This window comes from Thermobia domestica, chromosome 6 (genome assembly GCF_964235325.1).
Source record: "Thermobia domestica chromosome 6, izTheDome1.hap1.1, whole genome shotgun sequence".
Taxonomy (NCBI): Eukaryota; Metazoa; Arthropoda; class Insecta; order Zygentoma; family Lepismatidae; genus Thermobia; species Thermobia domestica.
Genome location: NC_137459.1, coordinates 188,525,929 through 188,598,017, shown reverse-complemented (window position 1 = coordinate 188,598,017; position 72,089 = coordinate 188,525,929).

The window sequence follows — 72,089 nt, the reverse complement described above, 5'->3', positions numbered from 1 at the left end:
ATTCAATTAACATATTATAACGTTACTGATGGCGAAAATGTTGTATGGTACAAATTTAAAAATACAGACCCTAAGAAAAAGAAAGTTGTTGTTGTATATTATCCATCCATTAATCATTTAATAGATGAATTAAATACATTATCAAGACTTATACGATTTAACTTTTCAAATATTGTTCGTGTTGAATGCAATGAACGTGTAAAATCTGTTACATTGTCACCTACATTACCTCTACAATTTCTTTTTTTCTAAAAAATCAGATGTTATAAAAGAACGTCGTGAATTCAAACAACCATACGTAGATATTGGATATCCACATCAAATTTTTATTTATACTGTCATTATACAATATCAATTTTAGGTGATACAAGAGCGCCATTATTTCGTATAGCAACAATCTCTGATATTAAATATGGAAAAGTTCAAACAATTACCTTTGAAGATATTCATTATATGCCACTTGCCAAATTTTGTTTTAATACAATTGAAATACTATTAAAAGATTATGCAGGGCGAAATTTGCCATTCCGATCTGGGACACTGACCGTAACACTTAATTTTAAACGCTCTCCTGCATCTGTTAAATAATAATAATAATAATAATAATAAAGATGAGACCTAGACGTGTTACTTTACGTCATGGACGTGGTATATCCTATTTTTCAGGATCTGTATATCAAAGGTGACATGGTATATTTGTTTCTTTAAAGGGTTATTTCGTTTTGCATTACCATTTTTTATACAAGGCGCAAAAACTGTAGGGCGTCAGACATTACAAACCGGTATACAAGTTGCGGGTGATGTATTGGAGAATAGACCATTTAAAGAATCGGTTGGTGCACGTGTAAAGGAAACTGGTGATAGTTTAAAGACAAAAGAAATTAATAAAGTTGGACATTTGCTAACTAGTAGTGGTAAGAGACGGTCAAGCAAAAGGAAGGCTCCTACAATTGTAAATTTTGGACCACTAACAAAACGTAAACATATAAACGATATTTTTTCATAATGTCGCTACTAAATTCAGATAATTGTGAATTCTGTACCAATGAATTTGATTTCTTTTCGATAACAATGACACACAGCTATTGAAGCAACTATAAATGCTGAATATCGACCTATTTCTACATTAACATCAGAAGGACGTATTGAATTTGTTATTCCTGGTGAAACAATAGAATTTATTCATCCTGCATATCTATATCTTTATGTACGTCCTAAAATTACAAAAGCTGATGGTACAAATTTAACTGATAATGATACTATTGCACTAGTAAATAATTTCTTACATTCATTATATAGTAGGGGGGGTCGAAATTCTACATATGTATTCCACATATTGCCTGGACTTCATTATGCTACCCTGAATAAGAGAATGCAAAAGAACAGTTGTGCGACCCCCCTACCCCTCGCACAGCATACCCCCCTAGGAGTCAAGGATACCGAATGTCTTACAAAGGTGATCATTCCTCGTTTGCCCGTCTTTCTTAAATGCAAGCAGATAATGAAATATAACTAATTACCACAATCATAGATAATGTTGTTCTACACCGGAGAAGGTGACAGAAGCATTGTCAGAGTTGCCATCCATTGAAATTACAGTGTTACCAAATTGACAATTCTCCAAAAATGTAGCTTAATTGACATATAGATTTAAACCAGTCTGTATTGTGTTAAATTTTATTGCTTATAATGCAATTATATAAAATAGAATTCTTTCATATTTAATAGCACATAATTGCGAGTTAGATTTTGAGGGTTACAATAGACGACTGCAGTCTTAATTGTAAGAAAATATAGAATACAGCTTAGGGTAGTGGAATGTGATGTTAAACTAAACATTTCAGTGTTTACGGGGCACCTTGGCAACATAACAAACCAAACACAGCAAACATACGTACAGAAACACTTTATACATTAAGACCACTGGCTTTTCCAGTCAAATGTAGGAAGTGTTTTTCTTGATTCTTGAACATTTAAGATGAATTTGTGTCTATTAACATAACCTATTCTCAATTGAGCAGCTTGGGTCACCAAACTCACAGCACGTTCCACGCCTTGGCTATGGCACGGTATAGGTTCAATTGGAAGTGGTCCATCAAGAGCTTGAAGAAGATCCTCACTGGTTACATTTTCCAGAATTGGAAGAGGTGTAATCGGTTCACATCCCCAATTAATCATATTTAAGTAATCGTCTGCTTCTAAATTAAGAGTTTTTGGCAACTGGTAGTCTCTTAGTTCGCCAGAGGTTACTTGTGTTGCTTCAGTGATTTGCTGAATTGCCTTTTGTCTACAATACTTCTTTGGGTCAGTCAACATTGAAAGAAGAATATTTTCCGGATAAGCAAAATAACTATTATTTTTCAGCACCTTTTTCATAACTTCCTTGTGGTGTTCGTTTATATCATCAGCATCTCTTAATAATTTGCTAATATACCAGAAGTTTCTTGCTCCTTCCCATACATTTGGATGCGATTTAATGCGAAACCAACTAGGCGCATACACTCTCATAATTAATGCCACTAGGTATTTTACGTTTTCTGATGGTTCATTTAGAGAAACATATAGTCGAAGTATTCTATTGGCCTTTGTAAGCCATCTTGCATGATGCATTTTTCCTGGCGGTCTCTTAGCTAACTGGTCTGAAACATTGCCGCGATGAATACTGTAACACATTTCATAAAGGTATTTTTGATCTGAGCTCAAAGTGACAACAACCTCTGCTGGAATTTCTTGAACACTGCTTTCTATTACGTCAAATTTGACTATTTTCAACTGAGTCAAATCCTTGCTAATTTGTTGCCCGATATTCCCTTCAAAAGTGTGCGGCCCTGAGCTTTTACCATCTATTACTTGAAAAACATGCTTAAAGAGAAGCTCATTTGTGTGTAAAAGGCAAATTATCCATTGAAGTGGTTTGTTGAGATGTAGTTCAATCAACTTGATAACTCCACCTGCACGTCGCCCTGTATTTACCGGAGTACCATAACATAATATCGCTTTAATTGTTTCTTTGCTCTCAGTATCTGCTAGGAAAGTGATGATTTCTTCAGAAATGCAGTGAGCAGTCCCGTTGTCTGGAGTTACGTGGTCCATGTAAACATCTCCAGGTTCCTTTACTATAACATAATGCTCCTCATGCTCCATCCCATTTGCAGTTTTCGTTTCATTCTTTCTTCCGTCAAACCCAATACATTCAAGTTGAGTATTTTTTTATTTGATTTGTAAAGTATACTGTTCTCCAATTCGTTTTCTTTCCCTTTCCACTTTTTTCTTATCTAACATATTAGACTGATCTAGGATTCCCATGTCTTTCAAAGCAGCATTTACAATAGCAGCCGCAGCCCTGGAACTGACTCGAAATCTGTCTGCTGTAATTGCCAAATTTTCGTAAGTGAATCGGTTCTGCTGATTTTCCATGAGTTCATTATTAGGAACATAGTCACTGTCATTGCACATTTCAGGCTCAACACTATCACTAACAATATCGCCACATATCGTATCACTTGAGGCTGCAATTGAACATCTCTGTCTTCTTTCAAGTGCATCTTTCCTATTTGCTGTTCTCCTTCGTGCGGCAGTTATGCGTTTATCAACAGAGCTTAGCTGATTTATTCTTCTTTTCTGTCCGACGAATGAATCCCACTCTAAAACAGGAATTCTGATCTCACATCTACAATTCATTCTACTAATACCTTTGTCATAACACGAACAAGTACAGATGTCGAACATGTCGTTGTATGATCTTAGTTTACACTGAAAATTTACATTTCTCCGTTTACGAGGAACCTTGTTTAGTTTAATAGCAGATTCTATTACCCGTTGCACTTTTAACACAATTCCTTCAAACCCAATATGTGGAAATGAAAACTTTTCCCAAATATTTTGCACTTCTCTAGCAACTATTCGGTAACACTCCTTTGCTGTTCTGCTAGCACCAGAAAGTTGTTCTTCACGTTTTCTTACATACAAATAATGTCTGAACACGTCCACTTTTGATGGTATCATCGATGGAGGAAACTGTAGTGCAGGTTGTCCAAACGCTGAATTCTGTGTTTTGCTTCTGGTTGCCATCTCCACACTGATCAATGGTATCGAGTACGTAACAGTCCACCAGAGAAAGTTTTCATTTGCTGAAAGTCAGAGTGCTCTTCTGGATGGCTGGAAAAGAACCTTGCTGTATTATATAACACGCAGTATACAACACAAAGTAGGAAATGCTGTAATCTCAAAACATCACTATTATTTATTACTATCGATTATTTTTCTCAAATTTCCAAAAGAATACCACACCTCTACTCTACTTAATGCTTCAATTTACTTTCTGTATCATTTATTACACGTTGTATAATATATCACTCCTTGTCATGTACGCACGTGGTGAGTCTTTAAGTCAATATCCCCGAAATTCCAAAATGTTTGAAAATCTATTAAAATTTTATGCGATATTTTTATATTTCTATATACATTACACTCTACAAAAAAAAACTGAACCTTCAATAAATTTCTTGGTACATGCCTCAATTCTTACAGCTGTATAAATTAGGCCTACCTATTTAATACCTGTTATTTCAGAAAATGGCTAAAAAGTTCTTATTACTGATTTATTCAGTGCTGCTATACAATATAGTGAATGGCTGGGGGAGGGGTGCGAGGGGTAGGGAGGGTCGCAAAACCCTGAAATTTTATACATATCATGAGGAAGACATGTTAAACTCTGTGCATAGTGTGGATACTCAAAAACTAAAAATCATATACTTTTTGACCCCCCTATTATATAGTCAAATTGATATTTCGTTAAATGATAAATTAATTAGTTCTTCATCAGGATCTTATCCTTATCGTGCATACATTGAAACTGTATTTAATTATTCTTATTATGCTCCTCGAACGCATTTAGCATGTGCCATGCGGCATAAAGATACTGCAAAACATTTTAATAAATTTGATAATACAAATGCTGGTTTTCAAAAGCGTGCCAATAAAATAAAAATAGTAAATCTTTTGAAATGTACGGACGTCTTCATACCGATATTGTAAGTTTAGATCGTATGCTTCCTAATAAAGTAAGTTTACGTGTAAAATTACATCGTAGTAAAAATAATTTTTGTTTAATGTCTCTTGAAAATGCAAGTTATAAAGTTGCATTTGAGGAAGTTATTCTTCGTGTACGACGCATTGATGTCGCTGCTCATTTAGCTATGCAATTAAATACGGGAGTGGTTTCAGAAACGGCCAAGTTACCTATCAGAAGAGTAGAAACAAGATCTTATACTATTCCTGCACAAGTCAAGTCATATAACATTGATAATCTCATTCTGGGTAATGTTCCTAAATGCCTGGTTATTGGTTTCATTTCCAACACAGCCTTCCATGGGAAATTACATCTTAATTCACCATGAATTCCGAAATTTTAACGTTAACAATCTGCAATTACATGTTGGATCAAAATCATTCCCTCCCAACCCCCTCACTCCTGATTTTCATAACGATTTATACCTTCTAAGTTACTATACTCTAATATCAGGTACTGGTATATATTATCAAAATTATTCATATACTGTTACTCTTGAACAATATCCTAATGGATATGCTCTGTATGTTTTTATTTTATCTCCAACTGGAACTTTGGATGATAACACTTGGGATGTAGTTCGTGATTCTCCAGTAAATTTAAAAATATCATTTTCAGAAACTTTAAATAAACCGCTTACATGTATTGTGTATGCTCAATTTGATTCCTTAGTAGACCAAGATAGACAAGTAGACAAAGATACAAATATTTATACTGATAACACCTTCTAATTTATTCAGTTGAGTAGAATGATGGTTGTTGTACACTTCTCCGCGTTCCATAATAATGATGATGAATTTATTATAAAGGATCTAGCAATTGTAAATCCTGACGTTCCGTTTTTTTCAAAATTGGATATTTAAACCACCATATCCATTAAATAATTTGTCTGAGCCAATCATAATTATAAACAAATATCTAAGTGAAAATGTATATGGCATTACCTGGGACGAAGGCGATGTAGATTATACACTTCTTAAGGAGATACTTCAATCATATTGCTCAAATACTAACAGCATTTACATGTATGGAATAACTAGGAAGTGTTTTTTTGAAGAAATTCTACAAAGAAATGTTACAAATCTGGAAAAAAATAGACTGTCCAAAGTATACCAAATTAAGTTTTCACGTTTACAAGTGTGCACATAATAAACATCGTTTTGGACAATATAGGTGCAGTGTTCATGAAGCATTACTATATAGTGAATATGTAAAAGTGTATGATTATGTTTTACATGTGAAAAACAGTGATAATTACATAGCTACTATCATTAAGAAAAATAATAATCATCATGTATAGTGACGAATTGTTAAAAGTGTTAGTGATTGATAAAGTGACTGGTGCAAGTGTTACTGGAATTTATCCTATTGACAACCTTCCTGTAATGGTAGAACCACCTGCAGCACTCGTAATTAGTCTTGATACATCCGATTGAAGTAGCTCCCACTGGGTCACAGTGTACATTGATGAGAAAAAACATGGCTTTTACTTTGACAGTCTTGCTATGGACATTCCCAAGAAAATAAAAAAAACTTTTTTATCAAAAAATACTAAAATATATTTTACAAACAGTGAACAATATCAGGACGATGATTCTGTGTCGTGCGGATATTTTGTTTTATTCTTTTTGCGTCATATTATTCCCACTCAATCATTTGAAAGTTGTTTAGAATTGTTTAAGGACAAAAATTTGAAAAAGAATGATGATGTTGTGTATGACCATGTAAACAAAATTTTTGAAAAGAAAACACAAATATTTTTTTTATTTTTTATTATTCTATATATACTTTTTATTATTATTATTACAATATTTTTTAAAAATTATACTCACGGATTTGATTTACAATTCCTCATTACAATCTTGATAATGCATTAGTTAATTCTGTTGATCTTTCATATTTCCACCAGTAATTCAATTGTTGTGCGTTACGATATGCACATCCTGATTTCTTTACAACATTTCTGTGAGAAGAACTATATTCATTAAATGTATTTCCACACAATTCATTTAATGGTGGACAATGTTTTGTTTCTAAATCAATAACATTATCTAATACAAATATTCTCTTAATCCAAAGAGATTTCTCTAAACCTGTAGAATAAAAGGTTGAATTCGTTGAGCATAATTGATATACAAGGTTGCGTATGAATGATACAGCATATCCAGTTTTACTATCCCAGTTCAAACCATGGAAGTTTAATGTTAACCAATCAATTTGTTTTTGGCATACTAATGACAATAAATTATATTCTATGGGTGTTTTATCGAAGCAATGGAAATTTACTGTATCATCACATGCACTTAGACAAAACTCACGAATAATAAATTCGTTATCAGACATTTTAAAATCTTGAGTATCAATAATATATTGACTTACGCATGGTCAAATTTCATTTATGCGTTGAATGAATAATGGTATAATTTGACCAACAAATTCTGTATTTGTTAAAATATCACAAGTTTTACGCATAAAGCATATAAATTAGATTTCACTATGTTCCTGTTCATACACTTCAAAAAGTTCACCAAAAGTTTTATCAAGAGATAAATAATTTGCTGCAAATGATCCAGTATTATGAAGACGAGTATAATTATGAAGAATATTTAATTTGCATTCCATACATTCAATTGGATTATTCTCACGTAAGTATACTTCTATTGTTTTTAATACACAATTCACATTAATATTTTCAGCATTACATAACACATGAAACACTAATACTATTCGGATACATTTTTCACTCTGCAATGCCCGATTTCCGTCTGTCTTTTCTTAATAGAACCTCTAGTAATTCCTGGTGATAGTCCGTATCATTTAATAATTGCAAATATGCTTCATAAAATTTTTCTCTTGTTAATATTCCAGTAATGTGCGTGTTGGCATACAGGTAAAATACATCTTCTTCAACACTAGGGCTTGCTATAACACTCCAGGTTCGGATTTCTAATGATTTTGGGGGTACGTTCATACAATCATGATCATAAACATGATAGGATCCTTCTCTACATCCATCACATATTAATGTATCGTTAAAATCCCATTTGTCAATAGCTTTCTTTATACATTCTCCGGTCACATTTTGACTATTACAACAACAGTCTAAACTCCAAAATCTTGATGATGATAGTGATGAAGATGGAGTTTCTGAAACTGTTAGCACTGGTGAATCTATTGCGTCAATATCAAATTCTTCATCTGAAGATGATTCATATAATTCTGTTTCAGCATCAGATGATGATGCTTCAATATTACTATCACAGTGATGCTTCTTCTCATACGACTGCATGATGTATCTTTATATATTTTCTCTCTTATGACCTGTATTTAAAGTATTTTCATACCCATCACGTGTTCATATCATGTAAAATCAACAAATTTCTCTAATGGTCACATGTTGTTTGGTCATGTGTCAACGGTCATGACTACTTATAGCGGTGTCAACAAATTTATCTAATGGTCACATGATCTTAGGCATACGTTGGCGTCCATGATTAGTTATCGCTGTGTTATTAGGTTTATCTAATAGTACTAAGGTCACTTCATCCGGGTTCCAAAAGCGCGCGAAAACTTCAGTTCATGTCTTGAGTTCACCAGCGAAAGAAGTACGAGAAGCACGCTCCCGATTTAGTACGGTCACCGAGTATGCCTTGACATACGAATGAATGAAAAAGTCCCAATATGAATAAACTTATTTCCCTCTCTTCTTTAATATGATCACTGTTCGTATGGTCCCTGCAGGGTTCCTGGGTTCGATTCCATGCTTTGCCATTCAATAGTTGCATCATTTCAATATGGGATTGTTGTAGTGGTTCATGGGCTTTTTAGATTGCTCACACAATGTTCCTATCTGTATAGTTGCGGTTGAATGTCACATACATATAATTTCATTTTTAATTCATTGGGGTCATTTTTCTATAGCTGGTCCCTGGAGGGCCAGGGTCAGGGGCCATCCATTAGGTTCAAGTATATTATACATGTAAAGGATTAAAAGATACGAAAAGAAAAAGCTGGAAACCAGAGGCCATTAAAAAAGCAGGAAAGTGTCATGGGGGTCATCCGGGGTGTGTTCCTGGAAACCAGGGGAACTGTTCACGGGCCATATTACGAAAGAATAAAAGTTACGAACGATTACATAAGCAGGGGCACTCTTCAAAGTCTATGCTTTGACCACAAAGGTCACTCAACTACCTCCAGGAAAAAAAAATTCTTATACCCTAACACAATTTCATCATCCTCTTGCAGCTTCCTAACACAATTTCAGCTTCCTGGTTGTGAAACACACTATGTATCAACCTTATCCATATTCAAACAGTAGATTACTTATCAAAGCGCGGCATCTCTTTTACGTTTGCAAAACTAAATCATAACTACTTTATTGATAATTTTTAACTTAATCTCTTTTAACTAACAATTTAATAAAATAATAAATGTATATAACAAATCTTTCTCCCAGCACCTAGTACAGTAGATAAAAGAATAAACCCGGAAAAATGATACAGAAATGTTCAGAAAAGTTACATTTTCGTTTCATTTCTTTGATAATACATAAAAAAGGAACGTCTGTAACAAAAAATACCATGCGTATGATGTAGCAATTTTTTACATATGGCGTCTAACAATAAAAAATGTCTTTTCTAAGTACGTTTTTATAAGGAACATTTCTTTGCAACGCTATTTCACTACAGAACCCCTAATATCAGAAGTTTAGTGAAAAATTTTACGTATTTTCTTTTCTGTTCATCATCCTCTAGAAAATATATTTGTTATCCAGCAAGATCGTATGATAAATTTCAAAATGGTGGAAGATGGAACTTTTCAAAAATTCGCAATTTTCTCAATTATTAACCTATTCCTCTATTTATATATATAAAAATTAAAGTACCTATGTTTGTATCTTAATAACTCTTGAACCACCCGACTAATCCAGATCAAATTTTCAGCATAGATGAGTTTCGAGCCTGGGATGAATTTTATCATTTCACTTCGAAGGTGCAACTTGGGGGAGGAGGGAGATATATAAAAATGATCAAAAATGATTGATATTAGTGGCGAATCCATAGTTTTCGGGGTCGGTGAGATGAACAGTGACACTTCCGATGTCGTTTAAATCCAAAGTCAGGCCCGAAGCTTGAGGAGGGGGAGGGGGAGATATACAAAAATGATCGAAAATGACCAATATTAGTGTCGAGTCCACAGTTTTTGGGGTCGCTGAAATGAACAATGAAACTTCTAATGCCTTTTAAATTTAAATTAAGCCCCATTACTACTCCTAAGGGTGATGGTGATTGGTAAAATTCATTGAAAATTACCGATATTACTGTCGAATTAATCGTTTCTAGCGCCCCTAAGTTGATTGGTGGTAGTTTTGGTGCTCTTTATGTCCAAAATAAAACGTATTCTCCACGTGCAAAGAACAGGTACTCTGCTAGTTATTATCTAAACCAAAGTTAGCATAAAGATGGGTAAGTACAATGTCTCAGTTGTGCGTTAAAATCATTATGATTCTGCAAAATCTTTTAATATGGCAGCTGCTTTAAAGAAATATTTCCTTTTTTTTACGGCTTTGTGTCAAAGGATCTTATGGAAATTAACGGAATATCTACAGTCAGGGTTGCCCACAAGGGGAGAATATGACGCCAATGGTGTCATTAAAATGTTTTGGTGGATTCTTTTAAAATTTAAAATAATTAAAATTGTCCCATTGAACGCAAAGACAAAAAACGGGAAAACTAGTTAGTAAGTCAATTACAACATTATTATACCAAAAGGCGAAAATGGTTAACCTACAGCAAATCTAAAGATGCGTCTTTCTGCGTGCATTGGGACCCGGACAAATCTGCCAATTACCAAATGCGCCAAACGCGAAAATGACCAAATGTGCCAATTGTGAAAATGGACAAATCAGCCAATGGACAAATCTGCCAATTGACAAATCTGCCAATTGACAAATCCGCCAATTACCAAACCTGCCAATTACCAAATCTGCCAATTACCAAATGCGCCAAACGCGAAAATGACCAAATGCGCCAATCGCGAGAATGGACAAATCTGCCAATTGACAAATCCGCCAACTACCAAACCTGCCAATTACCAAATCTGCCAATTACCAAATCTGCCAAACGCGAAAACGACCAAATGCGCCAATCGTGAGAATGGACAAATGAGCCAATTACCAAATCTGCCAATTGACAAATCCGCCAATTACCAAACCTGCCAATTACCAAATCTGCCAATTACCAAATGCGCTAAACACAAAAATGACCAAATGCGCCAATCGTGAAAATGGACAAATCTTCCAATTGACAATTCTGTCAAACGGAAAACGCCCAACTCTGTTTTTATTATCATCAAATAACTGGATAATCTAGTAAAAACCATACAGAAAGAAAGTATTTATGAATAACAAGCAAGAAATTAAGAGTAATTAATAGAAAGTAATCAAATCATCGCCCAAATATTTGAGGATTTACGACTTTGTTGTACAAAATGGGCTTGGGGTTAGTTGGCGTATAGCATTTGGGGTTGGTTGGCAAGTGCGCCAAACAACCTCGTGTGAAATTTTATTTCTATTGTTACATTGTTTGTTTTATTGTTATGTATTTACAATTCTACCAATCTTTTACTTCAATGTTATAGAATAGCATGCACCTATTGGATTGCTGTCCAAATTTAGAAATCGAGATAAGACTGTATGCCGGACTCTGAATTTTCTGAATAGGCCTAATTCTCAGGATGAAGAATATTTTGCATGTGCTCTTTTGTTACAAAAAAAGAGGCCTAGCTATTGCTTTTACTTTTTTTGTGGAAAATAGGACATAAACTGTATTTCTCGATAATTCAGCTAAAACATATCTTAGTTTCTCTTAGCTTCTTTGTGAACAGCGGGAAATAAACTACTTTTCTTGATAGTTCAGTTATTTTAATTACATTTTGAAATAATATGAAGAATTAACCTACACCAAATCATATTGAAACTGATGTGGTTTGATAATCTTGTAGCTTTCAATGTCATGACAACCAAGATAGAATGAAAGAAAGAAGTTTTCATATTTTATAATGCTGATTCTTTTAAATGTTGTGAATAAAAGTAATTTCAAACTTCAAATAGCCTACTTCATTGCAATATATATAATAGAATTTAGAAAAATAACGTTTATTTCTAATAAATCCAATTTTTGTTTGTGTTTTGCTATATTTAAAAAGAATGCCAACTAGCCCCACAATATCAGCCAACCAGACCCTTAGTAGAGGTCGGTTGGCATACTCCGTTTTAAAAGAAAGAAAAATTATTTCTCGAAAACTGTAAGCAACAAAACAAAAACAAAAATGGAATTTATTAGAGGAAACATTGGTCTGTCCGTACACAACCATTACATTGCAATATAGTGCACAATATGCTCATAAAAAAATAAAGAATGAAAAGTTCGCCAACCAGCCCCGGTCTCCCCTATATGTTTAAAAAGTTGGTTATTTTGTGAAGACCGGAGAGACATATGATGTAAAAATTCAATAAATCGTACATGCTCTAAGGCAATGAGAGATAATTTGCTTGTAATTATGTGTTAATTTTGATGAAATTATAACTGTTAAAAATGAATGTTTTTGTTATTTGCTGAAATGATTGGCCTCTTTCTGCACTGTGGTTATATTTTGGGGCGCCCGACCTCTTGGACATTACTAATGATAGGCAGTGGGAATATTCCCGGTGGGAAGGGATTTAAAAATGGGAATATTCCCGGGTGTTTCCCTGGCCTATAAATTCCCGGGAAGGAATTTATTTCCATTTCTTTACTTTATCTTCCAAATTATAAGAACCGTATGACTAATTATATTATTTTAATGTATTATGATTTACTTCTAGATTTTTAAAGAATTTGGAGGTTAAAAAATTTATTTTTTTTACTGTACTTGACATAACTAATAATATGAGATTTTAAGTACCATTTCCATTTGCACTAAAAGGTAGGGTAATTGTTTATTATTGGGGGCCCAAAACTAGCAAAAAGTAGTACGATTTACGGAACAAATGAGTTGATAGTGGTGTTCAAGTAGTCAAGAAAGTATTGAACACAATTTTGTTTAGGGCAGTAGGAGATTTGTAGAAACCGTAAAGGTAACTGGAAGTGATTTATATGAGAAAAGAAAGTGAATTGTTGGTAACGAAGATAGAAAACAACGTGCCCTGCGGGGCTCTACTCCGCCTTCACTCGCTAACTCTCGCTCGGCAATGATGTCTGAATTTAATGTTGGTAACGTAATTTAACGTATGAAACCATAAAACAACCGTATCGGAATAGAATATCGCAAAAAAGTAGGTGCAAAATCTGGACCCACCAAACTAAACAATAGCCAAAAGTAGCAAAGTACTAATTTACAAATGATGAAAAGAATCCATTTTGTAAAGTAATGTAGAATTATGTAGAAATAGAGATGAAGTACTATTAATAAACCCTGAACCACCGTTAGTAATAAACGTCGGTCTGTCTCCTGTCTCTGACTCGAATTTCTGAAGAGGTACTCGGACTTCTCTTACATGTGAATTAAAGCATGACATTTCGAGAAATGGGCAGGGAAGAAGGTCGTGTATGGCAATATTATATGCAAAATTATAAAGATAAGAAAGTATCTTGCAAGCGCAAATGTTGACAAAATAGTGGGACATGTGTCTTCTGGCAGTTACCCAACCTAATTTGTTTATAACACTTAAAAATTTAATATGTTTATATCAGTAGTAGAGTCAAGTTCAGATAATCCACTTACATGTAAATTTAAACTTTTTAGCGGTTTAAAAGTATGTGGACTTACTATACCATTTTTGAAACATATTTACTTTCGTAGAACATATTGTAAATAAATATAGATTTATGCGTACTTTCTAAATATAATAAGATAACATAACATCGTTCAGAATATACATTTTAAAGACTCCTCTGGGGACAAGAGTAATAATATACTGTGATATAAAAACGAATTTAACTTTGAAATCATAATATAGTACGGTAATAGAATGCAATTTTATTTGTGATTGTAGATAAATTCCCGGAAAATTCCCATTTTGGGAAATCTTCCCGGAAATATTCCCAGGGAATATTCCGGAAAAATATCTTCCCGAGAATTCACTCATCACTAGACATTATCATATACTGTATACATGTTACAGTTGGCAATACTTTTTAAAATGACGCAGTTGCAAGAAATTTATAAAGCGATCGTTGTTTGTTTTCGCACCTTTGACACTTGACCAACAGTTTTTGGTAGTTGTGATTACCACATATTCTCCTAATTTCACGACTTTTAGCAGTATTGCCAACTTTAACATTCATTATCATATCTCCTAAACGGTGTAAAATATCAAATTGCTGTAAACGGCATTATGGTCATTACATCTTTTGAAAATAATCTACGTAATTAGATGTGATATTTATCTCAGCTCTTTTTCGAAATAAAGCCCTTTGCAAGAAGCCAAGTTTTGAATTCCTTGCAGATTTTTTCTTCTGTTTGGTAGAAGTACATCATATGCTGACCATAGTATTCGACACTAAGGTGCTTTCGACGTGCGATGCACAATCCGTCTCACTTGCGTCATCACTGTTATAGAGACCTCCAAAATTGGGATGTTTCTGGATTTTTGTGATATTATAGCATAATTAGTTTGAAACACTGAACAATAAAAGTGGTATTGTTTGTTTTCGATTTGTATGTAGACTTAAAATTTGTAATAACTTTACGTAGTGCTATTCAAAAAATACAACTTTGTGTTGAGTTGGCAATACTTTACATCCGATGATATTAACCAATACGTGGCTAGGTGTCCCCCTTCCTACAGTTGCTTCATGCAAGGTTTCGCTCCCTTCTCTCTTTTTGTTTTTCTCTAATCACAATGGGAGAAACGTCGAGAGGAAACACCTTGGCATATTTCTTCCTCGTTGGCAGCAACACGGTCGCATTACTAGGTGAAAGTCAGATGGTACGAGGATGTTTCCTCTCGACGTTTCTCCCATTGTGCGCTTGTTTCAATGGAGACACAACCAACCCCTATTTCTATGTCAAATTTTACAGATGAACCCCGTTGGAGATATTCACGATACGCCACTGGTGTCGCTACTATTTTTACTGCATTCTACACATACGATTTGGTAGTTCAATTTTTTGTTTGACGGCTCTATGTGCATTATTAGCTGAGAGAAAGGCCTGCTACGGGTAGTCAGATAAAAGTCTGCAACAACGCCTCTAGCGGTTAAATGGGAAGGGATATAACAAAGTTTGCCCTCTAAATGTTTCATCACATTTAATGTCCTTTTGAACAATTTCAACAGTTATACCACTTTCCATTGCAAATTTCGAAGTTGCCCCCGTTGGAGGTATTCGCGAGAAGCCACTGGTCTCGCTACTATTTTTATTGCATTCTACACATACGATTTGGTAATGCAATTTTTTGTTTGAAGGCTCTACGTGCAGTATTAGCTGGCCTGGTACGTTCTTATTGAATCACCCGGTATATATATATATATATATATATATATATATGCAAAATGGTGTCTAGTAGTAAATCAGAAGGAGACCCGCACGCTGAGAATTAGTCGACAACGTATGGAACCGGCTGGGCTAGCTAGCCACTTATGTCCTATCCGTACCTCCTAGTGGTGCAGACTGGTACCGGTAACTTCCTGTCCACGGTGAAACTTACAGGTTTCCCTAATGATAGGAAGGCGAACACGGAGGGCTATCACCAACATGCCTGGTCGGCACGGTGATTTTTGCCAAATACCTTTAACTTGTTTAAACAATCATGATAAGACACAAGCCAAGACCTTCATTCTCCGAGAGCCGAATTGTGTCTCGGCAAGGCAACGTTCAGAATCACATGCAGGCAGAGGGTGCTAAGAATCCCCGAAGTTACGGACTAGGTTGATATTTAAAACTGACTATGGCTACATACAATGCAAAATCCCTGGCTTCAGAGGCAAGATTCCAGGAGCTGGAAGAAGAGCTACAGAAAGTCAACTGGGATATCGTCGGATTGAGCGAAGTAAGAAGAAAAGGAGAAGAATTAATCGAATTGAAGAAAGGACACTTATTTTACTACAGAGGATCAGAATGTGGCAAGACTGTTGGAGTGGGATTTCTTATCAACGAAAAATTGAAAAACAAGGTCCTTGAGGTAGATAGTATATCTAGTCGAGTAGCAAGGCTTGTAGTCAAACTCTCCCAGAGATATACACTACAAGTGATTCAAGTGTATGCACCTACTACAAGCCATTCACAAGAGGAAGTGTAAGTGTAAATGGAAGATAGGTTGTTGTGGAAAGACCTTCATCCAGCAGTGTATTAACAATGGTTGACTATGATTATATATATATATATATATATATATATATATATATATATATATATATATATATATATACAGTGAAACTTGTAGAAACCGGAACTTGAATAAAACGGAAATCTGTCTATAACGGAAACTCCTCACAGTCCTTATCGCTGTTATTCCTTCGAGTAAAATTCGGACCCACCCTCTTCCGTTATATACAAGTTTCACTATATACATTAGCTAAAATGTTAGTTCTTCGCACAGTATGACGAAGTTTGTGAAAAATATTTGAATCCCCCAACTCCCGATATAATGCTCATTTCAAAGATTGATTACCCGGTTTATCTCGACTGAATCCATTCTTTGTTCACGTCATACTCACCGTGACTTTTTATTTTTAACTCCCCCATCACTTCCCATACCAGTGAAGGCAATATTTTACGGTAATGGCATTGGGAGTTACCACTCATCTCCGTGACCCCGAACACTAACATAAGAATTCGACACTAATACCATTCATTTTCGATTATTTGTATATGTGATCCCCGTGTGACCCTCTTGGGGATGATAGATGTATCTCACCCCTACAACATTTTTTCCTGGTTATAAGTAATATGTGTACAACGTTTCGTTAAAATTTCTCCGGGCGTTCCAGAGTTATGCTAGACAATATATAAATACATACAGACACACCTTATACATTATTTTTTACATATCATCCTCCTGTGACCCTCCTAGGGATGAAAGGGGTATCTTTCTCTCATAGTGTTTGTTTCCTCACTGTAAGTAATACTTGTACCAAGTTTGGTTGAAATTGCTCAAGGCGTTCCAGAGTTATGCTAGAACATATACACATACACATAGGGTCTACATACGTTCGTACATACGTCTTTTTTATATACAGTACATCCATGCTTATCCAGACTATCTGGGAGCAAAGGCAATCTGGAAAATCGAAAATCCGAATAATCCTGATAATATGGATAATAAGCAAAACAAATCCTGACTCAATTCACTTCAACGTCTTGTGAGTAAAGCTTTCTAAAACTCGATAAGAATCATTTTATGTACAGTATTACCATAATTTACTGTGAAATCTATACACGAACTGTACATTTAATCAAAACAAAAAGAAAATGTTTGTCGTACTTATGGTTACGTTCTTGCTATCATAGTTAAAAATTATTATCTATGTGAACATTAAATTTTAAAAAGTTTCTACAAATCCGGTTTGGATTATCCGGAGATCCGGGTGAACGAGGGCCGGATAAAGGAGGTTGTACTGTACGTAGATTAAAAACTTCAAACTTGTTAAGGCATTATCTATACATATAAAAACGATGTATGTATGTATGTGTGTGTGTATGTATCTATGTTCGAGCATAACTCTCGAATGCCCGGAGCAATTTCAACCAAACTTGGTACAAGTATTACTTACAGTGAGGAAACAAACACTATGGGCGAAAGATACCCCTTTCATCTCTAGGAGGGTCGCAGGAGGATGATATGTAAAAAAATAATGTATGTAGGTGTGTCTGTATGTATCTGTATATTGTTTAGCATAACTCTGGAACGCCCGGAGCAATTTTAACGAAATTTGGTACATATATTACTTATAACCAGGACAAAATGTTGTAGTGGTGAGATATACCTACCATCCCCAAGAGGGTCACAGGCGATCACATATACAAATAATCGAAAATGACTGGTATTAGTGTCGAATTCTCAGTTTTCGGGGTCACGGAGATAAATGGTGACAATCCAGATAGCGTTTCAGTCTCAGTGGAGGTCAGATACCCATACCATCTCTAGGGGGGGTCACAGGAGGAATGACGTACAAATAATCGAAAATGAGTGATATTTGTTTGGAATCCATGGTTTTCGGTGTTGTGAAGATGAATGGTGCCATACCCGATGACATTTCTGTCCAAATGTGGCTAATAAACCCCTATCAACCCTTCGAGGTCACATGGGGGGTGACAGGCATAGTCGGAATGAACCGTGTAATCAATTATTGAAATGTATATTGTTAGGATAGTTGGGAGTTCAAATATTTTTATAAACCTGATCTCCCCGTTCGAAGCACGGGCATTTCAGCTAGTTTAACCAATAAAATGCAAACCAGGGACATACACAGGCGATAGGTTCTGGTGGTCAGGACTCAGCTCCTCCCCCTCAAAGCTGCTTTTCTGTAAATTTAGTCTGATTTTAGGAGCGATTTTACAAATTTTAAAACTCTTTATTCTCAAATTGAAATTGGACCCCCTCTAGAAAGAAATTGCTGCGTATGAGCCTGATAAAAACTGTAGAGGGAAAGTGGGTTGGATTGATTGTAACTACCGTTTTAAGAGTGATTCGTGCAATTAAATAGTGATATTCATTGGTTAAGCTCAATTTAGGTGACAATCATTTTCTCCTCTGCATCGATCGGCATCAGAGTGGATAAATTTCGAAATAAATCCCAGCGAAAAATTCTACGGGTGCTGAACGCCTATCAAAAATCCTCTATAAATGTTTGATCCTAGAAGCACCCATCTAATTAGTTAATTATTAGTGTTTAACGTTTCTTTCCAGCACCGAGGCTATATATAACTTGGACCTACAGTTTGAGATGGGATCCGAACCACCGCAATGCGCTTAAACTTAAAATCTCTCTCACTGAGAATCGAACCCAGGACTTCTTGTGTGGCAGATATCTCCTAGGCACTAGACCTGTCTCAAATCCAGTCTCATGTGTAATTATAATATGCGCTTATCCTAGACACTTTTGTCTGATTATCAAATGAAAACCACCGGTTAAGTTGAAAATTACGTATGTGTATACAGTTACTGTAAGCAGTAATGAAAGTAATGTTTAATTTTGTATAGGTGAAAATTCTTTGCATCTTCTTAACATGCACAACGATATGTTCAAAGAATATTTCTAACGTTAAATAAACCACCTGTAGACCTTGTCAAGATATTTTATATTTAACTCAATAGTCGTAACAAGGTACAACACTTTTTAGTAAAAACACTGTATAAGATGTGAAGTTTCAATACTATAACAGTATCTTCATCAGACTTAAACACACTTATCTATTGTTTTTTTTGGGGGGAGGACCCTGCTATGATCCAAGCTTCCAGCAAGTGCGCCTTGTGGACAAACATCGTGTAATTTTCTCTAGTTATTTCCGGCTACTCTCGCTTTCTTCATTTCACTATTATCGTCTTTTTTTCTTAAATTTGTTACATAATCACTGGAAAAAAATCAAAATGTTTTTTCTACTCTTTCTACATCCCGTGGTGGGTGGGGTGCTGACTGCCACAGCCAATTATTGGTACTGATTGCCACGACTGGCGCTGATTGCCAATATCAAGGTGCTGACTGTCACGAGCCTGAGAGAAAGTTGCTAGACGTAACATTACCGGACGCCAAGAAGCATGAAAGAAACTATATGATCCTTAGGATCGCGTTGTTCAGACCAACACCTAACAAAGGTAAACAGGTCTCTGTATGTACACTAATGTCCAAAATTATTGTCACATGAATATAAATATGTTGTTCTAGTAATATAATTTGATAACGAATTCGCCCGGTATTTCTTATAATGTTAGTATGTGTATAATCGGCAAAGGCAAGTATGTGGTAAATTTCATGTCAAAAGAGCAGTAAATAAAAACAATAAAACGAAAATAAAATTTTCTTGTCCATTTAGGTACATTTTATTTTACTTATTATGATTTTCGTATTTATAATTCTTTTCCTGTGAAGTTTATCACAAATATAAATTTCCTAATTATACACATAATATAAGTATTAAAAGTACTCTGCAAAATTATCAAATTATATTCTTACAAGAAGACAGTTACAGATATACGACAATAATTTTGGACATGAGTGTACTTTCAGTTTTGTCAGGGAGTGGTGCGTTCAAAATTGGCACGATTTATGTGCTCTCACTTGAACTCTCTATGTCAGCATGAACTGTGTACAGCTGTGCAAATTGTTTCGAGCAGCTTTTGAAAGTTCCATCAAAAAAGCACTGCTGGCTGTACCTCACAAGGAAAGTTCAGGAGAAAGTACTCGCCTGTAGAGAATCTAAGCATGCCATTTGAAGTCCCAATTCATGCTGATTATAACAAGCTAATAAAATTCCTGTACGGTTGAGAGCGGTTCGAGATATTCAACTTGGAAGTTTATATGAGAAAATGAGGATATACGCATTTATACGCGTTAGGTACAACATAATTAGTAACGAATATTGACATACGAATTGAAAGCTATCGGAAGTAACAGAAAAAAGTGTTTCGCAATAACTAACGGGTTTGTTAGATACAATTAGTCATTACATTGTTCACAATAATCATAGGTTAGAGATGAAAATTGATCACTGTTGTTGTTCTGTTTTATGAAGAAATGACGCAGGCAAAATACTCCTTTGCACCATGAACATTTTATATGTGCAATTGCGTTGCATCCGTCAAGAGAACGGTTCGCAGAACCAAAGCAAAAAGCAAATTCGACAAGTGATTCAAAAGTTATAGGCCTATAATTTGTTCGTAACCTGCCTTGCAGAACGCAAACTGAAACAACCCAATGTATCGCGGTGATCGGAAGTGATTCGTATGGACACGAACTTTATTTGATTGTTTCGTTGGTACGTAAATAACGTCCAGATGAAGAAGATTCATACTATGTATATACAAATCTCCTGCCATAATCTTTGATTGATCGGAATCAAAACACATCAAATGGTTGCACAAATCGTGTGCAATTCTTTGGTATCTTCTTAACCATTAGGTCTTTGTCATCCGTCATGCAACTTGTAATGGACAATTTGTCTGTGAATGGACCCCAGTGATCAAGCAATAGCAAGTTCAAGTCATCAGGCTTCGCCATGGGAGAGAATACTTAACGCATTGAAACGTCCATCCACTCATTTTCTCATATAAATTTCTAAGCTGAATATCTCGAACAGTTCTCAACGTACAGGAGTTTTATTACCTGTTGTAATCAGCATGAATTGGTCCTTCAAATGACGTGCTTATTTCTCTGCAGGCGAGTGCTTCTCCCAAACTTCCCCTGTCAGCTGGCTTCAGACCATCATATCCATTAAATAATACAATAAAACAATTAATATAAACAATGAGATGTGCAAATTGTACATATAACAGAAAAACAATCCCTTTATAAACATCCAAGTGTATGTCGTTCCACTTAGTGAGCAACTTTGTAACTTATAGGATGCCACATAGATTTGCTGTGATGATTACTAAATTAATCCCTACTAAATTAATTAGTAATTATAAATTTAGTATGAGGGATTAATTCCGCTCTTTCCAAATACAGTTTCTCCCAGGTCGTGGCAGTCAGCACCTTCATATTTGCAATCAGCGACAGTCGTGGCAGTCAGCACCAATAATTGGCTGTGGCAGTCAGCACCTATCCCCGTGGTGTAGGCCAATGTTGTGGTTGCAATGAGGTACCTAAAAGAACACCAAAAGCGATTCTACTAATGTAATGTCGTATAATGCATTGCCCTTCTTCCTAAGATGCCTCTATTGACATGTAATGGGTTCTAATAACTTTATCAAGAACGTGTATGTATAAGCTTTAATGAACATACGTAAGACATTATAATATTTATACATGTCATTAAATTGTGTAATTGTGACTCTATATTATGTTTGCAATTGTAAAAAGAAAAAAAGTACATTTTATATCTAAAAGAAGGTGACTGAATGAGAAATGGAAGAAGAATACATGTTGATTTCGAAGTTACGGCTACTTACTTTATAAATTTATAGTTTATATCTATTCTCAGGTTATCGAAATGATTAATGAAAAACATATAACTACAGTAGTTATGTAAATCAAAGAAATATGAGTCGAAATGTTAAGTTTTGTGTAAATAAGTTTATAGTTATAAATAAATTTATAAATACAGAAAAAGGAACATGTCATACACATCTTTATTTTAGAGAACCTAATCTATTCATTGAAAACCATAAAGTGAAAATTGTAAGAGAATAACACTTACCCAAATAATAAGAGAACATATATACTTTATATATACTGTATTATAAGTAGGCAATTTGTGATACTTTTATTGAAGTTATAGCATTTGTTCCAAAGGACGAAACTGAACACGACCATGAATATATTATAATGAAAGAAATACAAGAGAATATGAAGATAAATATGTGAGTAATATTCGTCGGCCACATGGCAGAGGGGCGTAAGTTGCATTTTTATTTTTTTACAGGAGAGAGGAAAAAAGATTTTCCTTGATTTGAATCTCTCTCGGTACTCTCTCAGATTAGAAGCAAACTCAAATCTTTTTTGTTATTTTGATATTTGAGGTCAAAGTTTATTTATTATGCCTTTTATCATGTGTATTTTCATACATAACATTTTTATTGAATTTCTACATGTTAGTGTCGCACATACGCCCTTATGTCATAAACAATTTATTTCCAACAAAGTACTTAAATGCATTTCTACATACCGCTGTTGTTTACTTACGCAATAATAAAACAGTATAAAAATAGTTACAGATTATACACAATGAATTAAAAATACAATTATAACAGTAGTCCTTTCCGTCAGTACTTCTTTCTATCAGAGGAATAGTAATTTTTCTAGATTGGACTTTACCCAGTTTACACAACCAAGATAACGAAAGAGAATATTCAATACCTTTTTTTCATACATAGAGATGCAATAGTGAGATTCAATAGTGCTGATTGATTTTTACCCATAACAAGATTAATTCCAATCTTCATTAGCTATTTCATATTATGCACAAGTACTTTTACTGAGTGCCCGAGTAGGAAATCTCTAAGTAGTCTTTAGCATAATCGATTGTAACAGGACTTATGAAAAAGCTGTGATACTCTTACAGTATTACTTTAGTGTTACAGAGTTTCATTAAATCATTCTTCATTTCCTTGGAAATTGGTAGCAGTCCTGAGTACAGATGAAAAGGATTATATTTCTTTCTAGGTGTTCGGAAGGATCTTGAATGTGAGGATTCTCTGAAAGGCTCTGTCATCCTTTCCTTGAAGAGAATCTTATTTTCGTATTTTGTGGATCTTAGCCATCTTAACTTTTGCCATGGAAAAGTAGCACCGTTCTGATCTTTGAATGTAGCTAACTTATAATAGCTTTATGCGGCATCAAAATTATAGAAATCTTATGTTGTCATCCAATGTTCCGTGAATAGCTACAGTTTTCGTCTTGCCATCTTAGCAACTATACACCAATCAGAAGGTGTATAATTATCTATGTTTTTCTTTGCGCGTTCTATGACGCTATGCATGGAATCAGCTTCCATCTGAGTGTGTTCTGGTTCAAGAAACTTGTGGTCAATACAGGTTACACTTGTATTATGGCTGCATACATACACATTGCTGCATTTTTCTTGTTCAAATTCTGTCCACCATAACAGTCTGAATACATCGTCACTTGTTTACTCGAGGAGGTAAATTTCGCAAGTAGAGTAGAATGCAGGAGGCAATTTTATCAGGACCTCTCTTACCTCTTGTTTCATCCCATATGTAACAAACCCCTTCGCGCGTGGCTAGATTGTAGATGGTGAGGTTGTAAACATTAAGTTTACGAACATAATACATAACACCCGTTTTACGTGATGGCGTTGTCAAGACTTGGAGATCAAAACAGATAGCTACATGAGTATCGCCCTTTGTTGCTTCTTCTTTGTCTTTTTGCTCTTCTTACCTTGCTTCTTTTCTTTTCAAATGTTATTCATAAACCAATTTCTCTCTTTCTTTTTCCTCAGAAGACAAATTTTTAAAACTGGCAAGTTTTATATTGATCTTTCTTCGGCTTGTGTATCTTGATATTCATTTCTTTCAGAATTTTCCAGTATGAAGTAAGCCCTATCACATTTCCAGGTGAGAATTTCTTCTCCTTGCAGTATTCCTTATAAAGGTTGTAAAGCTTCACATAAGACAGTCCTGCCTCAACATAGCAATAGCAGGTTGATGATCGACAATAATGAGAGTCAACTCGGGACATCGATAGCACATGCTCTTTTACAATATTTTTGACTGCTGATGTTAAACTGTGTTTCGGTTTGTGTTTCCCTCGAAGCTCGTAACCTGTACTTCCCGAAGAAAGCCCTTTCTGCAAAACGAAACGACACACTTTATCACTAACATCAAGAGTACAAAGAAAAAACTGTTTGCAAATTTGTATCATTTTCCCATCGATAGTTAAATAATAGTCAACTGTGTATTGCCTTCTGGACGTGGTGTTATATTTTCCGCGTAACTTTAACCTTCGCTTCATGTGACGCAGAAGATAATCTCTCTGTCTATGTATGTCTCCTAGTTTCCAGTATAAACGATGCACAAATTTCCGTTTTTTTTTCTTTGGTAATTTGTTACCAACTGTACACGCATCTACATGAAACATTGGGTACTCTGCGCGAATCATGAATTTTGCCAGCACTGGTAACATATTTCTTACACAAATTACGATTAAGTTTGGCTTTCTTCTTCCAGTTCATGGGATTCGATGGTATGTTCCTTGCTTTGGATGCATGTGATGATTTTGTGTCCACATTTATTTCTATTAGCATTTCACCATTTGACGTACTTTCATCTTTGTCCACCTCAAAATCCAAGTCGGCATCGCTATCGTACGATAGTCTAATATCAGTAACGGAGTATCCAGAGTCGTCTGTCTCCAAAAGCCTGGATATTTCCCAATCAGATAGCGAAACACCGTCCATCCTGATCACTCTCTTCATCTCAACTACAAGATCCATACACACTGCAAAACTAAAGAAAGGCAAATAACGCCATAAACTGCAGCATTATTTAATTTATTCACCGCCTACAATAAAGCAATGGAGAAAAAATATATAACGTAATGTGGCTTATTTTGAAGTCTCAATTGCTTTCATACGTATCTGAATGCAACTTACGCCCATCCATTGTATGTACGCTCAGATATACGTTTCCTGCAATGTGAATATTATATATCTGACATAAATTTGTAAGTGAACATAAACCTTCCTGTCATGAACAACTTTGTGAAACATGTCTTCCAAACTTTGAACTGGAATTCCGTTTTTATTGGGAATTAACTTACATCAATTTGCCAGGTGCAAGAATGTAACTTAAGTGATTCAATGAGCGAAAAAAAATGCATTCAACATTCTGGACTATATCCCATTAACTGAGTAATGTAGTCTTAGAATTGGTGTAATAAAGATTTTAATGACAGCGACGACGACTTCTATATAACTTTGGAGAGGCATTGAAATATGTGTAGTTCCCTGTCACAAATTCGAATAAAGATATCTACATCCAGGAAGGCCGATCCCCAAGATCAGCGCGCATGGTTAATGACGATATAATTCAGTTTCACTTTTATATGAGTAAGTAGCTGTAACAAAGCATCAATTTTCATATCTACGAATAGGATATTTTACTACATGTTCTAGAAAAGTTTACACGGGTTTTTACATGGCATTTTGTTTACCTCAATATTATCAATGGAATGATATATGTCTCGTCATTGGAAGACCGTTAGGACTACGCGTATCATTCTTGGAAATATGTGTGTCAGTGTTAAGAGAAATCAAGCAACAAAAGGTACAATCCGATTGTTAACAGTTAATATTTTTCACTTTAGGAATCTGTTATCAGGATCACAAAATTATTTTATGCACTAAGCATACAAGTTACAAAACTCTAGTTGCTAATGTGTATTTACTATTAGATGAAAAGTGAACTCAATTATACTAATTTTCCTTTTATATCAACTAATCTTCGATCATATTTAATCCACATTAAACGTATTAACTACATAAAGAGAAACTTGCTCTGAAAACACTGGTCAACAGTGGAAATGCTTCGGAGATAAAACTAATCAATTCTTACTAATTTTAGGGTGCTGAAAACGAATTTGAAATTAGTTTTTGAAGATTGGTTCGGGTTTCAAAGAAATACGTTATCACCCGATGTGCTCTGCTGGGCAAATTAAGGGTTCGTAGCAACAGGAGCTGTCTACTTATTTCAATAAACTTCCATTGTTTGACGGTTAGTTTCATTGCTACCCTCAGGGACATACGCAGGGGTGGGTCCTGAGGGTCTTGAAACCCCGACTTGTTTGTAAATTTAGTCTAATTTCAGGTGAAATTTTACAAATTTTAATATAATTTAGCTTCAAATTGTATTTGGACCCCCGAAAAGCTTAGGGCTCTCCCGAAATAAATTCCTGCGTAGTCTCTGGCTATCCATATTGCTCGCACTTCACCGCTGACAAAGAAATATCAACCACTTCACGGTTTAGTGTGTATTGAAGAGTTTGACAGAGAAAACATGATGTGTAACGTTATTTTGTAGTTACAATTTGCCATCTTGGACGTAGTGGTGGTGAGATATTGGGCGGGTGGGTGGGTGCTACTACTACTACTACTACTATTATTATTATTATTATTATTATTATTATTATTATTATTATTATTATTATTATTATTATTATTATTATTATTATTATTACTATTTATCTTTCTATGACTATACTAAGCAGAAACATGTCGCGTAAATGTGTTTGCAGTGAAGAGCAAATTGTTGTTTTTAACGAAGTGAAGCGAAAAGTGGTATTTCGCTCCTATCATAAAGAAAGCCTATCACTTGTACTTTGGCTGTAAAGTGTGAGATGTGGACAAGAACTGAGCACCACATATATGTTGTAATACTTGTTCTACAAATTGGCTGGACTTGCTACACGGAAAAAGGCCATGCGTGCCATTTGCAGTTCAATGATATGGAGAGAACCGACAGATCATACTTCAAACTGCTATTTTTGCATAGTTCTTCCAATTAAAGGTATATCCAAAAAAACCTGAATTAAATTACCTGGGGTTTTCAAAAAGTGGCGCAGAACTGCTGCCATCCAAACTCAAGAAGCGGGGAGCTTATTCTGAAGATCTAAAAGTGTTCGTGCTTTGAACACGTCAGAATCTCCAAACAGTATTTTCAGTGGAAAGTGACATATTCGGTTGTAACTATGTAGGCCTAACTGGTCTTATGAGTAAAGTTAACATAGACGATAATCTCAATGAATGGCGGCTATTCATAGACGCATCAAAACATTCTTCAAATATATTCTGCATAAACTTCCACAAATTGCTGAAGCTAAAATCAGGTATGAATCCTTATTGGCACTCAAATTCGCTAACTCCTCAATGATCTTGAATTTGATGCAGTATTAGAAAATGAAGAGATGATTGCATGAGATTCTTTCCGAACACTGGCGGATCCACGTGCGGGCGGAGGGGGCGACCGCCCCCCAAAGGTCTTCTACTTCCAGCATGTATCGTTCGGAAATACAAAATATTGTCTTTCACCGGCCGATCCAATCTGTGTAACAAGCATAGTAGAGTCTAATCAAAATGTGTGGTACTTAATGGTACTTCTGTCCCTAGTTCCTTGGGACGGTTACCATAAGCCGCAAACGAGAGAGAATGATTCATACGTTGAACGAACAGCTGTAAGAAGAAGCAAAGACAGCTCACTCTGTGAACTAAAATATATATTTTTTAAAATTGTGTCCTAGAAAAAAAAAATGTGGGAATGGAATTCAAATCCTGAAACTTCAATTTCCTTTACCTTGAATAAAGAGAAATATAGAATATTCAGCGCTCCTTACTGTAAAGCTCTCTGAATCTGAGATGAGACTTTTAGGTTGGTTGATTGATTGATATGTATTTATGTCGTTCGTCAAAAGTGATGCTTTACAGAACGAGAACTAGAGTTTAAAGTTGGATCTGAACCACTGTAGTGTGTTCGATGTTCACTCACCGGGTATCAAACCACAGAACCTCATACATCAAAGATCAAAGGTGCTCTCGCTAGATGCTACATCAACAAAGAACTGTGACTTTTGAGGTTCAACACGGAAACATTAATTGTGACTTTTAATAGGGATGCGTTCGAGTCGAGTCGAGACAGAATTTTCCTGACAAAATTCGAGTCGAGACACAGCTCTTCCAATAGAAAAATATATGTTTTTCGAGTCGAGACATCACTTTTACAGCATATTTTCGAGTCGAGACAGTCTCAAATCTTGTCTCGTGCGCATCCCTAACTTTTAATGGCATTTCATCTTTTCTTGGGAAGTAATACAAGCTACAAGCTGTTATTGTAATTATACATAACAATAGTCGTCCTGATCTTCGCACAGGCAAAACCGCTTAAACTAGAAACTTGAAATTGAAATTTGGATTTGGATTTCTCATTTAAAGTAATTTGACACGCGTTTCAACATTTTTTGATACTTTAGTAAAATGAGGAAAAGAGGTGGAAAGAAAAGGGGGCGGGGATTGCAATTATTATAATAAGATATCTAAGAATCTTTGAAGCTTAGAAACATGGAATTTCGTATATGGACTTCTCACTTAAAACAATTCAATACGTATTTCAGCGTTTTTGTCTTCTTCTTCTTCTTCTTCTTCTTCTTCTTCTTCTTATTATTATTATTATTATTATTATTATTATTATTATTATTATTATTATTATTATTATTATTATAAGATGCCTATATCTCACCTTGTCAGGATCACTTACGGCTAGATATATGAAAGTTGCTAGTATGATTATTCATTTAAAATAATGAAACATGGATTTGAACATTTTTTGCCACTTAACGTAGAAGGGCAAAAACAGAGGTGAGGGTTCACTAAAATGTTTGTGAGGTGTTTGAATTTCGTGTCAGTGTCTTAGCTCAATCCAATTCTTTATGAAATACACAGAAGGGAGAACGCGAAATATTGGCCACAGTATCACGTACAAGCATTTCCTATATTGTGCGAAGCCGTATTCCGAACAAATTGGGGGTCTGGGAGCGAAATCCCACCTAAGCGAAGGCTACTATAATATACTTTTATTGTTTTATTGTTGTATAATTATAACTATAATTATACATGTTTCTAAATTCTGCTTTTAAGAAATTACCTAATAGAGCCAATTTCCAACCCCCTGTTCCTAATCTGGTCTATTGCGTTTTTTTCTTTACGTACCCAATTATACCACTGCAAAAGAGGAGTATTTGGACAAAATACCCTATACGGTGCTCATGATCCCGGGTTCGATTCCCGGTGAGAGTACATTTTAACGAAAAAGGTGGTTCGAATTCCACTATAATCAGTAAGTGCACGTCTTTAGCCGTCATGTCATTACCGTGGAACATTAAACTCAAGAAACAGATCAAAATACCCTATGCACAGAGGTCTATACTTTTGTAATAATGCCGTATATTTGTCTTCTTGCTCTCTCCTGCGTAAGTGAAAAATTCCTGGATGTATCCTCGTCGCCATAAGTGCCTTTACATCGCAGTGACGGGTATGTGACCGCGCAGTACTCCAAGGAAGGGATGGTTGTATAAGAATTTGTGATTAATTTTGAAGAGTTTTTATTTTGACTAGGGAATTAACATAGGTGAAGGGAGTAAAGACACAGATTTGAAGCATCAGTTCACTGTTATTGAAGCATCAGTGCACGAAAAGATTCGTATTCTCAGTTTTTCTATTTATTGTTTTATATGTTAAGTTAAACACCACAATATGTATCACTGATATCGCAGATCGTATTATTTTTTAAAATCGTGTTTGTAACCTATTGTCAAAACATTCATCTCCAGACATGATGTAGAGAGAAGAGAAAGAGATATGACATCTGTAATATATGTATATGTGATTCACTAAGTAACTGTAGAAATTAGTTAAAGGACACATAAGAGAGCGAAAAGGAGCTCTAGAAGTCTGAACTTTTTAGAAACGTCCTAGATAGGTGAAAATATAGTTAAAAATTGCAGAAGGTATCATGTAAATTACCTCTCTTTTCTTATATTCTAGTATACTTTTTCTTTCACATCCAAACATCTCTATTCAGAATTACGAGATAAAGGTGAAGAGAGAAACATTCCCATTTCAAGAATTATATCAGGAAAAAATCTTTTGACTTAGACTAGATTCGAACTCGCAACCCTTGAATCCATGGGTCAGCACTCTGCCGATTGAGCTAACAACTACTGTTGCAAAAGCCAGATTTCTACAACTACCCGTTGCTGAATGGTGTGTATTAACCAAGTTTGCCGAGATAATTGCTTCATATAGCTATAATAATAATAATAATAATAATAATAATAATAATAATAATAATAATAATAATAATAATAAAGCAGAAGAAGAACAGAACCTAAAAAGTCACATATGTTGAAAGTTTGACGTGCAGAGTAAGTCCTAATATGAGATTTTATTAATTATATATAATAAATGTAAGCGTGGTTTATTCGTGCGAGCTACTCAAACTGCGCAACTCACTACCTAGTCCCATAAGGGTTGTACGTGTATGGTACAGTAGCCTTGCGTCCTCCAACCGTGAAGAATGTTTCCGTTTGAACCTATGCGTGTCCTAAGAGGAAGGAGGAGATTGAAAGAAAGAAAAGTGGTTTAGAAATTATGCAAACGTAGAATATCTCACGAGGCGAGGTGATATAGAGTTCAGCGTGTCTTTCAGCTACTACTCTATACAAGACGTACATCTACGACTTAACGTGGAACCCGAACCACACGACTCCTGACGGGAATCGAAACCCGTATCACATCTAGTTCTATCATGGGAGACACAGGAACATGTAAAAATAATCGAAAATGAACGATATTAATGTTAAATCCATAGCTTTTGAGTGCATGAATTATGTATGATACACTCTATATCGTTCACATCAAATTTTAGCATTATCTGCATGGAGGTTTAATGGGAGGGGTGAAAATTAAAAATTCCTAATTGAAATATATGAGTGTCTATTCAATAGCTTTCGGGGTCGCTGAAATGCATAATTACACTCCCGATACTATTAAAGCCCAAAGCTTTACTCTTTCGTTGGCAGGAAGTTTATTCATTTACTTAACTCAGGACACCTTAAAGTTAAGGATATGAAACTCGATGCATATATTTCTAATTCAAAATTATTAGATACGTATTGTAGCTTAGACTTCTAAGGAGGGGAAGGGACAATTTAGGCAATGATTCCTTCACATTCGAATAAAATACTGCCCCATTATATTGCAAAAACTCATTTCGAGTGGTGTCATTGCTAATAGTTTTCCGTATTTGTTTATATCCCTACTCATTTATAACAGTATCTCACTTTTTCTGTGACGGGAGCAACACCTAAGCGAGCATTCAGTAAAGTAAATGCCATTAAAATCTATATTCATAGCACAGTGGTGCAAATAAAGTTGAGCTCTTTGGCAATCTTTAGCATGGGAAGCGAATAAAGCCACCACATTGGAAAAGCAGCTAATGAATTCCTCTCCGAAAAAGATCACCCGCACATTTATTTTACAGGCGGTGGTTTATAGCTATACTTAAGTTTGTTGAAATTGCTCCAGTGAGGCGAGACACTGAAGTCAGTCGTAATAAGGGGGAAGGGACATGTAAAAGTAGTCAAATATGAACAATATTAGTATCGAAATCATAGTTTTCGTGGTCGCAGATGAATAGTGACGCTGTCGATGTTGCTTAGGTAGAAGTTAAGCCTTGGTTGGCATGGAGGTCAGAGTGGGAGGGTGACAGGCAAAAAATAAATAAAATAAAATCGAAACATCCTATATTTGTGTCAAATATATATTTTTCGGTATATCTGACATAAATAGTAATATTCCAGATGTGGTATATGACCAAGGTCGGCCCCATTCGCATGCGGTTTCAGAGGAGAGAATCGGTGAAGATTTCAGAACAGTTCCTTTGACTTAAGTTTCAGTACACTGAGAGGGAAGAGTGGTAACACACAAATACTGGTGTCACATCCGGACCTATCAGAGGTATGATTTCTGGGGAACTGTCGTTGCTCCAGGGAGGCATTACCCCCTGATCAGTCCCTAACATTCTTACTGCTTTACAGGGGTGTAGGCAGGAATTTATTTCAGTGATCGAAAGCATTTTTAGGGGTAAATTGTGCACCCTCCAGGAGCCCATGTAGCATCGTACGTTCAACAGTACTTTTTCTGAGTCAAAACTTTGTCTCTCTCTCTCTTTATATATATATATATATATATATATATATATATATATATATATATATATATATAACAGTAACAGGGTCGGTTGTAGACATTTCGTAACTGTAAGCAAATAATATTTAGGCGCCCCGCCTATATGATAATAAAAGAATTGAATGCTGTAATGGACAAAAATTCTTCAGATAATTGTTACAATTACAAATTTCTTCAATATATAATAATTCAGTCTTCCAGTGAGTATTAAAGGAAAATGGCAAAATTAAACCTAATTAACTGTGGATGAATCATGACCAAAGTTCCAGTTTTAATAATTTATTATTATTATTATTAAATAAGCACAGGAAACAACTAAAATGTATACCTAAGATGTATTTTGACAAATACATTTGAAACATAAAAGTCGAAATAGAATAAAACTAATGAGCTTCAAGTCTAACATTATCACAGGTTTGATTTTGACAAAGAGATATGCTCTTACACTTCATTAAAAGCATATTTAAATAGTGTTTTCTAGTGGTACAAATATGGTAATTAGCTTAATTTCTCGTTTTCTTTGTTACTGTAAAGTTCATGTTATAAAGACACTTTTCTGGCTTTCAATTTGGCAAAATCTCTTATTATTGCATCCATATCAATTTCATTCAGAATGTCATCTTCAATGGCCATCAAAGCTAGTCCATTTAATCGTTCTTGAGATATACTTGATTTCAAATAATTCTTTATTAATTTTAGTTAAACTAGTTCAATACACAACAAATGACAAAAGTGTGTCTTAATTTATATGTAATTTGTCCCCGATCAGTGGCAGAACTTTAAAATCAGGTTTCTCCGCAAAAATTCTTTTCAGGGCCCCTTATGCCTATAGAACAATTCAATTCTTTCATGTTTCTTTCCAACATAGACGTTCGAAATCAGGCAGTAACACAATGTAAACACAAGTAATGATGCACCCATTGAGGTCCGAAGATTTTTTCGGAATAGCCTACAAAATGCAAATAATTTTGTGTATTTGCCCCCTGAAATTATGCTAATTGGGGAATCCAGACTCTCAGACTGCCTGTTCAGTGTTTCGTCCACACATATTTTAGGGGACCACTCCCCCCGGGAGGAGATCAAAATAATACGTCTATAATATAATAATAAATAAAAGAGTACCAACAATGGCCCTACTAAGTGTGCCCCCCGGAAGATGTTTTCTGAATAGAAAACTGCACCTATTAGGGATGCGCACGATACAAGATTTGTGGCTGTCTCGTCTCGAAAATGTGCTGTAAAAGTGATGGCTCGACTCGAAAAATGTATATTTCTCTATTGGAAGGGCCGTGTCTCGACTTGAATTTTGTCTGGAAAATTCTGTCTCGACCTGGCCCCTTGCGCATCAGTAGCACCTATGTCGGTACATCCCTGAACACAAGTAACTAATAATCAAAACTCTACTTTGCATTAGAATTATTACTAATTTAAAATATCGCTCCATCTAAATTTATTAGCAGAGAATGGATTAATAATTATTGTTATCTGTCATAATAAAACGAGCATCTGTATACGCTGCTGTGATTGAAAGTGAGAGTACTGAAAAAAAATACTTGTCATCCAAATGACCTTTCGTCGCTTTCGATTATATCCTTTCAAGTTCTATACTTATATGCCACGTGAAAACTAATTGTATTCAAATTTTGAAATACATGAAATTTAATTCAGACCCGTAACCGAAATGACCGTATCGTTCCATTTTAATTCAACAATTAAATTACTGCAATCAGGTTAAAATAAATTTGTCAGCTTCAAAAGAATGTCGACCTGCAAATGCTTTGTTAACAGTGACTGATATTGACAACTCCCCACCTCAATATTTGTCTAATTTTGTCCAGCACTCGAAAGAAACTCTTTTAGAGCCTTCGGTTGCCTCTTATCTTCTTTCACGTTTTGTAGCTTTCTTTTCCGATAAAATGCTCACTTGGTTTTATATCGTTGGTCATTATTATTACATGAAAAACAAAGTACTATTAAAAAGTGAAAGCACACATCATTATAAATTAAAAATATAAACAAAAACGAAATGACTTAGGATAGAAATGAAAATGTTGACGAATGACAAATGACTAATAGATATTAACAAAGTGAGCATTAAGCACAGGACAGCGATTGTGAGTCATTAGGAACTTAAGTTAAAATTTCCCTCAGAAATGATTTTTAAAGGACCCATTTGTACCGCCCGTCTTTTCTTAGTATTCGCTCCACTCCCTGGACGAATGGACAAGAAAGCCTACTTGCTTGCATGGGGGCCCGAAGAATGTTTTTAGGGTGGTCATCTCCCTCGTTACTATATTACGTTTGGTATTTTTATTTGTATTAAGAAAATCTTAAGAAATTATACATATACATTATACTTGTCGTAAGCCAGGTGGGGCCTGGCCCTTTCGTCCCCTTTTGGGTGCCCATGCTTGCTTCAACTTTGATAATGTACATTTCATTTACGGTGATCTTTCTCAACCCTTAACTGTTGAGAAAGGAATGAAGAGTCTGTTATATTTGTATTTTGTGCATATGGTGGGATTGTGGAAAGAATACCAGTCTTTAGCTCTACGGTCATAGTGCTTAATACAACATCTATTAAAAAGCTAAATTTACATTGATTTTATCTCATATTCGTAAAATATCCCTTTTCCCTCTTTAAAAGATCTATCCTGTGCCATGGAAATTTTCCTCAAACTAGCATCTCTTGTGAGTGGCGCATTGGCATCAATTTCTAGAGGATATCAGGCTTAGCGCCTATTTTGAATTCTCCCTGTATGTTGTTATTGTTCTTCAAACAAGAAATTGTAATTATTAAATAATAAAGAAGAGACTTCCCTATGTTGTCACCTCATCCCAATACAAATTCATGCTTACCATTCTCTTTCTAGTTTCCGTAACTTCGTCAAAACAAGCTCAGCCACGCCGTTTCAGCAATTAACAAACTTCCCTATTGACCAAGATAATTGTGATGAGCTAGTCATCCACGTGCGGAGCACCAGGAAGAAGCGAAAGCAAAGAAGTAGAACAAAACCAGGGGACACGGGACCCTCGAGGTGAGAAGTGTGACAGAAGCCGCCAGAAACACACTTTGGACCCCTATTCAGAAGAGTCGTCGTAGCAGCAATTGAAAGACGGTCGGCACGCCTGGGCCCTCACCAACCATTGCATGACAGAGGTGTCATTCTGAAGAGGCCAGGACATCTGGGAGCTGTTGCCCTGAGGTCAAGAGGTTCTTCACTCTCGAACGTGAAATCCGGGATCGATACCAGACGGAAACACTCAACGAATTGGAGGATAAGGCTTCACCCGATATTTGAAGAGGCTCATCATATCGAAATGGCTGAGGTACAATAAAACCCTTTCCTTTCCTAACCTTTGTGTCTGTGATTTCTTCTATTAGAAAACATGCATTTCATTTCATTCATCCCCAATTAATTACTTCAGCGCTGTACTACTCAGATCCCCACGTACTTTCTCTCTTGCCATGCGAAGTGCTGTCCCCACATTCTTTCAGTAAAGAACTGATAATTGAGCAAATAACTGTGGTTGTAACTCCACAGTACAGTACAGCAAGACATTGATGTGCGAGTCCATTTCATTTGTAAAGGGGTGTTTTACAGCCAACCAAGCGAAGATTCGACTTTATTGTCCTTTTGATGTATTTTATCTGTATCTCAGTCTGTACAATATTTATTCGAAGATATATGAGGAAAATTTTTCATCATAACATTTTTAAAATGAATATTTACATTTAAAACAAAATTCATTTTTCTAATTTGGCGCCCTGTTCACCTGGCGCCTCCTGCGAACGTGTAGTTCGCAGGATTCAAGATCCGGCCCTGCAGTAACAATGGAATTCTGTATTACCGCCCGACTATCGTTGTTGTGAAAACATTCATCATAATATGACGTAGGAAAATGAGTTACATTAAGGTCTAAGATCTAATATCAAAGTTGAAACATCGCAAGTAAAACAAAAACATATAATAGCAAAAAGTTTTGAAAATAATTTCAGTTTAAACTAGCTGCGACTACATTTAATTCAAAATTGAACTTCTGGAGCGCAACATATGAGCGTAACTAAAAGAAAAAATCAATAAGAACAGTCGGGATTTGAACCTAAAGAAAACAAGTAGGAGTCCCTTATACTAACCATTCATCTACTATATTTTGTTTACTAAAAATATTTTCCATGCAGCAAAATGCCATTTCACACTGAAACATTAACAACATAAGAACAAAGTTTTCAAGAAAATTTGCCAAAGCTTATGTATTAAAAGTATCCCGGTATTCGCCCAGTGGTACTGCAAAATCACTAGTCAGGATGCCTCGTATCGAAATTTGAACCTGGAGACTCCCAATTACAAAGGTCATTGCTAACCAGTAACCTACTTTCGCTCAGTAAATGTCATGAAATTACTTTTCTGTAATTATTTTTGGAAAATGTTTATTATTTTCATGAAGCAAAGAGTGCATCTTCTACTTGGGTTGAGAACTATATACTATACTTCTAAGAGTCAACTAATAGTTGATGTTTATTATTTCCGTCGATTTTCTACGTCTGCTAAGTTATTTCAATTTTTTTTTAAGTTTTCCCTTCCGGTTATGACAATGATTAGAAATGAAGAGTCCTCTTCTTATACAATTCTTGATCATTGTAACATTTTTTAGTCTAAATTCTGGATTATTGAAAATATTTAAATTAGTTAGAATGAAGAGGATAATACTAAGAAATATGATTAGAAAAAAAAGAAACATTGTTGTATAACGAATTGATAGAATCAAGCTTTTTCAAAACATAAAAAATACTCTATGGTATGGGATGATCATGGAAAAAGTAAAAATAGCCATCGAGGACACACTAACCAACCACTGTACGCAGGTAAGTCAAGGTTCGTTAACTTGAAAATGAAATGAAATGAAATCTTTGAGTTTTACGTCCCGCGGTTATGCCGATTAGGCTAAAGGAGACGGTGATGATGAATAATGAATGAAATGGTGGAATGAAGAAAGTGGGAGGAAACGGGAGAACTCCGAGAAAACCCATGCACACGGTGTTTATCCACCACAAAGTTCACTTGGCGGGGACTGGGATCGAACCCGTGACCCCGAGCACCAGAGGTGAACGTTCTATCACTGATTCGTTAACTTGGAAGACGTATATGAAGAAATCACTAACAGAAAATAGCTGATAGCTTTACGCCTAACCATCTCAGCGACCTTGAAACTATGAACTCTACATGAACATCGGTTGTCGTTTTCGATCATTTTATATGTTACTACCTTTCAAGGTCGCAAGGTGTCTTGCCCCTTATCCCAATGCATGAAAAGCAAATGATATTTTCGCCAGCCAGGGGCAGGGAAGGAAGAACGCACACAACTCGCTGTATAGCTTTAGGGCAAATACCTAAAGGCACAAGCAATAAACCACTTGACCAAGAGCAATGTTGCAAAACATAAGACAAGGTGAGCCCACGCTCAGCCTGTTCGACACAAAATCACTGACCCTTCGAACAAGATAATATTATTGCGCTCTCAGAGTCAGGTTTTAATTGCATTTGTGTTGAAGTATGTTTTCTTTGATTTTTAAACATTTGATGAATTTATTACACACTGTTGTGTATGATATTTTCTATGTGGAATATTATTGAATATTTTCTACTGTACACATTGTGTAAATAGAACTCATCTGTATTTCTTACATTGACTTTGAAAACTTTAGCAATGCCCTCATGCGCTGTGTACGGCTTTAAAATGAACACACGAAATAGAAAAGTTGGTGAAGCGAATGTCAAGTTCCGTTCATTTCCAAAGCAGGGAGATTTACAGCAATTGTAAAGCAATAGGGGTGTAATTTTGTCATCTGTGGTTGGACCCAAAAAGCCGTAGGTCCACGCTGCTTATGCCCTTAGCAGAGCTGAGCTGATTTTGAGTTTAACATCCCGTTCAGCAGCGAGGCTATATGATATGCAGACCTACTGGTTAACGTGGAATCCGAATCACATGAGCTCCCACCGGGAATCGAACCTGGGTCTCCCACGCCAAACGCGCGTACGCTAAGCTTGTGCCCTTAGTTTTATGAATTTTACCAAATAAATGAATATCTACATATTTTAACACAGTATATGAGTTCTTTGCTATATTGTTTTTGTAGTAATATTTTTGTCATTAATTCGCTTATTATGTATCTTTCTATATAAAATAACAAGTTCTGGCTGGCTGATTGATCAACGCTAGGCCAAACCGCTTAAGCTAGAAACTTGAAGTTTAGAAAGGGCATATGATTTGTAATGTAAGGTCCCACTAAAAGAAGAATATTTGGAAATTTGAAGGGAAAAGGGAGAAAGAGAAGTGGCAATTATCTTAAAATGCCCATACCTTGGAATCTTTGAGTGTTAACGACATGAAATTTGGTATATGGACTTCTCATTTAAAATAATTAGATATGTATGTAAGCGTTATTATGATATTTGCCCTAGAAAGGAAGAAAATAGGGTAAAGTTATAATTGTTATAATTGGATGGTCATAACTCGAAAATCTTTAAGGTTATTGACATGAAAATTGGTTGAGCTGATTTTGAGTTTAACGTCCCATTCAGTAGCGAAGCTATATGAAACGTTAACCTACTGATTAACGTGGAATTCGAAATACATGAGCTCCCACCAGGAATGAGAATTGGTGTTTAGGTTTTGCAAGTAAACCAAACCGCTTAAGCTAGACATTAAAGACATGTTTCTGCGTTTTTTCATTTTTCCATAGAAAAAAAAGGTTTAAATTGTAATTGGTAAAATAGAATGGCCATATTCCAAAATCCCTTAAGAGTAGAAACATCTTGATTAAAGATGTATTTCAGCGTTTTATATATATATAAATATATATATAAAGTAACCAGTATATATATATATATATATATATATATATATATATATATATATATATATATATATATATATATATATATTACGGTTAGAAGAAAAACAGCAGGAAGACAAAGTTGGGAGTTGAAATTGTTACAATAAGATAGCCATTTCTCGAAACCACTTAAGATCAGAGGTCTTGGGGATATGAGAAGTGAGAGGTCGGAGAATGAGCAAATGCAAGCGTCTGGGGGCGGACTCCCCGCCTAGCCCAAAGCAAGTTATGCAATAAAAAAAAAAATTTGCATCAGTTAGACTTCACACGGCGGTTTCTAGGTGTTGGTTTTTGAAGCTCCAAGTTAATCACATAACTTCAATTTACATGTCTTTATTTTCTAAAATTCAGCAGTTGTTTATAAGTGGGTATTTTGGACTCAAATTTGACATTTAAATTCATATGTTTTTTCGTTATTTATATCTGGTATCAACTTTGTTTTCTTTATCAGAAAGATAGAAGAAATTTTCGATTATTTTTACATGTTCCTGTGTCTCCCATGATAGAACTAGAGGTGATACGGGTTTCGATTCCCGTCAGGAGTCGTGTGGTTCGGGTTCCAAGTTAAGTCGTAGATGCACGTCTTGTATAGAGTAGTAGCTAAAAGACACGCTGAATTCTATATCACCTCACCTCGTGACATATTCTAAGTTTGCATAATTTCTAAACCACTTTTCTTTCTTTCAATCTCCTCCTTCCTCTTAGGACACGCATAGGTTCAAACGGAAACATTCTTCACGGTTGGAGGACGCAAGGCTACTGTACCATATGAGTACAACCCTTATGGGACTAGGTAGTGAGTTGCGCAGTTTGAGTAGCACACACGAATAAACCACACTTACATTTATTATATATAATTAATAAAATCTCATATTAGGACTTACTCTGCACGTCAAACTTTCAACATATGTGACTTTTTAGATTCTGTTATTCTGCTTTATTATTATTATTATTATTATTATTATTATTATTATTATTATTATTATTATTATTATTATTATTATTATTATAGCTATATGAAGCAATTATCTCGGCAAACTTGGTTAATACACACCATTCAGCAACCGGTAGTTGTAGAAATGTGTCTTTTCCAACAGTAGTTGTTGGCTCAATCGGTAGAGCGCTGAGCCATGGATTCAAGGGTTGCGAGTTCGAATCTAGTCTAAGTCAAAAGATTTTTTCCTGATATAATTCTTGAAATGGAAATGTTTCTCTCTTCGCCTTTATCTCGTAATTCTGAATAGAGATGTTTGGATGTGAAAGAAAAAGTATACTAGAATATAAGAAAAGAGAGGTAATTTACATGATACCTTCTGCAATTTTTAACTATATTTTCACCTATCTAGGACGTTTCTAAAAAGTTCAGACTTCTAGAGCTCCTTTTCGCTCTCTTATGTGTCCTTTAACTAATTTCTACAGTTACTTAGTGAATCACATATACATATATTACAGATGTCATATCTCTTTCTCTTCTCTCTACATCATGTCTGGAGATGAATGTTTTGACAATAGGTTACAAACACGATTTTAAAAAATAATACGATCTGCGATATCAGTGATACATATTGTGGTGTTTAACTTAACATATAAAACAATAAATAGAAAAACTGAGAATACGAATCTTTTCGTGCACTGATGCTTCAATAACAGTGAACTGATGCTTCAAATCTGTGTCTTTACTCCCTTCACCTATGTTAATTCCCTAGTCAAAATAAAAACTCTTCAAAATTAATCACAAATTCTTATACAACCATCCCTTCCTTGGAGTACTGCGCGGTCACATACCCGTCACTGCGATGTAAAGGCACTTATGGCGACGAGGATACCAGATATTGAATTTCTTACACATTCTTCTTTAAATACATCAATTGAGTACAGTTGCGAGCTTTTCTTGAGAAATGAAAAATTCCATTTGTGTCAAAGTTTGTCAGTCAGTGACTCCCCAACTTCTCGTGAATCCTGGGTTCTATACCAATCATAGAAATGTTTTCTTCACCTTTAATACATCAAAAGATTTTGGTACGATTTATGTAGCCGCAATCTTTACGCGCACTTAAGAAAATGTCAACAATGTTGACAAACTGAAATCATGGTGAAAAACGAAACGTAACGGAAATTCAACATCTTGCCCTCAGGAGATGTTCTTCGCATAGCGCCAGAGATCAAAGATAATGTCCCTCTCAGAGAGGCACTGGAAAAAAATGCCATGGATACGGATCGACGATCGGAACATACCCTCGCATTCTATTGGATAATGAAATTGATAGATTTATGTCAAGTTTCATGTTTTCCTGCGATCACTTTAGTAAAACAAAGGGAAGCTATATTTATTTACAAAGAGGAGAAATGAGTCAGGCTTCGTAGCAGATGACAGATGACAGGAAAAATACCATCGTCAATATAGCACTTTTTTTTGTGTAAGTACTGTCCAATACAGCGCATCTGATAAATCGCGGTGACTAAGTGTGAAGTGAATCATGATACCGCCACGCCTCCGAAGTGAGTATTTAATTTAAATCTAGAGAAAGAATACAATTTCATTTTTAAAAAACTTACAAATTTGGGTCATAAAATATAAACTGGAATCAAGTTTACACCCCCCTCCAGTCCCGGATTCATATGTGTCCCCTTTTTTGCAAATTGAAATTCTGGTCACTTTGAGGGTACGCTCATCTTCCAGAAAGCAAACCGCCCCTCCAAATGATTCTTCTGGATCCGCTAGTGTTTGCGAAAAGTGGTGACGAATGTTTTGGGAAACGAGCGGTCTCAGAACTATAAGAAAGTAGAGTTGCACCTAATACCTTCTACGAAGCAATATGGTGTAATGTATCACTAAAAATACGTATGTTGCACTCCCACATAGATTTCTTCCCAGAAAATTGCGGAGCAGTCATTGATGAACATGGGAAACATTTCTACCAAATTATATCTATGATGGAGAAACGATATCAGGGATACTGGAGCAACTCTGCTCTTGCCGATTGTTGTTTCATTTGATTTATTTATTTGATTTATTGACATATAACACAACAGGTACAGGCCTAATTACAGTGTTACCGTAGAGGGGGGCTACTTAAACTTTGGAGGAAACTTTGACATTTTCGGTGATACTTTGACACCATGTTCTTTAAGATATTGATAACTCACATCCAAGCACACCGAGATGGAAAAGAAAAGGTTGTTGTAATAGGAGACAACATGGGATCTCATTTATCCCCAAATTTTGTAAAAAGAAAACTGCAGTGAAAGAAGGAATCTATTTCACTTGTCTGCTGCCTAACTCAACGCTTCTTCTGCAACCTTTAGATGTCGGAGTACTTGCCCCCCTCAAAAAACACTGCAGACAGATCTTGGAAAAATGGAGGAAGGAATTGCGTCGGAAGGGAACCATACCTAAGGAGTAAGTTCAAGTTTTATTGAAAAGACTCATGCATGCTTTGGCTGCTAAAGTTCCAAGCAATCTCCAAAGTGCTTTCAGAACAACTGGACTTTATCTTTTCGATAAGCAGACTGTGCTCAAGAATCTTCCTGGCGGTGACAGTGATACATCTAAAAAAAATCTTGGATGAAAGCCTTTTAGAATTTCTGAAGGATAAACAAGGTTTCAACCAAGAGAGAATCCACCACAGAAGAGGAAAGAAAGTGAACGTAGCACCTAGAGCATCAGTTACTTTGAAAAACAACAAGAACAACAATCAACTCGAATCTGAAGAACTTCCAGAACTTGAAGTGAAAAGTGATGACTTCCCACTGGATGAGCCAGCTTGTTCCAATGTGACCAAGAAAAGGAAAATAGACGACAATCTTTGTTCAATTTGTAAGTGCGATTTCGCCCATTACCGAGGAAGAGATTGGATTTGTTGTGTGTCATGCAAGTTGTGGGTCTGCGGGATATGTAACAAAGGATCCAGAGATCCGTTCTATGAATGCGAAAATTGCCAAGATGATATGTAATAGAAATCATTTTGTACCAGTTATTACAAAACATTTTGTAGTTTCGATTTCAATTTTTTTTATTATTTTTCTACTGTTTCACTTTGTTTGATAGCCAAGTTTTAGTTTATTTTTTTTAAAATGTTGTCAAATGTAGAAAGAGTAAATAAAAGTACAAAACTACCCCAAAATCTGCCTTTATCATACAATGTTTTTTTAAAAATATAATCAAGTGTTAAACAAGCCCCAAAAGCCACCCAAATTTAACCTAAAATGAAAAGAAGTAACGTGTCAAACTAGCCCCAAATCGTGGGGCTACATAGTCACCAATTTAAGTCAGAATATTTTGGTGTAAGACTTAGTGGAAGGAAACGTTATTAGTAGGGGTTTGTAGCCTAAGGTCCATTTGGTGTAACTGAACACATGCAATATTATATCGAAAATAAATACGACAGTTATGTTCAATAAACTTTCCAAAACATGTCAAAGTACCCCCCTTCCCTTTACGGTACATAGTATATCGTTATACAGATTAGGTTAATAAAGATATTGGTAATAATTACATTTGTCTTACAAAATTAACAGACTTCTTAAAACTACTTACATCCATTGCCAGTACATCCAGGTTGAAATTTTCTTTAACTAACCTGTTGTAGGTTGCACTAACTCTCCATATAGGAGATCTGCTAAAGACGTTTGTTTTCGCAGTCATACAAAAAAATGTATTTTTCGAAGCAGTGCGCAATTTAATGGATGGTACTTGGATACATATTTGTTCGTTAAGATCAGGACAGTCTATTTTGTCATGAAAGAGTTTGTGTAAAAACAATAAATCAATATTTCTTCTCCTGAGTTCTAATGTTCAAAATTAAAATTTTCAACAAGGTTAATGTAGCTTTCAAATTTTGGATAGAATTTTATTTTCTTAAGAGTAAGAAGCCTTAGAAACTTATTTTGAGTACGCTCAATCAAGAATGATTATTTCTGTATATTAGGGTCCCATATATTACTACAATATTCTAATTTCGACCTGACGCATGCATAATACAGAACAACTAAAGTTTGGTAATTTTGGAAATCTTTACTGACTGGATAAATATATCCAAGATTTTTGTAGCCTTCTTTGCAAATAGTTTCAATATGTTGAATAAAGGATAATTTTGAATCAAAAATAACTTCCAAATCCCTTATAAAATCAAGCTTTTTCAGTTTTCCCCCTAATATTGAATAATTATATTGAGTATATTTTTCTTTTCTAGTGAATTTCAAATAACTGCATTTACGAATATTTAACTTAAATTTATTGTTTTTACACCAAATTTCAAGATTTTGTAGGTCACTCTGAAGTTCTAAACAGTCCTGAATTGTTTCAATTCTGTTGAATATTTTAAGGTCATTAGCAAAGAGTAGATTTTTAGAAAATTGAAAGCACTCAGGAAGATCATTTACCGCCAAAATGAAAAGTAGAGGTCCCAGATTCGAGCTTTGAGGGATTCAGATGTTGCATGAAAGATTTATGATTACGATATAGTACAGTTTGTTTACGATTTTGAAGGTAGGAAGCAAAATATTGCAGAGTTGATTTCGAGAAGTTAAAGGATGCCAGTTTGTTTAAGAGAATGTCATGGTTAATGACGTCAAATGCTTTAGAAAATCAGTATATATGACATCTACCCAATTTTACCCTAATTTCCCCTTTTCTCGTACAACACACACACACACACACACACACACATATATATATATATATTATTATGATACCATTTGAAAGCCTGTCTTATTCTGAAGAGAATGACGTATAAGTAGTGATGAAAATTTTCCGATTCATAAAAACCTACTCCACTTATTCCTACATCGTTATTTAGTCGAAATGTGAGGTGAAAATTTTCTTCTATATTTTTCCGGAAAATTTTCCGTTCTTAACAAATATCAGTGATAAAGAAACAATTCGTCAGTATTTATAAAATTGGTTGAATTCATATATAGAAACGTTAAAAAGTGAAAGATCGTTTAAAGAATCTGAAAATTTTCATGACTCAGACAATTTTCAGTACCATGTAGGAACTAGTGGAACAATTTTTCATGAATCGAAAAATTGTCTGTCCTCTACAGTGGTGAAAATTTTCTGGAAAATTTTGAAACGGAAAATTTTCCGATTCGTAAAAACATACTCCACTTATTCCTACATCGTTGTTTAGCTGTGATGTGAGGTGGAGAATTTTCTTCTATATTTTTCCGGAAAATTTTCCGTTCTTAACAAGTATCAATGATCAAATAACAATTCGTCAGTATTCATAAAATTGATTGAATTCATATATAGAAATGTTAGAAAGTGAAAGATCGTTTAAAGAATCTGAAATGAATGAGAATTCATGGCTTAGACAATTTTCAGTACTATGTAGGAACAAGTGGAACAATTTTTCATGAATCGAATGAATAAGTGGAGTATGTTTTTATGAATAGGAAAATATTCATGACTTTTAATAAATTGAAATTTTAAATAATAGAATGGGATATTTGTACTCTACGAACTCGAGGTATGTTCTCTGCACTTTGCATACACACCCCTGTTTGTCTACCCTACAAAAGGCGTATGCGAGCTGGGCCATAGGAAAACCGAGTATGCATTCATATCTAATTTAGTATTGATGCTACTTTAATGATACGTTTCCAAAAGTTGCGTCGAAGATAGAGCTACATTCCCAGAGGCATTAGAATGCAATATCTCGACCTTGACTGGACGCGTAGAAGTGAGTACCCAAACCAACTGGGCATTTGCAAAACGAGTAATTTTAACAAACGAAGACACTAACAAACAAACAAGAATATTGTGTGTAAAATGTGTATAATGCGAGTTCAGTGAGTGAATGTGAGCAGTGCGATTAGAGCAACTGCTTTAAACACTAGTTAACTTTGTAGCAAATGAAACATATGGATTAATGCTGTTGACTTTCTTGGGTCCTCAAATTTCCTTTCCACCAATTATTTCATAATCATTCACTCTCATTAATCACACGTCTATTATAAGCTATAGAGTATAACCATGGGGTGTAAAACTAGAAATTTCATTTGATTTCGAATGGAATAGCGCATTGATTCAATCCCCGGAGAAGCTAGTTTGTGGTGGACAACATCGTTTCCATGGGTTCTCTCGGAGTACTCCCATTTCCTTCCACATTCTCATTCCACTAATTCCTCCATCGTCACTCACTTGCCTTAATCATCGACTCCCTTAACGTAACGACATAATCGTGGGACGTTAACTGTAAGATTTCATTTCATTTTGAAATGGAATGGCGAGACTAAAGTAGGGTTATATCTGTTTGTTTGTTCGATGAAGGTTAGTGTTTCTTTTCAGCACCAAGGCTGTATGAGATAGAGACTTACATGTTAAGGTGGAATCTGAACCACTATAATAGTTTAGATTTTATTAATACTTCCATCAGACCATGTGACCAAAGAGGCACGTGCTCGCTACAAGACCAGCGGGAGAACAATATTATATGACTACAAGAAACACGAAACAAGATACATTATTCATACCAGGTGGGATACCCGCGTTCGATTCCCGGTGGGAGTTCATGCGGTTAGTATCCCATGTTAATCAGTAGGTCCCGTCTCATATAGCCTCGCTGCTGAAAGGGACGTTAACTCAATTATTCGTACCATCGAATTTAATATTTTTGTTATAACGTCGAAAATGAGGTACTAAGTGGCAAGAATATTGGAAAACAAGATAGAAGATAAAACGAAAAAGGCAGTAAGTTTAAAATTGACAAGGAAGGGATTTTAAAAGGTTAAGACTTTATCAAGTTACTTGCATTAACACTTAGCAACAACACACAAATATACTACTAAACTATTGAATTAGTATACTATTAGTTCGTTACTATAACTATTATACTATTGAACGTCGTAATCTTGTATCACTTAAAATTTATGATTCTCTGAAATATTATATTATATTTGTCTAACCGAATCAACAAAATCTATTTTATTATTTTAGGCGTAGTAACTATGAAACAAACCATAGCTTATGCTAATATGCAATGTTTTCAATTTTAATGCGAATGGTTAGCAATAACTGTGCCTTCACTTTTTTGATAACTTATTTTTTATGTTTTCTTCACATATTTAGAGTACTTTTACATATTTTTTAACTTCTCCATACAATTGCTCCCAAAGGATTCGACTGAAAATTTAATGAGAGAATAGCGAGACCATTGGAATCCAAAATTAGTCACCAACAAAACTTGATCCGTGGCTTCTGCATGTGCAGCATTGTTTTCTCGATTTTCTGTCTTACCGGCATGCTTCAAAGACTCACTGCCTTTACGAAGTATTGCGAAACTCAAATGCTACACAGTGCTTCATATAGGCATTATATAGGCATTATATAACTACCCATGAGAATTTGTAGTTGACTTTTTCAACTTCAGGTAACAAAACCTAAATGCAACATTCTATTCAATGTTATTATTATTATTATTATTATTATTATTATTATTATTATTATTATTATTATTATTATTAATATTAATAATAATAATAATAATAATAATAATAATAATAATAATAATAATAATAATAATAATAATAATAATAATAATAATAATAATGTGTAACTCTGTTACTGCTCGACTACTGACATTTGCGCAAGCCACTTGATATGCATATACTTTCAGTTGAGTTGATTTTGAGTTTCACATCCCTTTCAGCAGCGAGGCTATATGAGACGGGACATACTGATTAAGGTGGAATCCAAAAAACGTGAGCTCCCGCCGGGAATCGAACCCGGGTGTCCCACTCCAAAGGCGCGCACGATAACCGCTTAGCCACGAAGCTCATAGACATCTGCTTTAGGTGCAGTTTTCATTTCTCTATTGCAAAAAAAAAAAAAAAAAAAAAGCAATTCGGTATATTATTGTCGCACTGTACTTGTATATACATAATTGCACTACCTCAGTCTCTTGAATCATTACAGGATCAAGTTAATGTCAATTTAGCAGACAAAATTATATTTTTCAATATAATCCTCCCGGTCCGACATTATATACTTCAATATCAGCACCACAACTAGAGAAAGAAGATCAGAAGTCTAACTTGAACGTCGTAGAATCTCCACACAAGCTGAAAACTACTGTTTAAAACGATTTTTCTTCCCTGGCTAATTAAACGGCAGAGAGCCCTATTTAATAGTTGCACAAACCAGTTTGCATAACCAAAATAGAAAGGGGAATTAAGGGAATAAGCAATTAAACAAAAAAACGATTAGAACGGGGTGAAGTATAGAGGAAAACGGGACACCACAAAACCTTCAACAAAATCCACAACAGAAGATTAAATACTGGACTTCGCAAAATGCAGAAAGCGTAGGTATTGTGCTTCTGCCTATTTTAAACGTCCAAAAAGCGAGTCGGGCCGTCCCTTGTTCAGGAGTCAAAAATTAAGCAATTCTAATAACAGAACAAAGCCCATAAATAATCACTAAATTTCACAGACGAACACTGCTAGTGGACACCGGATCTACCATTTCCATCTGGCCTTTCGAATATTTACTTCCTGATGTTCAATTAATACTACATAAAACGGAGGTTAAAGGGATATGAAATAAAATTAACTTGAAAGATGTAGCAATGGTATCATTCAGCGTTGGGAAACGACATTCTCTCATTCCTTTTGTATGAGAAGGAAATCATGTATTCCAATTATTTTTGGTTTAGACTCGCTTAAAAGCTTATATGTTACAATCGATTTAACAAAGAATCTTATCTCTCTATTTAAAAATCATAAGAAGTCAACATTACCAGAAAACAGGAAAACATTTTATCACAACACACGACTCATACTTAGACAAAGACAAAAAGCTTTGTTTTTTATATCGACAAACACATTAAGTTAGTTCCACTTTTTCAAACATTTACTGCGGTAATAGCAAAAGACAGATTGATGATTTTGCATCTTTCTTCGTATCGTTTCTCCATGGCTTACTTGACAAATACAAACTATTGAGCAAAGGTTAGACGTAAACAACTGACTAGTAATTTCAAATCTAAATAGTTATCCTGTAACTTTAAAGAAAAATACACCATTGATGGATCTTGTAGCATGCCAGGATTAATCTTTTGCAACAATGGAAGCGAGCTCTATAGAAGAAAATAAAAATTGTACAGGAAAAGAGGTTCAAAATTCTTTGAAGTATAGATAAAAACTTTTCAAAATTGATGTTTTTGATATTAATCCTAATTTAGACCAGTCGTAGAAACAGGCCATTCACGAGTTATTATAAAAATATAAAATGCTTTTATACACTCCGGACGGCATTGGACATTATAGGGGCTACAATCACAAAACAAGAATCCCTAAGTCGGCAGTGTTCCAGAACAGATCTCCCTGTTCCAATGAATGTTCGAGATCAGGCAGATCAACAAATTCAAGAACTCAATAATGCTAGAATTATACGACACACAGACGATAATAGCTTCGCTTCGCCACAGATTATTGCCAAGAAATCAAATAGGAACGCATTTAGAATTGTTTTGAATTTACAGCAGTGCAAAACATACATTAAGTACCTGTGGGTGTCATTCCAGTCAACTGAGTATGTGTTAAACACTTTGAAAGGCAAAAAATACATAATGACTTTAGATATCTCCTCGAGCTAGCACCAAATCTTGCTCCATCCGAGAAGCCGCTGATACATGACCTTCGAGGTCAATCACACAAGAAAATCTTACAAAATTCTCATATGCGTGATGGATCATAAAACTACCATGCAAGCTCTCTTAATTGGAACTAGGATTATTTTACATTGATAAACGAATAAGATCTTTTGCCGATGATATCTTGCTGGGAGTCATACTTTTCAACAATAGCTATAGAAATTTTATTTTTAAATTTAAGAAATTTTTGTGCTTCACCTAAGACAAATTAATTTAACTCAGAGCTTAATGTTCTCGCATATTTAATATCAGACAATTCTATTAAAATCTCAGCAATAATAGCCAAAAATACAGAATTCAAGATTCCACCAAAAGAAAATTTTGCAAAGTTTTACGGGCTTATGTTCCTTCTTACTGGCACATATCAAGGATTTTGCCATGGAAATAGAACCGTCTTAACAGATGTTTCTAGAGCAATATTTGTATTTTTCAAATAATCTTCTGGATTCTGTTTCTGTTGTGAGGGCTGTAAGGTTCCGTACGTCAGGTGTAAGAAAGTACTAGAAAGCGTGCTTCATTAACGAACACATGTTTTCTGTTCACAACATAATCACCAACAGACGGTGGAAGGAGGATACCAGAAAGACGCGAAGTTGGTTCCGAGGGAAATCGAATGCGGCCAACACTCTCCTCACGAACTTCCCCTTCAGAGGGCAGCCATAAAAGAAGACCTCAAGTGGACAGAAGAATAAGTTCCAGTGCTGATCGCTAACCTTCCTAAACTATTTCTGAGATTCTTTTGTGTTACGGAGATTTCTTTAAATCCAACTTCTGTTGCAGTAATAGGCAAAAGAGTATTTCTATAACTACCTACTCCGGAGGCTGCAATAAGCAAAGAGATACAACTATACTATCTCCTGAAACTACGATGAGTAAGAAAGATATCCTTTAAATTACCACCCTAGGCTGCTGTGGGATAGAAGATTTTACCTTTTAATCTTAAGCTACTTATAACCATCGACTTCGGTAGAGGCAAAAGCATTGCAGCTAAGCCGCATAGTGTTGCTACTGTCGTTGCAACAATACCACCGATCTGAGAATAAGCTAGCAACTATTTATTTCAAACTAATTTACGGCTTTAAACTTTTTTCAGAGGAATATTGAAACATGTGTCGCATGGATGTTGCTCTGAATAGATTCGAGTGCACCGGAATATATTCACTGAACCCTCAGATATTTACAGACAACTATCTGTCCACAAACTTGATTCGTGTCGCAAGGTGATACACTAGACCTACCTGTGAACACTCACAATGTTTAACTTCGGTAGGGGTTGAGGAAAAGGGGGGTGCTTCTTGTTTATCGTCTGCAGAGAATCTATGTTCTCCACATATGCCCAAGAAATCAGAATCTTATCGTTCATCAACGACTAAAGTGCTCTCCAGTAGTGAAAAGTTATCATCATTGCCGGAAATCGCAAGACGTTTAGCGTCACGCACCAAAAGAACTGTGTAGACTGCGATACCATATAAGAGGTAAATTGAAAGAAAAAGTGACTTCAGCAAACGAAGTAGCGAAGTCCGGACCTGACTCCGCTCGACTTTTTCTTTTTGGGAAATGTCAAAGACCTGTTTTACGAAGACTGTCCTACTACATGGGAGGATATAATGGAGAGGATCCGTAAAGGCTGTCACGAACTAAGTGCAAACTAAGTGTTAAAAGAAGTCAACAATGTCCCGGTACACATTCGCATATGCATCGCACGTGCTGGACGATGCTTTGAACCTTTATTGTAAGTAATTTTGGTCCAAGTACGATATATTGGTAAGAATGTTCGGAATTTGCTGTTCACCTTATTTATTTATCCTCAGTTTGTTTATTTGTACTATTCCTGAAAAATGATTCGTGCAGTGAATTCCGAAAAGTGATTTCAATTAAAATGTAGTCTATACAAAAGTTAATTAGAACTTTAAGAAGATCGACAGAGTGGCAGAAGTTTCATAAGTCTGAAACTTTAGATTTCTTTTGATCTTTTATTGCTTTCACTTTACATCCAAATTTCTTTCATAAGTAGTTTTCTTATAATCAAAGAGTGTTCCTCTTTTTTAAATGGTTTCAACCCCGGAATTTAAACTACATACTGTCTTGTAATTTTGTTTTCGTTGATACGTGCACGAAATTTGTCGCAACGTTTGATACTAAATGCTGTAAAGAGTTTCCGCAGCAGAATATTTGATAGAAAATGAATTATTTGGTGTTGTCTTGGAGTCATTGGCAAGTAAAACTGTTGTTCTGTAATTACAATTCAACAACAAATAATACAGATGCCAACAGAAATAAGACAGATTTCTTTGTCAACTATACTTCCAAAGAAATCGAAAAAGAAAACTTCACATTTGAAATTTTGGAGATGACGGACCGTATAGGTAATCCGCTACGTCATTGAATATGAAATCACCATTTCATTCTTCCCATACAATTTACTCATTCAATTTTTCGTTTAAAGTGTCTATGTGCATCAAGAGCCGAGGGAAATGCCTCGGACGTATGATCAGATAGTAACAATTCCACAAAAAAGAACAGACAATGCTAAACTGTATAATTTATCGAAAAGCGTTAACTGTAAAAGTTGTTTCTTTTTCAATAGCATTTCCAAAGAAATCGAAATTGATACTTTACATTTGAAACTTTCTAGTTGACCCCCGTAGAGGTATTCCCCCTACGCCACTAGACATAGATGCAACACCATTTGATTCTTCACATACGATTTGGTCATTCAGTTTTTTTGAAGTGTCTACGTTCACTACGAACAGAGAAAAATGCCTTTGCCGGGTGGACTGATAGTAGCAATTCAACTTCAAATAACAGACGTAGATCCCAAACCGCAGAATTTAACGATAAGTGTTTCCTGTTAAAGTTGTTTCTATTTCAATAATACTTCCAAACAAATCGAAATTGATACCATTTTCCATTTGAAATTTTGGAGTTGACCACCGTGGATGTATCCCCGATACGCCAATTGATATAGAAGCATCACCATTGATTCTTCACGTACGATTTTGTCATTCGGTTTTTTGTTGTTGTTTGAAGTGTCTGTGTGCACTATGAACAAAGGAAAATGCCTGAGATGGCAATTGGTCTGAAATGGTAATTCAACAAATAACTTAAGTAGATACCAAACCGTGGAATATGACGTAAAGTGTTTCCCGTAAAAGTTGTTTCTTTATCAGTAATACTTCCAAAGAAGTCGAAATTGATACCAGTTTCCATTAAAAATTTTGGAGTTGATCCCTTTGATACATTCCCGCTACGCCATTGGATATGGGAGTATCACCATTTTATTCTTCAGATACGATTTACTCATTCATTTTCTGTTTGAAGTGTACACTACGAACAGATAAATGAGTTTACCGGGTGGTCTGATAGTAGCAATACAACAAATAACAGACGTAAATCCGAAACCGTAGAATTTAACGAAGAGTGTTTCCCGTAAAAGTTAATTCTTTTTCAATATTACTTCAAAATCGAAATTGATACCATTTTCCATTAAAAATTTTTGAGTTGACCCCCTTTGGTGTATTCCCGCTACGCCACTGGATATGGAAGTATCATCATTTGATTCTTCATGTACCATTTGGTCATTCATTTTTTGTTTCCAGCGTCTACGTGCACTAGAAGCTGAGAAAAATGCCTAAGGCTGGTGGTCTGATACACCCTCTCCCCCTCCCTACATTGCACCGTCAAACTAAAATGATAAAAGTCATCCCAGGTCCGAACTTCATCCATGTTGAAAATTTGAATGAGGGCGGTTTGGTGGTTCCAAAGTTATGAAGTTTTACTAGTATATACCCGCTTCGCTGGGTGAAATGAAAATTTAAATGCACAATTCCATATCTCACGTGTTCTGTACCCGTGAAATATGCTGTTTTCGTTTTTAATGGCATCGAATTAAATGGCATCGGAAAGATTATTGATCACCTCGGCGACCCCGAATATCACGTATTCGACGCTAATATTAATCATTTTCGATCATTTTATCTCCCCGTCTCCCAAGCTACGGGGCTGAGTTTGGTTTCAAACGGGATCGGAAGCGTCATTCTTCATCTCAGCGACCTAAAAAAAACTACGGATCAGACACTAGTATCGGATAATTTTGAACATTTTTATATATATATCTCCCCTCCTCTTCTTTCATGTTGTGCGGCACGGCATTGGATGTGTCACCAGTCATCTGAGTGACCCAAGAAACTATGGATTCGACACTATATGGGTTATTTTTTATTTCCCTCTCCCCCTCTCAGAAGACGCGCGGCTGAATTTGGAATTAACACCATAAGAAGTGTCATTGTTCATCTCGGCGATATCAGAAACTATAGATTCAACTCTAATTTCGAATCATTATATCCCCCTCCCCCATGTTGCGGCCCATGTCATCGGAAGTGTCACCGTCCATCTGAGCGACCCCAAAAATGTGGATTCAGCACTAATATCTGTCATTTTCGATCATTTTTAAACCTTTTACTCCCCCTCAACCAAGTTGAAGGTTTGAATCTGAATTTAAACGGGATCGAAAGTATCACTGTTCATCTAAGCCACCCAGAAAACTATAAATTCTACTGATAGTGGATATATTCGACAATTTTTAATATATCTATTTCTCCCTCTCCTTCAACTTGTGGAGCTGATTTTGGATTTAAACCGGATCGGAAATGTCTCTGTTCATCATAATGATCCCAAAAACTATGGATAAGACACTAATATTGGTCATTTTCAATCATTATTATATACAGCTCCTCCTCCCCTCATCCGTGCTGCGGCACACGGCACCAAAATTGTCACGGTTAATCTCAGCAAATCCTAAAACTATGGATTCGACACTAATATAAGCCATTTCCGATCATTTTTAATGTTTATTCCCCTCCCCTACGTTGCAACTTCCCCCTCTCCAACTATCAGGGCTGAACTTGGATTGTTACAGCATCAGAAGTAACACTGTTTTTCTCATCGATCCCGCAAACTATGGATTCAACACTAATATTGGTCATTTTGATCATTTTTAAATTTCTCCTCCTTCCCCCTCCCCTACGTTGCATCGTCAAAGTGAGTAGCCTAAAGTAATCCCTGCCCGAAAACTCATGTATGTTGAAAATTTGATTGAGATCGGTCGGATGGTTCAAGAGTGATAAAGTCACAAAGGCAGTCATTTTTATTTTTTACATATATCTCCCCCTCCCTCTCCCCTATGGTGGCTCGTCATAGTGAAACGATAAAAAACACCCAAGGTCTGACCCTGATACATGTTGAAAATTTGATCGAGATTGGTTGGGTGATTCAAAAGTTATTAGTTTTATTAGTTTTTATTCATACGTTCCCCTCCTTTCCCTCTTCCCTAGGATCTACCGTTAAAGTGAAATTACAAAAATGTTTCCAGATTCGAACCTTATGCATGTTGAAAATTTGATTTAGATTGGTCGGGTGGTTCAAGAGTGATGAAGTCACAAAGACAGTCATTTTTATTTTTTTTACATATATATCTCCCCCTCCCCCTCCTCTATACTGGCTCGTCATAGTGAAACGATAAAAAGCACCCAAGGCCCGACCCTCATACATGTTGAAAATTTGATCGAGATTGGTTGTGTGGTTCAAAAGTTATTAGTTTTATTAATTTTTATTCATGTCCCCCTCTCCACCCCCTTCCCTAGAATCTACCGTTAAAGTGAAATTACAAAAATATTTCCAGATCCGAATCTCATGTATGTTGAAACTCTGAATGAGATCGGTCGGATAGTTCAAGATTTATTAAGTTACAAAAATAGTCACTTTCAGTCTTATATAAATTGATTTTTATATACCTCCCCCTCCTTCTCCTCCCATACGTTGCTCAGTCAGTTTAAAATTATAGAAACAATCCCAGGCCTAAACCTCATCTATGTTGAAAATTTGATCAAGATCGGTTGAGTGGTTCGGGAGTTATTAAGTTTTATTTATTTTTATACCCATTCCCCCTCCCCCCTCACTTTTACCATCCAAGTGAATAGCCTAAAACCAGCCCGGCCTTGAACCTCATCCATGTTACAAATTTGATCGAGATCGATCAAGCGGTTCAGCAGATTTAAAGTCATAAACATAGTGATTTTCAATTTTATATATAAAGATATATTTTTATATACACACGTCTCCCTCCCCTCTCCCTCTCCTCAGCTCTAGTAAAAAAAGCATTTTAGGCATAGGGTTATTTTTACGTAATATTCATATCCAAGTTCTTACTGTGAAAAATTCCTTGCTATAGTTGCTATTTTTCTTTAACGTTTCAACAAATACTTGATTGGCAACAATGGTGAACGCAGCCGTTGGGAGTTTGAATTGCTCTAGTTCCTGCTTGGAATACACACGTAGATGGCACTGCGTCGGAATACACACCGATCGAGAAACGAAATTTTTCAGTCTGAGCACACACTTTACACACACAAACCGGCTGTATCCGTATAAACGAGCGGAGTCAAAAGAACTCGCGGGGGGACCCCTATAATGGTCCTGCACGCGTTAAAAGTAAAAAACTTTTCGAGCAACCACTAAAAAATGCTCGCTTTGCAAAAATTGCTCAGAGTGCTGCTCTGTAGCCGATCGACCTACAAAGATTGGCGGGTTCACCAACGCGCACACACACACACACACACACACACACATACACACACACACACACACAGAAAGAGAGAGAGAGAGAGAGAGAGAGAGAGTAGTTGCATTGAGTTGATTTTGAGTTTAACGTCCCTTTCAACAGCGAGACTATATAAAACGGTACCAATTGATTAACGTGTAAACCGAACTACATGAGCTCCCGCTGGAAATCGAAGCCATGTTTTCCATGCCAAAGGCGCGTATGCTAACCGCTTAGCAACGAAGGAGCTTGCAGAGCAAGAGAGAGAGAGAAATACTAAAATTTTATTTACCAACTTCAAATAGAAAATTTTCAGGTTCCCGAAAGCTAATTGGAAAATTATAATTTGTTGCTGACTAACTTTCCTCTACTGAAATTCAATTTTGTAGCTCTATGTGCAGTTAAATATAGTGGAAAAATTTCCACCTCACATCACTATACATAATATCCAAAATTGTCAGGCCTATGAAAAGTGTTTTCCACTTGTTTCTACATAGTGAGGAAAATTTTCCGATCTATGAAAATTCCTCTCACTTGTTTCTACAGAGCAATAAAACTTTCCGATTCACAAAAAAGTTGTTTTACTTCTTGCTTCAAAATGATGAAAACTTTCCGACTCATAAAAAGTTCTTCAATTTTACCATATAAGGCAGAAAATATTTCGATTCATGAAAAATTGTTGAACTTGTTCCTACATAGTACTGAAAATTGTCTGAGCCATGAAAATTTTCAGATTCTTTAAACGATCTTTCACTTTTTAACATTTCTATACATGAATTCAGTCAATTTCATGACTGCTGAGGAATTGTTACTTGATTACTTTTACTTTTTTAGAACGGAAAATTTTCCGGAAAAATATAGCGGAAAATTTTCCCAAATAGAAAATTTTCCACCTCACATCACTACGTATAAGTCATGATTCTCAAATAAATAATACGGTCGCGGTGGCTCAGGGGTGGAGCGTTCACCTTTGGTGCTTGGGGTCCCGGGTTCGATCCGTCCCTGCCAAGTGAACTTTGTGGTGGACAAACACCGTGTGCGTGGGTTTCCTCGGGTTTCTCCCGTTTCCTCTCACTTTCTTCGTTCTACCATTTATTCATTACTCATCATCACCGTCTTCTTTAGCCTTACCGGCATAACGTAAAACTCAGATTTCATTTCATTTCAAATAAATAATACTGTTCGGATTCATTTGATTTTATAGTTATCTCACTTTCTTCCTATATGAAATTTGGTATTGTCTAGCAGAACTGAGAAATATTTTTTCCGTCACAACTATTGTAGGTATTACAATGAAACTTGGCACGTATATTATTTATAAACTACAGTAGTTTTAAAGGTATATTATATTTGGGTGCCTTTAGTTGGGGTCTAACCAGGGAGTGCTACATTTGAACAAAGGGACTTTTGGACGGGAAATTCCCAATTTTACCTTGAATTTCCTTCTTCTTATACATCATGTACACATGCGCATAGTACCATTTGCAAGCTTGGTTTATTCTCAAGTGAACGGCATATGGACGTAAAACTCAGATTTCATTTCATTTCAAATAAATAATACTGTTCGGATTCATTTGATTTTATAGTTATCTCACTTTCTTCCTATATGAAATTTGGTATTGTCTAGCAGAACTGAGAAATATTTTTTCCGTCACAACTATTGTAGGTATTACAATGAAACTTGGCACATATATTATTTATAAACTACAGTAGTTTTAAAGGTATATTATATTTGGGTGCCTTTAGTTGGGGCCTAACCAGGGAGTGCTACATTTGAACAAAGGGACTTTTGGACGGGAAATTCCCAATTTTACCTTGAATTTCCTTCTTCTTATACATCATGTACACATGCGCATAGTACCATTTGCAAGCTTGGTTTATTCTGAAGTGAACGGCATATGAACCAAGATAATAGGATGAACAGAATTGAAGCAATAGCTATTTATGTGAAAGACCAAATAGGCTTGTTGGCTATCCAATAATTACAACTAACATTAGTCTTTTCGAGTTCGATTCCCAGTGAGAGGGCATTAAAATTCAAACGTGTTACATCACGTTTCATATAACCTAAGTAATGGGAGACTGAAATCCAACAACCAACATCAGTAAACATTCATTTTGAAACATAATTGCGAATTTATAAAAGTAACACACATTAAAATTAAAATACCCTTTTCCGCTCTTTCATAAATTCTCCTTCTTCTTCTTCCTTGTAATACTGTGGGACGATGATTGAAGAATACATCTAAAATAAAATGATAGTTCGGTGACTTATCCATTGGCAGATTTGGTAATTGGCGGATTTGTCCATTTTCACAATTGGCGCATTTGGTCATTTTCGCGTTTGGCGCATTTGGTAATTGGCAGATTTGGTAATTGGCGGATTTGTCAATTGGCAGATTTGTCCATTCTCACGATAGGCGCATTTGGTCATTTTCGCTTTTGGCGCATTTGGTATTTGGCAGATTTGGTAATTGGCAGATATGGTCGTTGGCAGATTTGGTAATTGGCAGATTTGTCAATTGGCAGATTTGTCCATTTTCACAATTGGCGCATTTGGTCATTTTCGCGTTTGGCGCATTTGGTAATTGGCAGATTTGGTAATTGGCGGATTTGTCAATTGGCAGATTTGTCCATTTTCGCGATTGGCGCATTTGGTCATTGGCAGATTTGTCCTAGACCCCGTGCATTGTATGCTATTTGCATCACCAATAAATCAGACTATATGGTCTACAACGGGATACAGAGGATGGACAGAAAAATGCTTCTGGAGCTCCTTGAAATGTCTTAACGGCATTTGGAATGTATAATTACAAGAACACAATGTTTAGCAGGAAATCGAATTGATTCAAGTCTTATGGTGCAAAATAATGAACTTGCAAATCATCATCGAGAAGTAATGAAGGTTATTCTTGACTGCTGCAAATAGTTGAGCGAGAAAATGCTGGCTTTTCGTAAGAAAGATTGTATAACGGAAAATTTAATGAAATTATTTCAACTCTTGGCAAAACATAACCAAGACGCTCGAGTCTATTGTGAAAAGATATATGGGTCTAGATGAAAAGATCTGAAAGGAAGATGGGCTCCAACCTTTTAAGCTACCGAAACATTTTTGACCTCATAGATGTTATCAGCAAGCAAGCTTGTTGTCTTTGCTATTGCGCAATGCATTTTTCCTCAAAATAATCACTACTCTATCATTGTGGACTTTACATATGATGCGAGTAAAAAAGAAGCAACTGTCAGGGGCGGACTGGCCCACCCTGCTACCCTGCAAATGCAGGGTGGCCCCCCCAAACAGGTGGGCCCCCTCCACCAATTTTAAAAAGGTGTGCTCAATTAAACCAACCAGCATCAAAAATATGGCAGGGTAACTCCCGCAAACTTGTGTTTTGCATAAAAAAGACGTAAAGTTAAACTTTCATGAACAGACCTTATTCTTCTTCACGTTTATCGACTTGAAAAGGTTCCGTCTATGAGACAATCAGGCCCTAAAACATTGCGGGGTTTGTGATACAGCAGCTGTTAAAAACGAGCACCTTAACTACTACTTTTTTAAATATAAGAAACACAGTAGATTTCAGGCTGTTACTGGATTTGGATACCATTGCCTACTCCGGTCCTTTTACAAGCCGGCGAGTGGCGATGTTTTAAAGAAACAATAGCTTCGTAGATATTGTTATTGTGGAAAGTGGAAGTGGAGCCGGAACGCTTTTGAACTGCATTGTCCTCAGACCAAGCTTCGAAGAAAGAAATCGGATCAGGCTTCGTTGTTTTTTTGTTTTTTTTTTTCAGTGCGGTAAAGCGAAAAGAAATTAGTCGTCACTATCAACGATTGTTTTATACAAACCTCAAACAATTACTATGAAGTTGCTGCCCTCGGCTCGTGTTCTATTTGTATATTACATCGAAGAGCAAATCCGATAGCAGCAATTCAATTATTGGAACACCAGTTACGTGTCGTTTGTCGTGGAAGACAGATGTGGTTGTGTCAGTATGGATGGTAGGAGTGATTGTAAGATTACTGTAAAGAAAAAAATATAAAAGTGGTGCTAAAAAGCGAGAACACAAACGAAGATGTGATTTACAAAAAGCTGCATCTGATCCAAAACAACGTAGGCTATTTGAATCTGTGAAGCCCCAAGAAACAAATGAGCGTGATGTAACTCATTCGAGTACTGCAGGACAGTTGCCAGGTATTTTTTTGTTGTTGTTGTTTTTCTATCTAAGGTGTTTATAAATTATAATGTATACACCAGGTCTTTGGATGATTTCAGTCAATTGTAGCTTATCTTTTATGGCTATTTTTTACTTGAAATTACACAACTTTAACAGGCGAACACGAAATTAACTGAACTGTTTGCTGCCGCGTAGTGCTTTCAAACGGGTCAGATCAGGCTTTCATGGGTTAGGGGTGGAGTCAAGCCTGCTTGAGACACGGGTCGGGTCAGGTCACCTACGCTAGGGTCAGGGCTGCTCTAGCCACGGATCGGCTCGGGTCAACTTTCTTATGCGCCGTTTCGGCTAAATCCTTCTCGGGTCGAGAGGGTCGGGTCGAGTTGAACGTCAACCCGACCCGACTCATGACCCGAATAGGTTTTAGCCGAAACGACGCATAAGAAAGTTGACCCGAGCCGACCCGTGGCTAGAGCAGCCCTGACCCACCTGTGACCTAAGGAGGTTCGACTCGAGCCCTGACTCGATGAAGCCTGACCTGACCCGTTTGAGAGCACTAGCTGCCGGCACTGGGCTCACAAGTAAGGGACCACATGGTTGTCGCGAAAAGCAGATGCAGACATACGCCATCTGATTGAGTATGAAAAGATATGGAGAACACAGAAATTTAAGGTGCTAAGGGCCATAGGGAGCGGAGCGAGGAAAGAGGAAACATTGAATGTCGGCAAAATTGGAGAAAGTCAGGAATGATGGGAAAAGTTAATTTCGTGCAAACAGGGAAAGAAAGTCAACCAAAAGAAAGAAACTAAACATAACAAGGGCATCAAGGACGAAGAAAGATCATAATCAGGGTTGCCATCCGGACCGCAGTTTTGCCAGCGCTGCAAAACATTGATATGGAAGATATAGCACAGTACAGCCATTCATGCACAAGGAAAAATATTAGTAACACAAAAGACAATTGAAAACACTCTGTACACCTGCGTAAAAAGGTTTAACGATAGTCGTGAGTAAATGATGTACATGAGGGAGGGCAAATATAGACATGAAAGTGAAGGGGGTACACATGATAACACAGAAACGAAAGTGTTTGGGAGCATCATTCCATGAATTCCCCAATGTGAAAGCATATACAAGCAGATCAGCGAATATGACCAAACGGGATTTGCAAATCTTCCTGGAAGAAGTTTTGTGGCCCGATCTTCAGGGTAAGGATCGTGTTTTGCTTTTGGTGGACTCTTGGACCCCAAACAAGGATGACACTCTTTACAACATGACTGTTCCTGACGGTGTTCAGTTCTACAAAAAGCTGGTTCCTCCGAAATGTACAGGCCTTATACAACCTGCTGATGTGTTCTTCTTTCGTTCATTCAAAAACATGGTAAAGTTCATCACAGATACGTTAGTGTTCTTCAGTATTAATGTGTGGCAACGTGAGAACTTTTTCCGCCTTCAGTCATTTGTTCATTACCAGTTTTTCTCTAGGCGATTCCAAAAGATGATACGCTTTGCGTTTTTCAAATGTGGCTACTCCAATGAACATCTTGGACAGTTTGAAACACCTTCCACATATTGCTTTGAAAAAGGACTCACAGAGGAATACTACAGAGACGCGTGTGACCAGCTTGCTTTCATCCGCTGTGCTCACTGCGAGAAATGTTTGTGTGTTGACAACGCATTCATTCGTGATCTTCACGTCAACTGCAATTATACTACAAATGGTGCGTACTTTTCTCTATTTTCCTCCATTTGTACTCACTTGGGTGTAATATTCACTCACGACTACCTTAAACCTTTTTACGCAGGTGTACAGAGTGTTTTCAATTGTCTTTTGTGTTACTAATATTTTTCCTTGTGCATGAATTGCTATACTGTGCTATATCTTCCATATCAATGTTTGCAGCGCTGGCAACACTGCGGTCCGGATGGCAACCCTGATTATGATCTTTTTTCGTCCTTAATGCCCTTGTTATGTTTAGTTTCTTTCTTTTGGTTGACTTTCTTTCCCCGTTTGCACGAAATTAACTTTTCCCGTCATTCCTGACTTTCTCCAGGTTTGTCGACATTCAATGTTTCCTCTTTCCTCGCTCCGCTCCCTATGGCCCTTAGCACCTTAAATTTCTGTGTTCTCCATATCTTTTCATGCTCAATCAGATGGCGTATGTCTGCATCTGATTTGCGCGACAACCATATGGTCCCTTACTTGTCAGTAAGCGTTGGTGTAACTTCCAAACGTGCTGAACACTTATGCTGTCAGTCAAATCAGTGTGCATATCGTGTAAATGTTAATTTCCCTTTAGTTATTTAAAGTTAATTTAAAATAAAAGTGTAGTAAAATGTAAAAATTATTTGTGATGTGCAAAGTAGGTATTCATATGAAAAGAGAAGTTGGGGCCAGCCGAGGAATGGGCGGACTACACTAGACGATAGACGATATGTAATCTTTCTGGAACATGAAGATATGATATTATGACTTACTTATGTCAAGGAAAATCTTGCGTTTCGAAATCTATCGCAAATTTACCTCCAATCGCATCCTTTGTGTTGCATTGAGGCAACAAAGTTACAGCTTTTTCAAGTTTCCAACACTGACGCCATGTCTGTTGTCTCAACTGACACGCTTGGGGGTGGGGTGAGTTGTCTGCTAAGAGCGGGGCGAACTTCCTCGAGATTATACAGCAATATTTAGACGAGTTTGTGTATGTGGGTTACAACATTTTCTTCTCGCCAAAAAGACAGGTACAGAGAGAGATTGCGGCACATTCGCGAGCAGACACCCGACTGAAGTAAGTGGTATTTTTTACGTATCAAGGGGGAGGGGAGCCCCAGATCAGCTATGACAACATTTTTATACAGTGGGCCCTCATTTCAGTTTAGCAGGGTGGGCCCTATGGTTGCCAGTCCGCCCCTGGCAACTGTAATCTCAGTTCGCTATGTGCAAGACTCTTGAAATGCAGATTTAGAAGCATAACCGGTGGAGCATTTTTTTATCGGTTTTAACAAGTGGAGAGGTACAATTGGCGGAAATATATCTAGTCTTGTAATTAACTCTTAAAAACATCTTAACATCAATCTCCAAGACATGATTGATCAAAGCATGGACGGGAGTGGTACATGAGTTGTACGTGTGGTGTTACGCCCACAGGTTTGAGTTTGCATTAGTTATTGAAAAATCTATAGATATTTGTGCAGAAACAAAGAATATGTTTTCCTTAATAGAGGAGCTGTACGCTTTCTTTTCTGGTCATTTACGACAATCCAAGTTTACAGACAACTTAGAGAAGTCTGAAGAAAAGATGATGTTGCATCGTTTGGCCCAATCCTCGTTTCTCCTAACCAATTATCTGGCATTTTTATGACAGATAAAAGATAAGATTTATGTCCGCCATTTTAGGCGAAATAAAGGTACTCGTTTGGCCTAGTCCTCGTTTGGCCTAAAATGTCAGACTAGAAAAAAAATCGTGGAGATAAAACTGGAGGGAAATTTTTCGAAAAAAAAATATTCCCTACTATGTGAAGAACTAATAAATAGAAATTAGTTTTCCCATAACTAATTTGCAATAGGACTATTTGCTTTTCGAAAAATGTTTCAACAACTGTGTTATGGTTATTTTTCCTTTTCGTTTTGAGAATATTAATTTAGATCAGTGTTGGGCAAATTTCAATTGAATTAACAATTAACAATTAATCTGTAAATTTAATTGTTAATTGCAATTAACAATTGAAATAAGTAATGGTTAATTGTTAATTGCAGTTGGCCATTGAAAAAGGAGAATCAATTGCAATTGATCAATTGATTGAAAGTAATTGCAGTGGAAAGTAATTGCAATTGAATTCTGTAATTCAATTGCAATTGAAATTAATTGGCAATTGATTCAATTGCAATTGATTTCCACAGCAATTACTTTCAATTGATTGATCAATTGCAATTGATTTTCACAATTAATTTTCAACACTATAGTTCAGAGAGGGCGTGGGGCAATGAAAACTTTAGCCACGACCAATTGACTCACCACCCGTCGTGACCCACGACCCACCGTGACCCACTCTGACCCATCACTCATCATAAACCACTCTTACCCACTGTGACCCACAGACCCACCAAAACCCATTGTCATCAACTCTGACCCATGATTCACGCCCTATTCTCTACTGACTAAAGAGTTTAAACTTGTAATAAAACAAGCCTATAAAATTTTCACTCATCGGAGTTTGAATTTCTACGATCAATCGCTCAAGCACCGCACTAATACAATAACGGCGGATCTGACATTTCTAATATAAATAAAATAGAGTTTGTTCGTGTGTCTGTCTATCTATCTTTGTGCAGCCTGTGGAAGAGACGAGTGGACCGAAACTTTTCAAAATTTGGTCACGGGTAGCTTGGTCTAGGCCCCAGACCAAGACGAAGAGTTTTTTTTTTTAAATTCCTTATTAGGTGGTCCCCAGGGGACGTTTACCTGACCGGCCTGGAGACCAGAAAAGTCGACCGAGAGTTACCAAATTTTGGTCAAAGATACCTTGGTCCAGGTCCCACACCAAGGCAAAGCGTTTTCAACAAAATTCGAACCAGGGGGTCTCAGGGGGGCGTTTACCGGGACATGTAAAAGTATAGAACGATATCAGTGTCGATTTCATAGTTTTCGCGGTCGCTGAGATCAATGGTGAACCTCCGATCGCATTAACTTCCAAATTCACCGTATTCGGCTGTGGGCCGTGGGTCAACGGGAAGGGGATACCGAAACGTAAAAGTAATCCAAAATGACCGATATTAGTGTCAAATCCATGGTTTTTGCGGTTGCTCATATCAATGGCGACACTACCATTAGCGATGACTTTCAAATTCATCCACCGTTGTATGCGGGCCTTGGGTCAGCAGAGGGGGGAATTCCGAGACATGTAAAAATAATCGAAAATGACCGATATTAATGTCAAATCCATAGTTTTCGGGATAGCTGAGCTCAATGGTGAAACTCAAGACCGCGTTTACTTTCATATTTAGCCCCCATCAGCTAAGAAAGGGGGCATTATAAAAGGGGTCACGAGACATGTAAAAATAATCCACAATGGCCGATGTAAAATCCATAGTTTTCGCGGTGGCTGAGATCAATGATGATACTTTCATTAGCGATGATTTTCAAATTTAGCCACCATTGTATGCGGGCGGGGAGTCACCGGGGGTGGGAAATTGCGAGACATGTAAAAATGATGGAAAGTGACCGATATTAGTGTCAAATCCATAGTTTTCGCTGTCTCTGAGATGAATGGTGATACTTTCACAGGCGTTGACTTCCAAATACAGCCCCCATCGGCTGTGGGCCAGAGGCATTGTTTTTTTGTTTTTTTTTTTTCAAAATTGGAACCAGAGGATTATAGGGACTTTTACCGGCATATGTAAAAAGTAGTAGAAAATGGCAGATGTTAGTATCACATTCATAGTTTTCGCGGTATTGGTTGGGGATTGGTGGGGGCCAGAGGAGATTTTTTCATAATATGAACCAAGGGGGTCTGAGGGGTGGTTCACCGGGACATGTCGAAGTAGTAGAATTTGTTTCGAATCCATATTTATGGGAGTTGCTCAGACGTATAGTGACACCCCCGATAGTGTATACGTTCAAATTCAGCCCCCATCAGCCTTCCCAATGAAAACACATGTACGGAAACGGTTGTTGGATATATATTCACACAAAATATATCCAATTCTAGAAATGTTTTTTGATTGTTCTCCCGTTGTTCAGTTCGTTTACATTGATATTTTATCTGGTCCATGCGAAGAACGGGCATAACAGCTAGTACGAAATGGTAAAGTGTTTGTTATGGAACAAATTACAATGAATTCAATTATATAGATAATAATTATAATTAATAATTATTTCCTTGTTGAATTATAGATACTTTTCAGTGGAAAATTGAATAAAATTTAAAAGTCCAAAATCAACGTAAAGTAGACCAACGTAAAGGAAAAATGTATAAAATTTTCCATATAATTAAGCTTACAAACTTAAATGGAAATTCAGCTTAATTACATGGAAATTTTTTGCGTCGTTTTGTGCGCCAATTTCCTCGTTTTCTGCGTCAACGGAAATGGGTCAATGTTATCCTACAAATATGGCGGAACAATTTAATGCTGTTCCGTCAGGAACGATTTCGAGGTCGTTTCCTTCACATCATCTTGTGCGTGTTTTCTACCGTTTTGTAAGCCTATTTCCACGTTTTGTGAATCAATGATAGTGGGTCAAAATGGGCATTCAAAGTGGGAAGAAAAATGATCCACTCTCCCACCAGTATCGAATTTCAAGGTCGCTTTTTCGCATTGTTTAGTGCATGTTTTTACCGTTTCTGCGCATATTTTCACGTTTTGTAGGCCAACAAAAGTGGGTCAATGCGGGAGACCCGGGTTCGATTCCCGGCGGGAGCTCATGTGGTTCGGATTCCACGTTAATCAGTAGGTCCACGTCTCATATAGCCTCGCTGCTGAACGGGACGTAAAACTCAAAATCAATCAATCAATCAAAAGTGGGTCAAAGACGACCTACCAATATGGCAGAAAAAGACATATCCATTCCACTTTAAAGGTCCATTTTGACCCTCTCCCACTGATGCACAAAGCGACACAAATCATGCATTAAAAATGTGAAGAAAACGACCTCGACATTCGATGGTGACGGAACAGCATTATGTTATTCCGCTATACTTGTAGGCCCTTTTGACCCATTTTTGTTGTCTCACTAAAGTGGAAATATGAGCACAAAACAGTACAAAGTAGGCACTATACGATGCGAAAGAAACGACCTCCAAATTCGATAGTGGCGGAACAATGGCTCTATTTCCTCACACATTGATGGACCATTTTGACGCATTTCTGGTGATGCTCAAAACGTGGAAGTAGGCGAACAGAACGGTACAAAATACACACTAAACGGTGCGAAAGAACCAATCCCGAAATTCGATAGTGGCGGAACAGTGAGCCATTTAACTCCCACTTTAAAGCCCCGTTTAACTCACCTCGGGTGATGCACAAGACGAGAAATAGGCGCAGAAAACTTAAAAAAAAGGGCACTAAACGATGCGAAAGAAACCACCTAGAAATTCGATAGTGTCGGAACATGGGTCATTTTGGTCACACTTTGGAGGCCCATTTTGACACACTTCTGGTGACTGGCAAAACGTGGAAATAAGGGCACGAAACGGCACGAAACATTCACTAGTCGATGCGAAAGGAAGGACCACGAAATTTGGTAGTGGCGGAGCACTGGGTCATTTTCATCCCACATTCGAGGCCCATTTTGACCGTCTTCCAGTGACGCCAAAACGTCGAAATACGCGCACAAAAGGGTACGCAATGTGAAATTAACGATCTCGAAATTCGATAGTGGCGGAACAGTGGGTCATTTTCGTCCCATCTTGGAAGCCCATTTTGACCCACTTCTGGTGACTCAAAAAACGTGAAAATGGGAGCACGAAACAGCACGAAAATTCAGTAGTCGATGCAAAAGGAAGGACCTCGAAATTCGGTAGTGGCGGAGCAGTGGGTCATTTTCGTCCCACCTTCGAGGCCATTTTGACCATCTTCCAGTAATACACAAAACGTCGAAATAGGCGCACAAAAGGGTACGCGGTGCTAAATTAACGACCTCGAAACTCGATAGTAGCGGAACTCTTGGTCATTTTCGTCCCATCTTGGAAGCCCATTTTGACCCACTTCCGGTGACGCACAAAACGTGAAAATAAGGACACGAAACGGCACGACACATTCACTAGTCGATGCGAAAGGAAGAACCTCAAAGTTCGGTAGTGGCGGAGCAGTGGGTCAATTTCGTCCCACCTTTGAGGCAATTTTGACCGTCTTCAAGTGACGCACAAAACGTCGAAATAGACGCACAAAAGGGTACGCGATGTGAAATTAACGACCTCGAGATTTAATAGTGGCGGAACTCTTGGTCATTTTCGTCCCACCTTGGGGACTCATTTTAACCCACTTCCCATGACGCACAAAACGGAAGTAGACGCACAAAACGGCACAAAACAATATGAAGGAAACGAACTCGAAATTCATTGGTGGCGGAAGAGCAATAATTTGTTCCGCCATATTTGTAGGCCTATTTTGACCCACTTCCGGTGATGCACAAAATGTGGGAATAGGCGCACAAAGCGACACAAAACACGCACAAAAGATGCAAAACAAAGTACCTCGAAATTCGTTGGTAGTGGAACAAGTTAATGACGCCGTGAGCACCAATATAAGTATATACTGTAGTTCTTACCAGGGGGCGCGGTGGGTCTGTGGTAGAGCGTTCACCTCCGGTGCTTGAGGTTCCTGGTTCGATCCCAGCTCGCGCAGTTTGGACTTTATGGTGGACAAACACCGTGCTCGTGGATTTTCTCGGGGTTCTTCCGTTTCCTCCCACTTTCTTCATTTCATTCATTTCCCACCATCACCGTCTCCTTTAGCCTAACCAACATAAGCGTGGGACGTAAAACTAAAGATTTCATATCATTTTTTGTAGTTCTTACCATCAAGGCTGAGAACTGCACGGTTCAATTTTTTAGCCAAAGTAGAAGCCCAACCGGAATAGTGATGATGTCAACCGGCCCGGCTCGGTTCAACTGAGCGTACAGCTTGGTTGGGATTACCCATCGACTGGGCTCAATTGAGCCAATGGCTTGAACCGGCTCGGTAAAGACGAGTTATCGACTCGGCTCAATTGGAGCCAATGGCTCGAACCAGCTCCGTTGAAACGAGTCCATAGGCTGGGTTCGAGTTAGCTTAACTAAGCCAATGGCTCGAACCGGCTCGGTTGGGGTAAGCAATCAGCTCGGCTCGGTTCGGCTCGAGCTGGCTCGGTTGGATGAGCTGTTGGCTCGGCTCACTTCTCGGTTCGGCTCGATAAGTGAATGAGCTGTGACCGAGCCGCTTGAGTCGTTGACAACGCTAAACCCGGGTCGAGCAGTTTTAAACATGTTTGGCTGGAGTCCCATAACTTCTAACAATTTTTGGCTCGAGCCCTAATACTTGCTCCTCCTGAACTCAAACCAAGAACCTCGTGACCGATGTCCTTGCCTCCTGAAGATTTCTTGACTACCGAGATCGACAGTTAACTAATTTTTAGTATTCCGATACAAACCGCCTATATTCCATGTTTATACATGTACACGGTGTTATAATAATAATTAGTTATAGTAGTAGTAGTAGTATCATTGATAATTATATTGTCTATGTATGATACTTGAAGATAGTAGTACTTGGAACTACACAAAGGAATTAGCTCGAATTGGCTCGACTCGACCTGAAACTCGATCCGAATTCGAGTCGAGTTGGGGGAAAATGTTTCGAGCCGAGATCTCGAGTCGAACTCAAAGATGACTGCTTCGAGTCGAGTCGAGTTTTAAAGAAAACTCGCTCGAACTCGCTCGTGCTCATTCCTATTGTATGCATGACGGGCATATTGAGTTCTTTCAAGGGGGATAGAACCATAAACATAATATACTTAAAAAATACTTAGTTTGACGGCTTTCTTCCCAGGGGGGGAATGGATGGTAGGTATCCAGCATTTCTTATAAGTACCTTATTTGAAATATGTAAAACAGTAACAAGTGGACAATACAATATACACACATCTTATCTTCAGTTTTAATTGCTGATTTCAATTGCAATTAACAATTACAATTAACAATTACAAGTTTCAATTGTCAATTGCAATTAACAATTGAATGTTTCAATTGCACCCTTTGCAATTGACAATTAACAATTAAAAGTTTCAATTGCCTGATGACCAATTAACAATTAACAATTGACGAAAATTTAATTGCTAATTTTATGATTGAATTCAATTGCAATTGAAATTAATTGTCAATTACAAATTGAAATCAATTGCAATTGAAATCAATTGCAATTGATTTTCAGAGCAATTACTTTCAATTGATTGATCAATTGCAATTGATTTCAATTGATTTTGCCCAACACTGATTTAGATACTTTCCAGTTAAAATTAGTGCCCTTATAGCAGGTATGGTGGCTATATTTGAGATGAGAGAAAAACAACAAGTTACACCTGTTATTAATTTTGTTTATAGGTGAGTACTGTTCAGAAGTAACTTTTAGTTTGCAGTTTGTTTCCAAATATCTGATATTGTCAAATGATACTGCTAATCGGTATGTTAATAGAAATATAGTTTGTGTGTTTCTTCTTATGTGGAGGCAAAAGTTATTTTATTGTAGGTTTTGCTGATCTTTCAGAAGATTTCATTCCAGTTTCAATGCTTTTTTTGAAACTGTTAATGCATTGTAAGGGATCATATTGTGATTGTATTGTAATTATAATTCGTATGAAATTTGTAAATATTTCGAACTAGATCTGACAAAAGATCTCTAAATTTGCTCATAACTTAACAATGGACAACTATGATCAAAATGAGTGATTTGTGACAAATTGCTCCGCTGACAAATTGCTCTTTGGATAATTACACAATCCAAACACCTCAATTTCTTACTAACGAAGAAAGAAAAAAATATATTTTAAATCTTATTATTACTTTTGAAATTACAACTTTTAAGTTGAATTTCCACTTGTTTCACATACTGCCGGGAATGTCCATAGCATAAGTCTCTGAGATGTACAATGAGATTGAAATCCGGACTTCTCGGTGGTTGTTTCAGCAGGAAAAAGTGGAATGCTCCTCCAAAAGATGATGGCCATCCGGGATCTGTTAGGAGGGTGGTTGTCCTGCCGGTACACTCCACTTCCACTCGTATGACAGAAATAAATAAAGATAAAGTTGACTCTGGAGATCTTCGTACTTCGATACAATACGTGTGAATAGTAGGTACCAAAAGTCCAAAACATTGCTTACACGAAAACACTCTAAATCAACATGGAGTCTCCATTATCTTGTACAGTTCCAACCTGACATGATTTCCTTGGGCAGGCACTAAATTATATATCACTATCGGCGTGATGAGATTGAAATCGAGACTCATCGCACCACATTACTCGTTTTTATAGTAAAGTCACGGCATTCTGTTGGAAGTGTAAGATATTAACCGCAGTGACGTATAATGACAAGTGGTAACCTCATGGGTTATCGGCTTTTGAAGTCCATACGATGAAGCGATCGTTGTCTAATACCTATCCGGCTGAATCCCTTATTCAGTTGGGTAGCCGTCTGGGCTAAGATGTACTGGTGTTCGGTGCAGTAAACAAAGTTATGAAAACATTTATACCTTGTTCTCTTACATGTGAGTTTCTTTTCACATTGTTAAATTACGGTAGATTTTCCAGATTATGCAGATTCATA